The 56,558-nt window shown below is 44.5% G+C and overlaps 1 protein-coding gene across 1 annotated transcript; it reads left to right on the top strand.

Annotated features, from left to right (window-relative positions):
* Positions 1 to 3,713: 3,713 nt before the first annotated feature.
* NLRP13 (NLR family pyrin domain containing 13) lies at positions 3,714 to 31,132 on the top strand (the record flags this gene model as incomplete). Its single annotated transcript, XM_034638081.1, has 9 exons — positions 3,714 to 4,005; positions 8,335 to 8,400; positions 17,304 to 18,891; positions 21,179 to 21,343; positions 22,744 to 22,911; positions 25,078 to 25,248; positions 28,026 to 28,196; positions 28,812 to 28,982; positions 30,958 to 31,132. Coding segments are annotated over 9 exons (2,967 nt in total), but the record flags the coding sequence as incomplete, so codon positions are not given.
* Positions 31,133 to 56,558: the final 25,426 nt, after the last annotated feature.

Consider the following 56,558-nt stretch of genomic DNA (forward strand, 5'->3'; position numbering starts at 1 on the left):
TATAATCGAGGTGATGTGTTAATTCACTCGATGAGGGGGAACACTTCACAACGTATACATTTATCAAACCACCGCAATATACTCCTTTAAGTATCTTACAGTTTTGTCGATTATACCTCGGTAAGATGGAAATTTAAAAATGAGGAAAATCCTTTCCCCCTTTTACACCAGTGAGAAAAATTGTTAACTTTTTAAAAATTTAAATCCAGTGAGCCAACATGGTACATCATTAGTTTTTGACGTAGTGTTCAACAATTCATTAGTTGTGTATCACACCCAGTGCTCATGACATCCTGTCTTCTTTATCCATTCATCTGTTGGTGGACATCTCCGCTCTCTGTTAACTTTTTTATTATAATAATTTTTTTTATTATTTTAGTCACCATACAGTACATCCCTGGTTTCTGATGTAAAGTTCGATGATTCATTAGTTGCGTATAACACCCAGTGCACCATGCAATACGTGCCCCTTACTACCCATCACCAGTCTATCCCATTCCCCCACCCCCCTCCCCTCTGAAGCCCTCAGTTTGTTTCTCAGAGTCCATAGTCTCTCATGCTTCATTCCCCCTTCTGATTATCCCCCCTTCCTTTATCCCTTTCTTCCCCTACCGATCTTCCTAGTTCTTATGTTCCATAGATGAGAGAAATCATATGATAATTGTCTTTCTCTGCTTGACTTAATTCACCCATTTGGTTCAGACTTGTCCTGATAGCAGCTTAAGGCCTTCTGCATACAGCGCAATGCACCCTCTCCCTATTCGACCCTGAATATTTCCAGTGCTCTAGAATGCTTCCCAGTGCCCCTCCCAGGATCCCCCAGAACTAACCACGATTCTAAATTGTATCATGGCGGGTTAATTTCTGAGCTTCATATAAAGACATTATGCAGTGTGTAGCTGTTGTGATCGTTCTCTTCTGCTCGACGTAATGATCGTGACGTTGATTCACGCTCTCGTATGTGTTGGTTGGTTTTATCTTTATTTCTGTATAGAATGCCATTGTATGGATGGAACACATTTCCACATTGGTGGAAATTTGGCTTCTTCCCTGTGTTTGACTGTCACCAGCTAGAGTTGCTGTAAACACTCTTGTCCATGTGTTTTGGACACGTACCTGGGAGGGGAATTGTGGGATCTGTGCACTTGTAGCTCTAGGATTTGCTGCCAGGGAGCGGTACACAGAGGCTGTATCTTCTCACACTCGTGCGGGGGAGGCGTGGTTATTCCAGCTCCACACCGGTGACAACACTGCATGTCGGCCCTTAAATTCTAGCTGCTCCAGTTTGGGGTAGATTCTTTTTTTTTTTTTTTTAAGATTTTATTTATTTATTCGACAGAAATAGAGACAGCCAGGGAGAGAGGGAACACAGCAGGGGGAGTGGGAGAGGAAGAAGCAGGCTCATAGCAGAGGAGCCTGATGTGGGGCTCGATCCCATAATGCCGGGATCACGCCCTGAGCCGAAGGCAGATGCTTAACCGCTGTGCCACCCAGGGGCCCCTAGAATTCTTTTCTTGTGGATCTAACGGGAATTTTCTGATGAGTCCCCTTCATGGGCCATTTGCATAACCTCATGTGTGAGATGCCTCTTGAAGTGTTCTTTTTTTGTTTCAATAAAACTTTATTTACAAGTGTTCTGACCATTAGTAAAATTAGGATGTTTTTATCACAGTTGTTGGGGGAGTGTTCTATGTTTATACGTCAGTTCGGTCAAGCTGGTTAATGATGTGGGTCAAATGTTCTGTGTCTTGTACTTTTTCCTGCCTGTTCCCTTAAACCTTTAATCTCCAGTTCATCATCTTTTTATTTTTGTTTTTGCTTTACGTAATTTGAAGCTATGTTACTAGGTACATAAAAATTTAGAGCTTCTCTATCTTCCTGCTGGACCGGTCCTATTATAAAATGTCCTCCGTGTTTTGTGACAAATTTGCCTTTAAATGTACTTAGATAATGTTACAGCTATACTTGTTCTGATTAGGGTGTGAGCACTGCATTTTTTTTCACATTAACTTTATATGTTCTGTGCTTTGATACCTGCCATGTGCCTTTCACTTTTTAATCCAGTTTGACAGATAGTTTTCTTGAGTTAGTACTTATTCCATTTATGTTTCTATGATTGCCAACACCTCGGGGTTTTGCTATGTCCTCTTGTTCTCGTTTTCTGTGTTTTTATTCTTCGTCATTTTTTGAAGGAATTAAGTATTTTCTGTAAGTTACACATTCTCTTGTTACCGTGGTTACTGTAGAGAGTTCAGTATTTATCTCTGACGGGTGGTTTGCCTGAGATGATGTCATAAGGGGTCAATACGAGAATCATGGAGCAGCTGAGCTTTCTTTACTTCCTCTCATCCTGTGGCACCGCTTCTGTGTTTTACCCCATATGTTAGTGTCTTAATATATGAATAAATAAATATTTTATATATTTTATATGTTTTATTTTTTATTTTATATATATTTTATTTATATATATTTTATTATATATTTTAATATAATACAACATATTATTAAGGTTTAATATTCTTGCATGTTCATTCCCACATTGACCATTTCTGTGTCTCTCTGTCATATTTTTGTCTGAAAAAGTTTTTAGGTAGTTTTTGGTGTGGGTGTGTATTTGCTGGCAATGAATTCTGTCTGCTTTAAAAAATTATTTTGAAATTTTCAGCTTTATTGAGGTAAGATGGACAAATATTGTATATATTTAAGTTGTAAGTGATTTTTCTTAAAGGTGTACAACATGGTGATTTAACACACATACTCATTGTGAAATGATCCCCACAATCAAGCTAGTTAACACACTCACCTCACATAGTTATCTTTCCCGTGTGTGGTGAGGACAGTTGAGATCTACTTTCCTGGCGAATTTCAAGTACGTGCTATTAACCATAGTTGCCATGCTGTACACTAGATCCCCGGAATTATTCGTCATGTAACTGAGAGCTAGTAACTTTAGACCCACAGCTCACCAGCCCCTGGCAACTCAGTGTTTGATTGGAAACATCTTTATTTTATCTTCATTTTTAAAGTTTTTATTCAAAGTCCAGTTAACATACAGTGTGACATTTGTTTCAGGTGTGCAGTGTAGTGATTCCACACTTCCATACAACACCTGGTGTTCATCACAAGTTCTGTCCTTAACACCAGTCACCTGTTCCCCCCAACATCTCCTCTGGTAACCATCAGTCTGTTCTCAATAGTTAAGATTCTGTATTTTACCTTCATTTTTAAAGGACGTTTTTACTGGACATGTAACCTAGGTGGGCAGGGCATTATTTTTCTTTATAGCAATTTAACGATGGCATTTCATTGTCACTTTTATACAGTCGAGATGACTGACACACCTGTGTGTCACTGGTGTCTTGGAGAATGCAATGAGGGTGACCGATCATAGTGGAGAATGAGTGTTCAGTATTGCTCTTTCCTCTCGGTGTGCCAGCTCCAGCTCTAGGCACTGGTGGGGCACCCAAAGCAGACACCGTCTCTGTCCCAAGGGAGTTTACATTCTTGCGCCAGAGAGAGAGACAGACAGACACGTGTACAAACAGGGAGCAGGAAGTGGTACTGGGAGAAAGTAGAAAAAGTCTGTAGATTTGTTTTGGAGGAGCGAAATCCTGGCTCACGGTTTCAACTCTCTTCTCTACAGGTTCCATTCTGTGGGTGTAGGAGTTCCCGGGCGAAGCTAGGAGTCTTGAGTGTTGGGCAAGATGAGCTCCTCCGAGAATGTCTGTTTCGACAGTGGTTCCTATAATAAGCTGCTGTCTTACCTCGTGGGTCTGGATCAGTCTCAGCTGGAGGAATTCAAGCTGTGCCTCCAGGCCCCAGAGCTGCTGCTGGAGAACTTCCAGAAGATCCCCTGGGCAAACTTGAAAGCCAGTGATCCCATTAATCTGTTACGTTTGTTGAGTGAATACTTCTCGGAAAGGCAGATATGGGAAGTGACCCTCAGCATCTTTGAGAACATGAATCTGACTTCATTGTGTGTGGAAGTTAGAGCAAGGCTGAACGGTGAGTGGGTCCACGGGAGGGATGGACGGACGGACAGATGGATGGGAGGGAGGGACAGACGAGCATCTGCCTGGTGCTCATGGGAACAAGGAGATTGTTGCTGGATTTTTATGGGGGCCTACCCAATTCCTAGCTACCCCTAAAAAAGAATCTCCCTGCTGGGCTATGAAAGTTTCAGGTAGTGGTGTAAAGGCTACAAAGATCCGGAGCTCTAGCCGGGGGGATGGTGATTCCCTCATGGTATGGACAGGTACACTCAGTTGTGTTGCAAACCTTCTTTTGAAAATACAGCTTTCCTCCTGGAGGGGAGTGGGTGGGGCGACGGGGTAACTGGGTGATGGGTACTAAGGAGGGCACATGATGTGATGAATGCTGGGTGTTATTCGCAACTGATAATTTATTGAACACTACGTCTGAAACTAATGACGAAGCTGGCTAACTGAATTTACATTAAAAAAAAAAGACGGGGCACCTGGGTGGCGCAGTCGTTAAGCGTCTGCCTTCAGCTCAGGGCGTGATCCCGGCGTTCTGGGATCGAGTCCCACATCGGGCTCCTCCGCTGGGAGCGCTTCTTCCTCTCCCACTCCGCTGCTGTGTTCCTTCTCTCGCTGGCTGTCTCTCTGTCAAAATAAATAGACAAAATCTTTAAANAAAAAAAAAAAAAAGAAAGAAAGGGGGGGTAAACAGAAGGTGGAATGAACCATGAGAGACTATGGACTCTGGGAAACAAACTGAGGGCTTCAGAGGGGAGGGGGTGGGGGAATGGGATAGACTGGTGATGGGTAGTAAGGAGGGCACGTATTGCATGGTGCACTGGGTATTATACGCAAGTAATCATGGAACTTTACATCCGAAAACTAGGGATGTACTGTATGGTGACTAACATAATAAAAAAATTATTATAATAAAAAAAAAAAGAAAATACAGATTTCTTCCAATGCAGCTGCAGTATTAGGGAGTGATTTGAGTGTAACAGGAATTTCATGTCTGCTTGCACAGGATCCGTTTTCCTACAAGGGAAACACTAGGTAAATGCCAACAAAACAGGAACACTGCACGCAGCTGAGCCAGGCCGTGAAGGAAAATACAACATATACACGCGCATACGTGCCCCAAACATCTACCCCTACCCTAGCACGAGCCACACCCACCCAGAACGTACGGTCTGATTTTATTTTATTGTTTTTTTTTATAATTTTTATTATGCTGTGTTAGTCACCATAGAGTACATCCCCAGTTTTTGATGCAATGTTCCATGATTCATTAGTTGCATATAACACCCAGTGCACCATGCAATACGTGCCCTCCTTACTACCCATCACCGGCCTATCCCATTCCCCCACCCCCCTCCCCTCTGAAGTCCTCAGTTTGTTTCTCAGAGTCCAGTCTCTCGTGGTTCATTCCTCCTTCTGTTTACTGTCTGATTTTAGGTGGCTCTTTCCACTTCCCATAACCTTTCCACACCCGCAAGGAAACATCAGGCTTTTTTTTTTCCCCCTCTTCAAGGTCAAGTGCGTGCTGTGTCCGTAGTCTCAGGCGGTAGCTCACTCGCTGCCTGCTGTGCTGTTGGATCCTGTGGTCTTGATCTTAGCGCTGATGTGTTGCAGAACCAGTTAGCAAGTGTGGAACTGTGCGATTATTTTTGTTTCTATCGTTTTTCTGAATGTATCGCTGATCTCATTTTTCCTACAAAATAAAAACCCACGTGGTTTTATCCAGTTTTCTCTCTGCAGCGAACCTTGGAGGGCCACCTGAGGGCAGAACCAGCTGTCTCTGAGACCCGTGCAAAATCCTCTAACTTCTGCTGGTACCTGTTAGGAGCCGGGCCTTGATCCCGATGCTTCCTGTGAATTTGGACTAAGGACCTCCTTCTGAGTGCAGTGAAGACTGTTTTCCAGTTTTGTAGACAAGGACACTGGGCCCAGAGCTTCAGTGAGTCGCCCAAGGTCACAGAGCTGGTGACTTGAACCAAGTAGTGGGTCTTCAGACGCTCTGTACTTGACTGTATATGGCTTCTCTTGCCCCAAAAAGAAGGCATGAGTTCTAAGCAGTAGGGATGGGCGCTGGCAACATGAGAGCTCCCACACTGGAGACTCTGAGTCCTGGAATTGTAGGCTCTGTGTATCTCCTGGCAGGCAGGAGGCTGGGTAGGGACTCGATTTCCCTGTCCACCCCCCACCCTTCCTCTGTTCCCTTTCCCCCCCTCGTCCCCCTTCATTTGAAATCCCTCATTTTCTCTTGAGTAGAACAAGCAGGTGTTGAGCAGAGAGCTAGAGAATGGAACCTAGAATCCTTAAATCCTGGTTTAGACTGGTGATCCCGGAGAGAGGCGTTTGCACAGAGGAGAATGCCATTAAAGGAAGAACCTCCATTCTGGCCCTCAGTCTTGTACGAAGCCACAGAGCCAGACGTGGCACACTGAAGGAGCCCGTTCTTCTGGGCCTTATTTGGTTCCCACTTGGCCTTCAGAGGGGGGGTGGCATGTGAGGATACCTCGTCAGCAGGAAAAAGCCCTAGACCACATCATCTCCCTGGATGTGAGCAATGATGTAAAGGCCCAAGGGCTTAGGATAGCTTCCACTTCCCCCTTGGTTCCATCTCCTGGCAAATGTGGCATGACGAGACTCTCTGTGCTTGAACGATGCTGTGTTGTGGGTATGTGAATGCATGTGTGTCTGCGGGCACATGTCTGCTATCTTTTGGGGGCCCTGGGTTTAGGAGCTCAGGTTTGGTGTCAGAGTGCCCGGATTCAAAGCCTGGTCCGCTTAACCAGCTGTAACGGTGGGCAAATGACTTACGCTGAGCCCCTGTTCTCTCTTCTTGAAAACCTGGCCATCTGTACCTACGTCTGAGTTTCTAGGATGAAATGTTTAGATGCTGGGCTCACACAGCATCTGTGTGAGGAAGTTCTCACACATTCGTTTGTCTTTGGGGTGGGTTTTTCTGGATTCCAGCTGCTAGTTTGAGACGATGCCAGATGGGCAGTATCAGAACTGGGAATGTCTTTGTCATTTCATGGCCCATACCTTCCACCCTACCCAAGACTGTTTCAACAGATTTTGGGTTGGCGGATCTGTCATTCAACAGGCTTTCCTAGACAGACAAAGGGAAGTCAGAATTGGGATTTTTTTTTTTTTGAAAGGAACTGGACTTAAATTCTAGGCTGTTGTGTTGGCTCTTCTCGTAGGTGGCCCAGCTGGATCTAGAGCTTTCAGAGTAATGTACATAGGTATGGACTGTGGCAGTGAGGCTACAGTCTGGAGGGATTGCATCACCGGGTTAACGTGCAACAGAGGAATGCCGTGTGTCGTGCAGCTGATAAATGGAGCTCGGGATGAGGGATGATCTTAGCTCACTGCGCCATGCTCAATAAGATTTCCCATTCAGGTTCCCTGCTGCTAGGAGAGCTGATCTAACCCCAGACAGACTCCACAAGTAGGCTCTGTGGGTCTCCACAGAATTGGGATTTTTTTTTGGCCACGCTGCCATAGTGGAGAGTGATGGGTGGTAGTTCTTCAAAGGACCGTGGGGCATGAGGAGGAAGCCCGGGACCCAGCTGGCTACCCAGATCAAGTCCTGCGAACCTTGACAACCAGTGGAATTAGAAACATTAGAGCCACGTCTCCGTTAGAGCTGTTGTCCCTTACGGGGCATTAGCTCACAGCCGCTGAGCGTTGGGTAGTGGAATAGGAGTTTCTGCTGCGTGAGTTCGACGTGGAAGGGGTGCTTTAGCTCATGAGGAACGGGGCATTCAGAGAGGTTTTGTGAAAGTACATAGAGGGAGGCTTGAGTTAGAGCCCAGTTCTTTGTGCTTTTATTCGCATGGTACTCTGGTATCCAGAAACAGTAGAGTGGTTTCTATGCGCTGGGCGTTGTTCTGCATTCTTGGGGCAAGTGAGCAAACAGGCTAGCCATTTGTGTCCCTCGTTCAGTGGGGTGAAGAGAGGTACTGAACGTAAGAAATACGTACACTGCGTGGTGTGTTAGGAGGTGGCAAACGCAGTGGAGAGAGAGAAAGGTGAATGGGGAGAGTCTCGGGGGTGCTGTAGGGATCAGGTGCAGTACTAATCAGGACTGCCCAGCACCGTCGAGCTAAACTTTGAGCCAAGACTTGGAGGTGAGGCAGTGAGCCCTGTGCGTGTGGGCAGAGAGCGCTCCTGACAGGGGTGCCTGGGTCCAAAGTACTGCAGCTGATGGAGCTGGAGGACGTGATTCCTTTGTCTGTTCAGTCTCCAGCTTGCCAGCAATACTTGGCTCTGCGGAGAGCATCCATCACTGGCCGTTTTCAGCGTGGGTATCTCACTATCCCCCTGTCACTGTTTGTTTCAGAGATGGCACAGTCATGGGAACCCCAAGATCCAAACCAAGAAGCAGCAGAGATGCCAGAAGAAGGAGGTTTGTATCCTCCTTTATGGTGATCATGGATAACTTGCTTGATGGGGCATCCGTTTATTGGGTCTGTAACTGCCAGCACCTCTGAAATGTCCTTCTACTTACAGTGTGTAGGAAAGGATACCATTCCCAACCTGTTCTTGCACTGCTGCTCACTGAATAATAAGTTACTATAAACTGGATAATTTCTCTGACTCCATTCTCTGTTCTTAGATACCAGTGTCTATTTCTGGACTTTGTAATTTTGTCGCATTAATAGGTAATGACATTTTTTTTTTTTTGGTACCAGTTGACGGAGATTTTCGTGTTGACAAAGTAATACATGCAGCTATGGAACGGGTTTGGTTTTAAATATATGTGCTGGTGTTATAATCCAGAATGAATCACGGAAACCTAAAACTTGTAGTGAAAAACGTCAATCCGTTGCTCAACCCTTGAGTTCTATTCTGTAGAAGCAGCTATATGCCACCCTTGGCTGCCACTTTCACTATCTCTGTGCTCAAAAGGGATTAATATCCACAGCGACCTCTTGGTTTTTCAATCCATTATCATGGAAGCTAAATATCTCTCCAATTATTTTTGTGGCACAATCAATTTTCAGTGTCATGGATATAAATCCATGCTGAGCCACATGATACATCAGGAATACATGCTATTTTTTTTCCCTTAGGGCTGCCATAATAAATTTCCACAAACTGGCTGAAATAACAGACATTTACTCCCTCACAGTTCTGGATTAGTCCAAAATGAAGGTGTCAGCAGGGTCATGCTTCCTCCTGGGGTTCGCAGGGAGTTTCATCCTTGTTTATCCGGCTTCTGGTGGCATTCCTGGGTTTGTGGCCACATCCCTCCAATTTCGGCCTCTGTAGCCACATGGCCATCTCCTGTTGTGGGTCAGAACTCTGTCTCTCGGGAGAATACATTTGACTCCAGGACAATTCCTCTCCTCAAGGTCCTTACATTTGCTACACAAGGTTCTGGGCATTAGGATGTGGGCATATCTATTTGGGGGGGGGTCACTGTTCAGCTCACTACACATGCCTTCTTGGGGGAATCATTGCCTGTTTTTGAGTTAACAATTCCTTTTTAAACTTTCCATGCAATTATCATCTCCACATTCTTTGAGAAGCATAATGTCATCGGGTATAACAAGGAATCCATCTGCTCCCTCATCACTATTTCTAGATGGTTACCTGGAGCTGCACATCCTTCCCGAGTCTGTATCAGTTGCCACGTATTTCCCATCCCAGGACTTGATTTAATCTCAAATTCCATTTTCTGCTCTCAAATGTCATCCCCTCTTTGCCTAGCTTCTACGTCCGTCTTTCTCACCACTGTTTTGGGGGACCTGTTTTATAATAACTTAGAAAAGTCAGTATGAGGAAATCTCTTTGAGAGCTTGCTGGTAATTTCTCTAGTGCACCGGTGTTGAATGGCTTGGGTGTAATTGTCCAGTTTGAGGATCCTTCTCCCTCCATGTTTCTGGTGTTCCAATGTCCTCTAGGGCCCAGTGTTGATAAATGTTGATAACTTGTGATTTTAATTTTTATTTATTTATTTTTATTTATTTTTATTTATTTTTATTTATTTTTATTTTGTTGTATTAGTCACCATAGAGTACATCCCCAGTTTCTGATGCAATGTTCCATGATTCATTATTTGCGTATAACACCCAGTACTCCATGCAATACGTGCCCTCCTTACTACCCATCACCGGCCTATCCCATTCCCCCACTCCCTCCCCTCTGAAGCCCTCAGTTTGTTTCCCAGAGTCCATAGTCTCTCATGGTTCATTCCTCCTTCTGTTTACCCCTTCATTCTTCCCTTCCTTCTCCTACCGATCTTCCTATTTCTTATGTTCCATAGATGAGAGAAATCATATGATAATTGTCTTTCTCTGCTTGACTTATTTCACTTAGCATTATCTCCTCCAGTGCCGTCCATGTTGCAGCAAATGTTGAGAATTCGTTCTTTCTGATAATGGCTGAGTAATATTCCATTGTATATATGGACCACATCTTAATCCAGTCATCTGTTGAAGGGTATCTCGTCGGCTCCTTCCATGATTTGGCTATTGTGGACAATGCAGCTATGAACATTGGGGTGCATATGGCCCTTCTCTTTACTACGTCTGTATCTTTGGGGTAAACACCCAGTAGTGCAATGGCTGGGTCATAGGGTAGTTCAATTTTTAACTTTTTAAGGGACCTCCACACTGTTTTCCAGAGTGGCTGTACCAACTTGCATTCCCACCAACAATGTAGGAGGGATCCCCTTTCTCCACATCCTCTCCAACAATTGTTGTTTCTTGCCTTGTCTATCTTTGCCATTCTAACTGGCGTAAGGTGGTATCTCAGTGTGGTTTTGATTTGAATTTCCCAGATGGCTAATGATGTCGAACATTATTTCATGTGTCTGTTAGCCATTTGTATGTATTCATTGGAAAAGTGTTCATATCTTCTGCCCATTTTTTAAAAATATTTTTTATTATATTTTGTTAGTCACCATACAGTACATCCCTGGTTTTTTGATGTAAAGTTCAGTGATTCATTATTTACGTGTAACACCCAGTGCACCATGCAATACGTGCCCTCCTTACTACCCATCACCAGTCTATCCCATTCCCCCACCCCCTCCCCTCTGAAGTCTTCAGTTTGTTTCTCATAGTCCATAGTCTCTCATGTTTCATTCCCCCTTCTGATTACCCCCCTTTTCTTTATCCCTTTCTTCCCCTACCGATCATCCTAGTTCTTATGTTCCATAGATGAGAGAGACCATATGATAATTGTCTTTCTCTGCTTGACTTATTTCACTTCGCAATATCTCCTCCAGTGCTGTCCATGTTGCAGCAAATGTTGAGAATTCGTTCTTTCTGATAGCTGAGTAATATTCCATTGTATATATGGACCACAGCTTCTTAATCCAGTCATCTGTTGAAGGGCATCTCGGCTCCTTCCATGATTTGGCTATTGTGGACAATGCAGCTATGAACATTGGGGTGCATATGGCCCTTCTCTTTACTACGTCTGTATCTTTGGGGTAAACACCCAGTAGTGCAATGGCTGGGTCATAGGGTAGTTCAATTTTTAACTTTTTAAGGGACCTCCACACTGTTTTCCAGAGTGGCTGTACCAACTTGCATTCCCACCAACAATGTAGGAGGGATCCCCTTTCTCCACATCCTCTCCAACAATTGTTGTTTCTTGCCTTGTCTATCTTTGCCATTCTAACTGGCGTAAGGTGGTATCTCAGTGTGGTTTTGATTTGAATTTCCCTGATGGCTAATGATTTTGAACATTTTTTCATGTGTCTGTTAGCCATTTGTATGTCTTCATTGGAAAAGTGTCTGTTCATATCTTCTGCCCATTTTATGATTTGTTTATTTGTTTCTCGTGTATTGAGTTTGAGAAGTTCTTTGTAGATCTTGGATACCAGTCCTTTATCTGTGGTGTCCTTTGCAAATATATTCTCCCATTCCGTGGGCTGTCTCTTAGTTTTTTTGACTGTTTCCTTGGCTGTGCAGAAGCTCTTTATCCTGATAAAGTCCCATAAGTTCATTTTATCTTTTATTTCTCTTGCCTTTGGAGATGTGTCGTGAAAAAGGTTGCTCTGGCCGATGTCATAGAAGTTGTTGCCTATGTTCTCCTCTAGAATTTTGATGGATTCCTGTCTCACATTGAGGTCTTTCATCCATTTGGAGTTTATTTTTGTGTATGGTGTGAGAGAGTGGTCAAGTTTCATTCTTTTGCATGTAGCTGTCCAATTTTCCCAGCACCATTTATTGAAGAGACTGTCTTTTTTCCACCGGATGTTTTTTCCTGCTTTATCAAAGATTAGTTGCCCAAAGAGCCGAGGGTCCATTTCTGGGTTCTCTATTCTGTTCCATTGGTCGATGTGTCTGTTTTTGTGCCAGTACCATGCTGTCTTTGTGATCACAGCTTTGTAGTACAGCTCGAAATCCGGCATTGTGATGCCCCCAGCTTTGTTTTTCCTTTTCAACAATTCCTTGGAGATTCTGGGCCTTTTCTGTTTCCATACAAATTTAAGGACTATTTGTTCCAGTTCTTTGAAAAATGTCCTCGGTATTTTGATCGGGATAGCATTGAAAGTGTAGATTGCTCTGGGTAGCATAGACATATTAACTATGTTTATTCTTCTGATCCATGAGCATGGAATATTTTTCCATCTTTTTGTGTCTTCAGTGTCTTTCAAGAGTGATTTGTAGTTTCTAGAATATAGATCCTTTACGTCTCTGGTTAATTCTGAGATAACGTATGATTTTTGGTGCTATTGTAAAGGGAATGGATTCCCTAATTTCTCTTTCTTCAGTCTCATTGTTCGTGTATAGAAATGCAACTGATTTCTGAGCATTGATTTTGTATCCCACCACATTACTGAATTGCTCTATAAGTTTTAGTAGTTTGGGGGTGGATTCTTTTGAGTTTTCCATATAGAATATCCTGTCATCTGCGAAAAGAGACAGTTTGACTTCTTTGCCGATTTGGATACCTTTTATCCCTTTGTGTTGTCTAATTGCTGTTGCAAGGACTTCTAGTACTACGTTGTATAATAGTGGCGAGAGCGGGCATCCTTGTCGTGTTCCTGATCTTAAGGGAAAGGCTTCCAGCTTTTCCCCATTGAGAATGATATTGGCTGTAGGCTTTTCATAGATGGTTTTATGAGAATTGAGGAATGTACCCTCTATCCCTACACTCTGAAGGGTTTTTATCAGGAAAGGATGCTGTATTTTGTCAAATGCTTTTTCTGCATCAATTGAGAGGACCATATGATTTTTGTCTCTTCTCTTGTGTTCTGTCACATTGATTTGCGAATGTGAACCACCCTTGCATCCCAGGATGAATCCCACCTGGTCGTGATGGGTAATCATTTTAATGTACTGTTGGATCCTATTAGCTTGGATCTTGTTGAGAATTTTGGAGTCCATATTCATCAGAGAAATCAGTCTGTAATTCTATGAGGCCAGTATTACCTTGATCCCCAAACCAGGCAAAGACCCCATCAAGAAGGAGAATTACAGACCGATTTAACTTGTGATTTTTTACATCGTCTATGACCCATGACCTATCTTTTACACTATGAAAGCTTGTGGGGTCTGCTACCCCTGTGTTCTGAAATGTCACAGGGTAACTAGGTTTCTGTTCCTTTTTTTTTAAAGATTTTATTTATTTACTTGACAGAGACAGCCATTGAGAGAGGGAACACAAGCAGGGGGAGTGGGAGAGGAAGAAGCAGGCTCCCAGTGGAGGAGCCTGATGTGGGGCTCGATCCCAGAACGCTGGGATCACGCCCTGAGCCGAAGGCAGACGCTTAACGACTGAGCCACCCAGGCGCCCCTAGGTTTCTTTTCCTTACCCTCTTGATTAGGTTGGATACTAAGCAGGACATTTAAATGTAAAAATGTGCTTTTCTGCTCTCAAATAGTCTTGAGTTAACGTTTTGGCATTAATCATTCCTTCTCTGTGGTTTTTCTACAACTCTAATTAGGTGTTGTTTCCTGGGACTAATACTAGAGCATAACTTTTTTTTTTTTTTTTTAGAAAATTGATTTTTTTTGTTTTGAGTATAGTCGACAAAATGTCACATGAGTTTCAGGTGTACGACTCAGAGATTCAACAAGTTTATACGTTATGCTGTGCTCACCAGGAGTGCAGGTGCCATCTGTCCCATTACATCGCTATTAAAATATCATTAATGACATTCTCTGTGCTGTGACTTTTATTCCTGTGACTTGTTCATTCTGTAACAAAAAGCATGTATCCCTCCATCACCCATTTTGCCCATTCCCCCAATAGTAACTTTTTAATCCCATGTTACCATCTTTTTTGTTAAAAGCATTTGAAAGATTACTTCAACTTTCATCATACCTTCCATGAAGCCTATTTTTTCAATATTTTTAATATCAAAACTCTTAACTCTGTTTCTCTTTATTAGTATCCTTTTTAAATGTAATATCTGTATAACATCTTTTGAATTTTTTTCAACTTTTGGAGCACTTTTTAGTTCCCAGAGTGACCTGTTTCTGGGTTAAAGTGATTATAGAAGCAAATATAAATGGTACAATGTGCTTAATATTTTAAAGTTTCTCCTATATAACCAATTAATTCTTGTTTTAATAATAATTTTTAAAAGATTTTATTTATTTATTCGACAGAGATAGAGACAGCCAGCGAGAGAGGGAACACAAGCAGGGGGAGTGGGAGAGGAAGAAGCAGGCTCATAGCGGAAGAGCCTAATGTGGGGCTCAATCCCACAATGCCGGGATCACGCCCTGAGCCAAAGGCAGATGCCTAACCGCTATGCCACCCAGGCGCCCCTAATAATTTTTTATGTTAGTCACCATGCAGTACATCTTTAGTTTTTGATGTAAATTCCATGATTCACGTTTGCGTATAACACCCAGTGCACCATCCAATACGTGCCCTCCTTACTACCCATCACCAGTCTATCCCATTCCCCCACCCCCTTCCCCTCTATTCTACAAAGGTAGCCAGCTTAAAAATTCGGTGTTTTTTCTTCCAGCTTTTCTTAATGAATTAGATTATATATCAGTTTGTACTGCTTGTCATTTCATACCTGATCACATCTTTATACAAACCTATCAGCTTCACTCTTCAATAGCTATTTAATACACCATCGTATGCATATAGCATGGCCTGTGCCCACCCTGTCCTGCTGGTAGAAATTCAGGCTTCTGGGTGTGTGCGTATGAAGCAATACTGTGACGAACAGCCGTGACCCATTGTGTGCATCCGCACGTATTTCTGTAGAAGGCGTGCTTAACCTGGAACTCCCGGATCAAAGCGCATACAGGATCTAAACTTTGATGCAGCTAAATTGATCTTCTGAAAGACTGTAGAAAGTGACGTCCCTAATGATACTTTAGGTGTTTGTTTTACTGTCCTGCTCTCAACAGATTCTTTAAAAAAATTTTTTGCCAACTTACAAATCCTGCCCTGATTTGATACTTGGTTTGCGTTTGTTCCGTGAGGGAGTTGAAAACTGTAATTGCCTTAGCTTACTTATTTCTTGCAAAACGACCGTTTATTCTCCCCGTCTACTTTTCTTTTGGGTGCTTGCTCTCCTCTTTATTGACTTGTAAGAGCACGTGGCATATAGAAAACGAACGACCTCTTGGTCTGTCCCATAGAGGGCGAGGATTCTCCCTCACGCGGTTTTTCTTTTTGAAATCTGCGTGTGTTGTGTTTGTGTTCTGCTTAATATCTTCCGGGCGGCAAGACTCCTTCTCCCCTTGGCTGGGTGGGGGCGGGGGTGGGGACAGGAAGGGTCCTGCTATGGCTGCCACCCGAGTGTAGACCACATGTTCTCCAGCTCTTGCTGCGTGGGAGAGAGCAAAGGGCAGGGGAGATGGATTGCCGCCTTCTGAGGAAGAAGGGCCTCCACGAGTCCTGCCTTTGGTCCATAAGACCCATTTCTTAAAGGTTGTGTGATCAAATCTTGGGGTTTCATCAGTCTAGAACAACAATCCTTGTTTGGAGGTCGGGTGAAGCTCTGCAGGTTGAATATTTGAGGGATGCCAGCCTTCAGACACCTTCAATAATATGAGCAGAAAGGACCCCACCTCCAGAAGATGACATTGCCCTTCCTGTGGATAAAAGAAAAATGCTTTTTCATTCTTTCCTGCTTATTTAGGACTTAGACACAAGGGAACTGAGTTTCAAAGAAGTCAAAGTCTCCATAAAGCATTGCAACCCTAGTATCAGTTCTAAATCTTAAAGAAAGTGCAAAGTCAGGCCTCTGGATTCCTATTCTTCTGTTCTTTCCTCCAGAAACGTGTGTGTGTAGTAAAAGGAATCATCATCCACCAAGATATTTAAGCCACAAACCTACAATGCATGTGCAACTCTGTTTTCCTCAGCATTTCCCAAACCCTCGTTATTAGAAATTGTTAGTGATACCATTGGCCCTACTCTCAATATATACCCTGAGTCCGTTCATCTTGTTTCCAGTACTATGCTCTAGTTCTCCGCAGACTCTGCTCAGGTGTTTCCACAAAGAACCAGGGACCTCTTGTTGTTGCTGCTACGTTCTCAATGGATGTGTCTGAGCAAAGCTACCCACTTTAACGTAGACAACAAGAGAGCTTCACAAGTGGGCTCCTTGCTCCTCTCGTGCACTCTAAGCCCCTCCCCAAGCAACAGTGACCTTTTAAAAATGGAGATTATGGCTTATCATCTCTTGGCTTTCAGAACAAAGTTATTGTAACTGGCCCCTCCCCACAGTTGAGTCCCCCTGTCAGGCACTTTGCTCCCTCTGCTCTAGAATGTTCTTATTCCTGTCTCAGGACATTTGCACTAGCTCTTCACCTTGCCTGCAAGCCTCTCTTTCTACATCTTGGGCTGGCAGCTTCTTGTGATTATGGTGTCAACTCTCCTGCAGAAGCCTGTACAGGCCCCTTCCCCCTCCTTCAAAGGGCATTCTCAGTCTCTCATGTCCTCGTATTTATTTTTGTATATCTTCAAACTATCCTGCTACTTTGGTACTTTCTACCGCCATGCCGCTCCTCCCGAGTTAGACCCTGTTTGTAGAACTTGTTTGTCTTGTTCAAGGCTTTATATAAGAACTTACTATTCCTTTTTTTTCCCCTAAAGATTTTATTTATTCATTTGGCAGAGAGGCAGCCAGCGAGAAAGGGAACACAAGCAGGGGAAGTGGGAGAGGAAGAAGCAGGCTCCCAGCGGAGGAGCCTGATATGGGCTTGATCCCAGAGCACCGGGATGATGCCCTGGGCCAAAGGCAGACGCTTAACGACTGAGCCACCCAGGCGCCCCCCTCCTTTTTTTTTTTTTTTTAAGAACTTACTATTCCTAAGGCCAGAATTCATTCTGACCATTGTTGTGTTCTGTTTTGCCTCACTTCTGTTTTAGTTCACAGAAGAAGATACAGAGAGAGGATGAAGGCTAAAATATTAATGATGTGGGACAACATGCCTTGGCCTGAAGGCCATATATATCTCCGCAATGTGACTGAGAAGGAACACGAAGAACTGAAGAGCCTCTTGTACCCTAACAGGACTGGAGCCCAGCCACAGACGATTGTCTTAGAGGGAATAGCGGGGGTCGGGAAGACCACCCTGGCAATGAAGACCATGCTGCACTGGGCAGAGGGCTTTCTCTTTCAGCAGAGGTTCTCCTATGTTTTCTTTATCAGCTGCCATAAAGTTAAAGATATGAAGGATACCACGTTTGCTGGCTTGCTTTCCTGGGACTGGCCTGACTCCCAGCCCCCCATTGAAGAGCTCATGAGTCACCCTGAAAGACTCCTGTTTGTCATCGATGGCTTTGAGGAACTGGACATGCCCTCCAACTTGGACGACAGCCCACCATGTACAGACTGGTATCAGCAGCTCCCAGTCGACACAATCCTGTTCTACTTGGTGAGGAAAGAGTTGGCCCCCACGGCTACCGTACTGATCACAACCAAGGAGTATAGAGCCAAGGATCTTAAAAAGTTGTTACTGAATCCATGGTTTGTCCAAATCTTAGGGTTCACCGAGGGAGACCGGGAGGAATATTTCATCAGGTACTTTGCTGACCAAAACAAAGCTAAGAATATCTTGCGTTGGGTAAGAAAAAACGAAAAACTGTTTAATTTCTGCTCTGCCCCCATTGTGTGTTGGACTGTGTGTTCCTGCCTGAAGGAGCAGATGGCAAGAAATCCTTGTTTCCAGCTAAGCACCCAGACCGCCACCAGTCTGTATGTCTACTTTTTCTCCAGCTCGTTTGCCAAAGCAGAGGTGACTTTGTCAGACCAGAGCTGGCCAGAGCAGTGGAGGGCCCTCTGCTCTCTGGCTGCAGACGGGATGTGGTTTTGGAATTTCACATTTGCAAAAGAGGACCTCACGCGCAAGTGCCTGGAAGCACCTCTCATTGATTCTCTCCTCAGTTTGAATATTCTTCGAAAGGTCAGTGACTGTGAGGAGTGTGTTACTTTCACTCACCAGAGCTTCCAGGTGTTTTTGGGGGCCATGTTCTACGCACTCGGGGGAACGAAAGGATCTGTTGGCAGTCCTGCAAAACATGAAGAGATGAAGGTGCTACTGAATGATGCTTTGGCTGACAGAAACTTCTATTGGAATCAGATGGCTCTTTTTTTCTTTGGTCTTTTAAAAAGAAACGTGGCAGGAGAGCTGGAAACTACTTTGCGTTGTAAAGTGAGTCGCAGGATAACGGATGAATTATTAGAATGGGCAGAGGAATTAGAAAGTTATGACATTATCTCCAACCGTTTTGAATTCCTGCACTTTTTCGAGTGCTTGTATGAGACTCAGGAGGAAAATTTTGTAAGGCAGATTTTGAGTCATCTCCTTGAAGCTGACCTTGATATTTTTGGAAATCTACAACTCCAAGTTTCTTCGTTTTGCCTAAAACACTGTCGAAGGTTAAGTAAGCTAAGGCTTTCTATCACCGTTCCCATCCCTCATACGGAATTGACTTTCAACGTGGAGAGTCTGGAGTGAGTAATGCAAACCATTTCCCTCCCAGGTTTCTTCCCAGGCTCTGCCCAAGTTCTTCCACGAAGAACTTGGGCTATGTTGCTGTGTTATCATTCGTTATGATTGACCAAACCTTCTAGGTCACTCCAACCCAGGAGACCTTTTCCCTTTAGGTGTCATAAAGGATTCCTTGGCTACTTCTGTTTGATCTACTTTGAGATAGAGTTTCTATCTCAGGCCTACATAGTGAAGATGCATGTGCTAGGCGTTGTACTAAGACCCCTACGATTATCTGACTGATGCTCATTGTTGAATGGAGGGTGGAGTGTTATTGCCATTCACAGATGAGAAAACTGAATAAAAACAGAGTTTGCTTACATCAGTGGGGCCACTAAGCAGGTGAGCCTGGATCAGTGCCCAGCTCTCTTCCAGAGCTCCAGGGCTCATAGGTCAAAATGCTGGTGCCTCTCCTTTGAGCATGAGTTGGGGTGGGTATGGGTCCAATGGTGTCAATTATATCCTGAAGTTTGTTATGAAGAGTTTTTCCCTTTGTCTCCTGGAGGAAGAATCCCACAAATCCTTAAACTACCTTTGGTTCTTACCCTATGACCTTTTCCCATTGCTGACACTGTTGACTTCCTGCCTTGGAGGTAAAGAGATCGGAGTGTTCTAATTATTTCAGGCCCTACGGGTGTTTTCTAAACTCCTCTCATGAAATGGGCAACTATGTGTTCACAAATCCTTTCTGTTTTAACCCTCAGACCTACAAAAAGAATACCAGTTCAGTTTTGGTTGTTCAAATAGAAATTCTGAGATGACTAATCTCTTTGTGTTCATCCAGATTGGAATATTAGTAAGATGTTTCATCTTGGGGTCTGGAGTCATAAATGTTTAATATATATTGGCTGTCATTTGTCCAGTCTTAGATTCCCTAAAACCTAAATAGGGGACTTTATTTAGGTAGCATTTGCTGTTGGGTTATGTAAGTGTCCTTACTACCAATTATTTTCCCAAGGATAATGCCATTTATTGTAAGGACCAATACTCCATAAACAATATTCCTTACCTTACACATAATCACCCTAAGGCTGAAGGAGATTCCATGGCTTTCCTAATGGTGATAACAGATCTTCTGGTGAAGGTCAGTCCCTGTTTCGCTCCAGTACAGCTGCTTTTCCTCAGTGGTTTTTAATTTTGTAGCTCAGAATTAACTGGGATGTTAAACATATGACTACATGGGCATGTGTGTACACACACACACATACACACATACACTAAGGCTGGAAACAACCACTCTAACCAACGCTATAATTCTGGGCTCGCCATGTAGAACTTTATATCCTTCAGGTGCTTTAATGTGTTGTTTCACTTTCTTCATTGGAGATAAAGTTTAATTCATGACTTGGATGCTCTTTTATTCTTGGAAAGGTTGAGAGCCTACCACATTAAGGAAATACTAAGTAATGAAAAATTTTAAAGTTCAGTTAGCCACCGTATAGTACACCATTAGTTTCTGATGTAGTTCAGTGATTTATCAGTTACGTATCACACCCAGTGCTCTTCCCAACACGATCGCTCCTTAATACCCATCACCCGCTTACCTATGCCCCATTCCCTCCCTTCTGTAGCCCTCAGTTTGTTTCCCCAGAGTCCAGAGTCTCTCATGGTCTGTCTCCCTCTCTGATTTCTTCCCATTCAGTTTTCTCTCCCTTCCCCTGTGGTCCTCTGCTCTATTCCACATATGAGCGAAACCGTATGATAATTGTCTTTCTCTGCTCCACTTATTTAATGTAGCATAATCCCCTTCAGTTCCATCCAGGTCATTGCAAATGGTAGGTATTCATCCTTTCTGGTGGCTGAGTACTATTCCATTGTATGTATAGAATTCTAATAACCCTCCTAAGTTCTAAATATTTGCATAAAGCTTCTTTCAAATTATAAAATCCTACGAGGGTTTTATTATGTACGTTGAGAGAAACTTGGGTCACAGCGATTAAATCATGTTATAGGTAGCACAGCTCTGAATGGATCTTGGGTCTGTCTGACTTGAAGTCTGAACGTGTTAGGTTTATACCAACAGCCACCTCACCTCACTTCCATGGTTGCTTTCCTCTGAAAAGGATGGTTGAGCATTGTTGGAATAAAACATGTAGCACTTTAAAAACTATACTTTTGGGGTCCCGATTTTCCTGCCCAGTACTCCAGCAAATTCCTTCACTCGCAAGGGTCTGTTTTTATCTCCTGCAGACCACACTCCGGGTATCAGCTGGGGTTCACTTTAGTAACCCTTCTTTCTCTCTCATAAAGGACAAGCATGCATTCCAAGATACATCAGTGGCAGGACATTTGCTCCGTGTTTTGCAACGGGAACGTGAGTGAGCTGGACCTGAGTAACAGCAAGCTTAACACTGCTTCGATGAAGAAACTCTGTTACGAGCTGAGAAATCCAAGGTGCAAGCTCCGAAAACTGACGTAAGTGTGACACACATTTTGAAGACTCCAGCAGAGAATAAGCCAACATTTTTCTCTTGACGATTGCAGTATCTGTTTTCCAGAAAGTAAGCTCAGGTGCTTGGGATAATAAAATAAACAGGTTTGCATGAGTTCAGGCAAAGACCTGAACTCGGGCGTGAGTGACCTTGCATGAGAGGTACAGGTAGACGAACTGATTTTTCCATAAGACCTCTGTGTGAGACTGCTGTTCTGAGCTGAATATGAAGGACTGGAGAACTTGCAGGATGCGATCGGGACAAAGCATTCAAGGAGAGCCAGAATTTATGTGGAGTCCGTGTGAAGCGTGGGGTCTTCAGGAACGTGGGTAGTTTGTGGTGAAGCATTTGCTCATTCGATGGATATTTAATGAGCATCTCTTCTCCATTCTGAGGTTATAGCCACGAGCAGAAAGGATAATCCCTGTCCTCATGGAGCCTACAGTGTTGGAGAAACAAACTTATATGAACAGAGTAGTGTGTGAGACAGCGAGATCTCCCAAAGTAGGAGGAAATCTGTTCAGGGACTCAGGGTATGGAAGAGGAGGCATTGTGTTGTTAGGAAAAGCAGAAGGGCCTCTCCTATCTAAAAGATATTTGAATAAAGACCTACTCGTTGGAGCTGAAGCATCGTTTTGGACTGAAACGTCTCACATGATGTAAATAGAGATCACGGGGTCCCAAATGTGGCTTGAAGGTGGGGAAGAATGGAGGTGGCCATCGAAGGAGAAGCCAGGGAAGAGCTACCTGACTGAGGACAGACTGAATGACTCTTAAAGTTGGAGAAGCTGTTGGGTTGGATGCTTTGCAGTCCACGCCAACTAATTCTGTCCTGCGGTCCCTCTGCAAATCTGTGCTACCTTGAGCTCTGACAGTCAGATGCATGCACTGATTCCGTGAGTTAAGAGCACAAGATTTGGCAGGCACAATTGTCCTCAGACCTCAGTGTGTTGTGTGAGCTGGATCAGACACGCAGCAGGCAGCCTTAAACATCCTTTTATTAGGATATGGCTTTTTTTCATCCTCCCTCCCTCCCCTCTGTTTGGTCTTATCACTTAGTCCTAAAGATGAGGAGAAATAGATTTCAGAAAAAACAAGAGGAGAGAGGTGTTCTCATCAGACCTTTCTGGGGTGGTGTGGGGGTTACCTCCTGCCCGGAAGAATGGCAGCTCCAGGGTCTCTTGGGGCAGACTTGGTGGGGGAGGGGATTGATTCCTGATCGAATACATCCAACTGAAATTCAATTTTTGAATCTCTTCTATGTGTATATCCTTGAAGGAGGGTGTGTGTGTGTGTGTGTGTGTGTGTGTGTGTGGTGGAAAGGCCAGATGACGAAGTACTCCCCTCCATGAGGCCAGCCTCCTCACTTCCTCTTTTCCTCAGGTGCAAATCAATAACTCCTGTGAGGATCCTGAAGGAGCTTGTCCTTGTCCTACACGGTAACAAAAGGCTGACCCATCTGAACTTGAGCTCGAACAACCTGGGAGTTCCTGTGTCCACGATGATCTTTAAAACCTTGAGGCACTCAGCCTGCAACCTCCAGTCTCTGTGGTAAGTCTCTGGTGTTCCAGATCTGTCCTCACGGTCACCCCCAGGTTCAGTGATGCGTTGGGAGGACAGGACTCAGCACGGCATCCAAAGGTTGTGGAGAAAGATGAGGAGAGGGAACGGGTGCGTGGGTACGGTGCAGGGCTTTGCGATACTTAACGTCTACCAGACCCGCCTGAGGGGGGGTGTTAAGATGCAGGGTCCTGGAACCCCCACCCCGAGACCCAGCAGGGCCGCTGGGGGGCTTGAGAGCTAGCATTTCTAGCAGGCTCCGAGGTGGTGCTGGACCGTGGACACGTGCTCAGGGGCACCGAGTTGGAGGCCATCCTGCCTGGGGGGACAACGAGGAACAAGGAGAAATAAGCTTTGATTTGTGGAACAAGGGGGCCTCCGAATGAAGACCCCTCTTCCTGGGAGTAACTGCCTATCTTGGGATCCCTTTGGTAGGTTGGAATCATGTGGCCTCACCCCTCTGATGTGTCATCACCTCTTTCGGGAACTCAGCAAGAACTCAAGCGTGAGCTTCCTCAGCCTGGGGGACAATGATCTCTCCGGTATGGAGGTAGAAAGTCTGCAAGGGCCATCTGGGATGTCGAAGTCCTCCCTGAAGGAGCTGTCGTAAGTCTTCCTGCCTTGTCAAAATAGGGTCTTTGCAAGGTTAAGTGGCAGGGTGGGGTGGCAGTGGGGAACCCCTGTTGTAGGTCCCTACCTGCTGACACGTTCACTGTCTTCGCTCTTCTCCACCATGTCCTCAGGGCCCCATCTCAGCCAGCTTTGCCTCACCTTGATTATGGGTGACTCACCAGCCAGCCTCCCCTAAACCCAGTGGTTTTATTTTTTTTTAATTTTTAATATTTTGATTAATTGCTTATTACAAAAATTTTAAATTTAAATTCAATTAGCCAACATATAGTACATCATTTATTCCAGATGTAGTGGTCAATAATTCATCAGTTGCATATAACACCCAGTGCTTAAATATTTTATTTATTTATTAGAAAGAGGGAACATGAACGGGGGGTAGGGGCAGAGGGAGAAGCAGACTCCCCACTGAGCAGGGAGCCCCACATGGGGGCTCAATCCCAGGACCCTGAGATCATGACCTGAGCCGAAGGCAGATGCTTAACTGACTGAGCCATCCAGGCACCCTATTTTTTTTTTAAAGATTTTATTGAACACTGCATCAAAAACTAATGATGTACTGTGTGGTGGCTAACTTAACATAATAAAAAAATGAAAATAATAAAAATGTTTCATGTCAAAAAGGTAAAAAAAATTTAGAGAGCATGAGAGGTAGCGGGGGGTGGAGAGGGAGAGACAGACAGACTCTGCAATGAGCAGGGAAAACCCAGTGTTTGTTTGTTTGTTTAAGATTTTATTTATTCATTTGACAGAGAGACAGCCAGCGAGAGAGGGAACACAAGCAGGGGGAGTGGGAGAGGGAGAAGCAGGCTCCCAGCAGAGGAGCCTAATGTGGGGCGATCCCAGAACGCCGGGATCACGCCCTGAGCCGAAGGCAGACACTTAACGACTGAGCCACCCAGGTGCCCCAAACCCAGTGGTTTTAAACTGGGGGTGATCTTGTCCTCCAGGGGACATTTGGCGATGCCTGGACACTTACTTGGTTCTCACAATTGGGAGGGGAGGATGCCATTGGCATCTAGTAGGTGAAGAACTAGGTATGATTACTATCCTTCAGTGCACTGGGGGACCCCCTGACTCCCCATCCCTCCCCACACCAGCACCACGAAGAATGATCTGGCCCAAAGGTCAGTAGGGCTGAGATTGAAAAGCCTTACCCTGACCCACTTTTTTCTCCTTAAAACTTTTGTTCTTTATCCAGTTTAATCTTTTAATGATGATTGAGTCCCAGATGTATGTCCCAAGGGACTGGGAATTTGAGCAAGACAGAGAAAGTGGGGGGCACCTGGGTGGTGCAGTCGTTAAGCGTCTCCCTTCGGCTCAGGGCGTGATCCCAGCATTCTGGGATCGAGCCCCACATCAGGCTCCTCTGCTGGGAGCCTGCTTCTTCCTGTCCCACTCCCCGTGCTTGTGTTCCCTCTCTCTCTGGCTGTCTCTCTCTGTCAAATAAATAAATAAAATCTTTAAAAAGAAAGAAAGAGAAAGTGGGCATAGTGGGGGCTCACACCGCACTTGTACGTTATACAGCCTGGAGAAGTGCAACCTGTCAGCTGCCATCTATCAGGATCTGGCATTGTACCTCACCAGCACCCAGAGGATAGCTCGACTGTGCCTGGGATTTAATCCACTCCAAGATGAATGCGTGAGGCTCCTCTGTGCTTCCCTGACTCACCCCGAGTGTGCCTTAGAGAGACTGGTGTAAGCTCCTCTTGGTTCCATTTCTGGAAGCGACTCTCCTTGGGGGCGGGCATGGAGGAAAACAATGGGTCCTTCATTCAGGACCCATTTATATCGTGGAACATTAACACGCATTGAGCAATTACTCCATGTATTAGGCACCATTCTAGACACAGGCTGAGTAGCACCCCAGATTCGCGGAATCCGTCTCTGGGGGTTGTGCCAAGGAATTCAGTTTTAGCAGGGACACCAGGAAATTATGGTCTGGTCAACTGATATCTGAGCTCCTATCTCTAGACACAGAGCTGGGCACCCTGGTGGGGTGGGGGGAAGACACACACCCGCCTGTGTGGAACACGTAGATTTGTGAGTGAGTTTCAAAAAAACTAGCTCAGCAAAGAAAAAAAGCAAAGTGGAAGGAGTAGACCAGGAGTGGTGGGCGGGTTTCCTAGTAAGGTCTTCTCTCACCAACCTATCAGAGGTGGGGACACTGAAGCCACCAGACATTGACTGAAGAAGCCACATGCAGAGGGAAGGAAGAGGAGGGCAGGAATGAGCTTGGGGTGTTGTGGGAACAGCAAGACATCTAGTAAGGCTGGGGTAACATGAGTGACGGGGATAAGGGGTGAAGATGAAGCTGGAGAGGCAGGACGACGCCTGGAATATGCCCGGCAGTGATGGAATTGGTTTTGTTTGGAGGTGGAAACATTGTCTGAGGACCAGAGTTGTACACGGACATTCTCTGAACGATTGCTCAGGCTGCTGTTGAAGGGTGGACTGTGATGGAAGCAGGCAAGAGGATGACAGTGAATTGGTCGGGGTGAGGTGGTAGGATTTCGGGGGACACCTGAAGGTAGAGCCAGTAGGACTTGCTGATGCATTAGTGTGGTTTAGGAAGGAAAGACCCAAAACACCTGCAGGTGATGGGCTTGGCAACTGGGTGAAGGGTGGTGCCATTTTCTGACATGGGGAAGACGGGGAAGGATGTGGTTCGGGTGTGAGGGGTTTGGGCCGGGACATGGGAGCACGAGATGCCTGTTAACCACATGGAGATGTTACGTGAGCATGCGTATGTAGGACTGTAGGTTTCCAGGGGGTTGCTGGGGTGAGGGGTGAGGGGTAGGTGCCAAGTGAGATTTTGCAGATGGTTTCTAATTCAGCTACCCTCTGCTGCTCTGGGGCAGGTGGAATGGGGGGGAGATGGGTTTTCCCAGACCGGATATTGTTCAGGTGAGAATAAAAGGATAAAAAGGCCACCCGTCTTGAGGTGCATCCAAGGGGGTAAATGGTGAAAGACCATAGAATCTGAGCTACGGACCAAAAGGTTAGCACTCACTCAGCACTGAGCCTCAAAGAACCGTAATATTAATAGCTAATTAATACACATGTAATATGAACTAATGTTATATATAACCATTATAGGTGACATTGTATTAATATATACAATTGTTAAAAGTATGCTTATAACAATATACTTTAATATCTAATTATATTTACTATAGATACATTAATATATGACAAAATACAAAATAAAATCATAGATTTATTACATGTGATCTATAGAATTCCTGATATGTTACACAATAACACATATCATGTATATAACCTGTCTTTTATATAATAGCTAAGTATTATATATACAATATAGATACAGTATACATATTATATACATCTAATGGATTTATACATCTAACGTATTTATTATATACATCTGATGCTTATTGATCTCTTTATCTTCTGCATCTCCCACAATTTGTATTGCACACTTGGCAAGTACTGTTCCAAGCACCGCACACCATGGCTCAGGGCATCCTCACTGCTGTGCTCATCTCGCCTTAGCGGGAAGTGAAGGCCGGAGGGAATAAAGCAACACGCCCGACAATAGTCAGCAATGGCTGAGCAGCATTTGAACCCACGTCTGACCGGCTTCAAAGCCTTGGGTTCATCCCCGGGTGCTTCAAGGTCATTTAAAGTGTTTTCCCTTCTATTTATTTTTTGCTTTTATTTACACTTAAAAAAATTCTCACATTAAACTTTTCCGACGTGTGAGAAGTTGTACATATTTACTGTACGAGTCGGTGAGCCAGGGGAGAAGTACGCACCCATGAGACCATCACCACCATTAAGGCCACACCGTATCCATCACCTTCCAGAGTTCCCTCTCCCCCCTTTTCATTAAATTTTTTTGTGATATAACTTAACATAGAATTTTCTATGTATTTAAGTATTCTAACTCTTAGAGGACTTTCAGTACACAATATGGTATCGTTAGCTATGAGCGTGATGTCGCCTGGTGGATCTTCAGAACTTACTCTTCTTCCATTACGGAGACTTGAAATGCTTTGGTCATCATCCCTGTATTTATCTTTAAAGATTTATTTGAGAGGGAGAGAGAGCAGGGGGAGGGGCAGAGGGAGAAGGAGAGAGAGCATCCTCAAGCCGACTCCCCGCTAAGTGCGGAGCCCAGCGCAGGGCTCAGTCGCGGGACCCTGAAATCACGACCTGAGCCAAAGTCAGGAGCTGGATGCTTACCTGACTGAACCACCCAGGTGTCCCAATCATCATCTTTTTATTGGCTTTTTTTTTTTGAAACCACCACTAATGACCAGTATGTTCTTCCTGTGCTCATTGCGTAGATCTGGGAAAGGATGAGTAAGTCCAGATACTCAGCATATCCTGGCTTGGGGTTCAGGGGACACCACGGTTGAACTCAGAGGCAGGGCCTGAGGCTGCGTCCCCAGGGCCCTCGGTTTGGGCTGCTGTCCTGAGCTTCTGTCTCTGTGGCTCTTGCCCTATAGGCTCTGGTTCTGCCAGCTCGGGGCACCCAGTTGCAGGTACTTGTCAGACGCCCTCCTTGAGAACAAGAGTTTGACACATCTGAACCTGAGGAGGAATAACCTGGGAGACGAGGGGGTGAAGTTTCTGTGCAAGGCCCTCAGTCGTCCAGACTGCAGCCTACAGAGCCTGGAGTGAGTGCCATTCCTCTGTCCTTCAGAGGGTGGGAAGGGGGCATGTGAATTGACTTCCAAATGCCCAAGTTCTGGATGGGGCTGGAGTCCTGGGTGTAGACAGGATGTCTCACGTAGAGGAGCTTCGCGTTCTGTCAGAGGGGCAAGGGGGGGTGCCTATGGTGTGGGGGGGGGACTGGGATCATGGCTAAGGACCAACCACAATGTGTGCTGGGGGTTCCCAAGACCACACTCTGCAGGTTTGGTGACTCACAGAGGATTTCAGGAACTTGGCAGGCAGTCAAATTCGTGGTTACGATTTATTACAGTGAAATGAGAAAAAGCAAAATTAGCAAAGGGGAAAGGTGCACAGGGTCAAGTCCAGGGGAAACCAGGTGCAAGCTCGCTATGGATGGCATGGGGCGGGAGCTGCATTGTCCTGCCTACGTCCTTTCTGTCAGGTAGATAGGAGCACTGAGATCTCCTGACCAGCTCCCTGCTCTTCGCAGGGCTCAGAATGGGAAGTCTGGCTTTGGCATCTGTCTTGTCCTTGGAAGACTGACATGGGCTGGGGTAGATAGAGCAAAGCCCAAGGATTCAAGATTTCTTCTTTGTCCCTTTCTGTTTATTTTGCAGTTTGTCATGTTGTTCCTTATCACCAGAGGGCTGTCAGGAGCTGGCTAATGCCCTCAGGCATAATCGTAACATGAAAATTTTGGATGTCGGGAACAATGGTGTTCAGGATGATGGAGTGAAACACCTGTGTGAGGTTCTAAAAGATCCGAGTTGTGCACTGAACACTCTTGGGTGAGTTGACGCTCTTTTCTTTGTGGGAAGCCCCCATCTCTACTCTCGCATCCGGATATGTGTTCACCTGGGGGTTCAAGAAGGCGAGGAACAAATGTTCTCTTCTGCTTAACGGTAAGGCTCCAGTTCAGAGACAGAAGTTCACTCCGGTTACCCTCCCCCTTGGTGTATTATAAATATTCTTTGGTTCCGTCGGTACCTTTTGGATAGTAGGGCGGGGGCGGTACAGCCTGCTTCCCACCCCAGAGTCTCTTCTGTCTAAGGGGAAGTCTGATTTTAACAATAAGGTGATGTGTTTGTTCAGCAAACTAAGCTGGTTTAGGCTCAAATAATAGCAGCTTTCGTTAAGTGTGGCTTACGTGATTCTACTCACTGTCACAAAATGCTTAGAGATCTCACAGTATTTCTCTCTTTGTGGAAATCCTGCCATTTGCATTAAGTGGATGGACCTCGAGGACATTATGCTCATAAGTGAAATAAGTCAGAAGTTGCTATTCCCCCCGCCCCCGCCACATCCCTGTCTTTCAAGAAGTATCTTGAGGTGCGATATTCTTTATCCTGCAGGTAAAGGAGAAGCTGTCAGATTTATGCAAGTACTTAAGGGTCTTATTTGTGCCTTAAAAAGAATGCTGGTCTGGTTTCAAGCCCTCATTCTCTAGGTGCCTCTCCCTGGATGTGGAAATGAATAAAATGTTTGCAACAGTTACTGCATTGTCTCTAATGATGAATGCCTGCCCGATACTCAGTTCACGTTCATTCAGTTTCATTCTCTACTGTTGGAGCTTTAATGATTTTTAAAAGATTTTATTTAAGAGAGGAAGACAGAGAAAGCATGAGCAGGGTGAAGGGGCAGAGGGCGAGGGAGAAGCAGACCCCATGCTGAATAGGGAGCCTGATTTGGGGCTCGATTCCCAAGATCCCGGGATCATGACTTGAGCTGAAGGCAGACGCTTAGCTGACTGAGCCACCCAGGCGCCCCGCCAATGTTGTAGCATTAAAGCAGGCACCTGAGTGTCTTGCTTGTGTCCACAGGGTTCCATCTTTACCATCAGACCAGGGTCTCTCAACCTCAGCGCTACTGACCCCTTGGGCTGGGTAATCCTTGGCTGTGGGCTGTCCTGTGTCCTGAACGATGCTGAGCGGCATCCCCGGCCTCCACCCTCCAGATGCCAATAGCACCTTCCTAGTCTGCAGACGTTGCTCCGTCTCCACTCATTGAGGGAAAACTGGCCCAGAAGACCAAGGGAATCCTATTAAACATACGCGATTGAGGTCAATAATATGTAACATAGCGGTAAAGGCCCTGCAGGGGGCGCTAGACCGGAGACAGGACACACTTGGGTGAGGCTGGAGCCCGTTTTTCCCGGGTCCTCCTCTTCCCGTCCACAAAAGAGTGCCTTTACTTTGAAGCAGTCGCTGGATCCTACCCAACTTCTTCCACCCAACGGAAACATTCTTTCCCTTTACTCTGTCAAAATTCATGTATAGATACCTGTCACACTTTTTTATAGGCTTAGGTGAAAATTTCCAGTACCTCAAACTGATGTAACACTGTCACTTTTGTCTTTGAACATACAGTTGGCTAGCTACTAGGAGTACAGATTTTGTTTTGTTGAATTTAGAAACAAGATGAAAGTGTAAGGAAGGGATTGTAATCTTATTTCAGTCCTTCCAAGGACCTTATAAATGAATTCACGTCCACTTTTTGTGAACATTGTTTCTTTCACAGTTGGGCAGGCTAATGTTCTGTTTCCTCACCTGGCAAATGGAGTTTAAGATAGTGGCTACCTTTCATAGGATTGGTATATGGATTAAATGAGTTATGTGTAAGCATTTGGAGAAGTGTCCGGCATGTGGTAAGCTCTCCACTATATGCCAGTTTGTTTTAACCACATACTTTTTCCTAGATGTGGTATCACTTCTACCTTCTCAGTCTGAGGACCATCTTTCACACTTCCTTCCCACCCACTCCTAGGTTGGAGAAGTGCAATCTGACGCCTGCTTGCTGCCAGCATCTGTCCTCTGTTCTCGGAAGCAGTAAAAGCCTGGTTAACCTGAACCTTTTGCAGAATGACTTGGAGCCCAGTGGAGTCAGCATACTGTGGAAGGCCTTGAAAAAATCAGCGTGCAAACTACAGAAACTTGGGTAATCCCCAGTGACTTTTATACTGGGAAGCACTAGCTGAGAGGGGGATGAATTGGCTGATGTTTTAAAGCAAGCGTTGGGTTTACCCTGCATTCGATTTCCTAGAGCAGTGCCGGCCAGCAGAACCTTTAGCGATGGCGGCAACGGTTTAGATCTCCTGTCCAGTAGAGTAGCCGGTAGCAGCATGTGGTGACGGGCCGCTTGAAAGGGGGTTAGTGCAACCCAGCAACTGCATTTTTAACTTCTCTCAGTTTGAATTACTGGAAATGGCCCCATGTGGGTCGTGATGACCATACTGGGCAGCACAGTCCTACATTTGGGCAGTTGAGGAGTCCCCTCATTTTTCTCATTCCTGTACCTACTTAGTATTTCACTCATCAGAAATTCAGTCAACGACATCTTTTCAATGCTAACAAGCATGCCGTGGTAGATAGCAGGAAGCAAATGGTCGTGCGCCTTGCCCCCATGGCTCCGCGTTCTTCCCAGGGAGATGACAGATCTGAGATGTATAAAAGCAGTGTCATCATGAATGCTATGAAGGAAGCTCTGGGTTGTGGTAGAAAAACAAGGGCAATCAGGGTGGTAACAGAAGGCATGTCTGAGGTGGTGACGTTGATCTTGAGTCCCAAGGAGGCTCAGGAGGGGACATGGACAGTGACAAGAGACAAAGAGTAGAGTGTTCTAAGGAAGTTGGAACAGCAGGTATAAAGGCCCCGCAGTTGGACTACCAGCTATGTATTGCCCCTTCCAGGCACTGAATAGAGCATTTAATTAGAACAGTCTTCACCTTATTCAGTATTCTGGAGATGAGGTCAGAAAGGTAAGCAGTGGGTTCCGTTCCCCCACCCCCCCACCAGAGGAAGACTTTAGGCACATTTTAGCAGAAATCCTCTTGGATTCCAAAGAACCTTGCCTACTTTGGGAAGTTGGTCAAAAGCTATACATTCAGGACTTCATGTTACCAACTTCACATCTAAGTAATGCATTTTTTAAATGTTTTTTTATTATGTTAGTCACCATACAGTACATCCCTGGTTTCTGATGTAAAGTTCGATGATTCATTAGTTGCGTATAACACCCAGTGCACCATGCAATACGTGCCCTCCTTACTACCCATCACCAGTCTATCCCATTCCCCCATCCCCCTCCCCTCTGAAGCCCTCAGTTTGTTTCTCAGAGTCCATAGTCTCTCATGTATTTTTTTAAAAGCATTCTATCTCTTTATTTCTTGCAGGCTCAAGAAAGAGTTGTACGAAATAGTGAAGGGGGAGCTGGAGGAATTGCAGGAGAGGGGGTCCTTTCTAAGAGTCAAGTGTGAATGGGATTTCAATGACCTTGAGGACAAATGGTGGTGGTGATCCAATGAGGAAATGCCATGGCTTCACCATGGGATGGTCTTGGATTAGACTCACTGGGAGACTGCTCAGGTGTCCCTGTTCATGGGGACAAATGAGCTGTTACCTCGAGTGCTTTCCCACCATTTGTTGTAGGCAGCATATTAAATACCAATCTCCAGAATTCTAATCTAATTCTATGTTTGGCTCCAAGACCCTACATTGGATTTGCCTCAAGTTTCCTTTTGTTCTTCTTGGTGTAATGTCTTTCTCAGATGTTAAGAGGATTCAATAAAGCAAAGGATATTAAAAAAAAATACCTTGAGAAAGCCTAAAACCTCATTTCCTGTGGATGGAGAGATGGGCTAGATATGACTCTCGTCCCCCAGTTACGCTGCTGTGGATAAACCAGCCAGATGGAGACTCAGAACCACTCCTGATACGCAAATAGACCCCATTTTGGCTTTTGTGTCTGCCTCTGAATGATCTGTGGCTGTGATCTATCTAAATGTATTTTACCTACCTGAAAACAGAGGAACATGGATCTTACACAGGATATCCTGTGAAATGAACGTCATGCATGCGAATGCATACGAGGGCAGGAGCTTATTACAGTTTTCTCTCCCCTATTTAATAAGCGTAAGCTATCAGAAGTTGTAAGGAGCAGTGGATCTTCATTTTGTTCTGCATTTTGTAGCTTCTAAAACCTGTGTGGTGTGTCTCAGTCTCCATCAGAGCCCTGCAGGTGGGGGCATCCCTCCTCGAGAAACTTAGAAACAAAAGATACTCAGGGTGAATGCTTTACAACAGATCACAGAAATAGTAAGTCAAATAATGGAACTTGAAATCCAAGTCTTCTGTCATAAGAGCCAACATGCCTTATGAAAGCCAGTGGGGTCTTTCAGTCAGTTGAATGCCATGACCCTTCTATCCACCCATGTTCCCTCATCATTAAATATAAGCGAAATCTAGATCCTTGAAATATTTCATTTTCTTCCTGCTATAGTTTTGTCATTCATTGTAGATGAAAACTGGGGGAGATATAAATGAACTAAGTTAGAAAATCTGCAGGGAGAGATTTCTAAAAACCAAAGGTTTCGACTGCCTTAGTCACCATGTCATGACTTAAGTTACTGCTGATTCAAATGGTACCGTATTACTTCTGATATTCTGACAAAACTACATGTTAACCCCAAATCCAAGATGATCCCAGAGTTTGTTTCTTTATAACACAGGGATATTCTTCTGTGAGTGTTGGATCTATAAATTCTCTTTTACTATTTTCGTATTTTAGGAATTTATTCTAGAATTCCTGAATTTGTCATGGAATTAATTCAATTACAGCAAAGGATCTTAACCCTTGCATATTCTAAGAGTGTTGTTTTATTTCAAAGCCATGTAATGCCAAAGTGGCTTTCTAGGGGAATCAATGATAGGTCCACCCACCCCTGCCCCAGGAAGGGGAATGAGGGTTCAGGGAAGGAAGAGATGGGACCAAAGGGCTTTGCATGTGTTGTGACTGCCGAGCTGCTTCCCCAGGCTCACTACGGGGTATGAAGCCCACAACCCAGCAAGGAGCGATTCATTTGTGACCAACTGCGAGTCTGTGATCATGCGGGAGACTTACCCACCCACTTTGTTTTTTCACACCTGCTACTTTGCCATCTTAAAAGCATGGGTAGATGTGGCCAGGACTAGGGAGTGGCCAGGCACAAGGCCGAGGTTGTGTATAGTTGAGCTTAGAAGCAGAGAGAATCCCCTTTGTGACGTGATGGAGGAGCTGTGGTTGAGAAAAAGATCCCCTGAACGGAATCTGGAGAGACAAATAGATTCTATGGACTGGAAACATGCACAGGGGCTTTTGATGATGGCACCGCTGCCGATTTTCTCACTACAACGTGGGTTTAATAGCACCAATCTCAGGTTTTGTAAAAATGACACAAAATAACTCAGAAGTTTCAGTGGGTGGTAAACACCTGTAAGTGTTGCTCTTAGGTTAACAATCTCCTTCAATCTTGTCATCTCAAGATCCTCGCTTGCAAACTAGATGCTTCATGGCTCAGTTCTTTATCTGCACATCCTTCCCCCTCTTTTCTACTGACCTCTACTTTTAGGGAAAGACGTTTGAGATGACGGGAAACTGTTGGAACACCTCCTATTGGGTGGGGATGGATGTCCCCTTAACATCACTGTAGCTAGGGCAGTAAGTTCTTTGCTTCCTCCAGCTGGTCTGCCTCTCAGAAACCCCGGCAGCATGTCATTCCTTTGCTCCATAGATGACGTGAAGTGACTTTCTCAATCTTTGTCTCTTGTGATGTTTGTGGTAAGCTGGACATAACAAATTCACTGGCTAGCCTTTTTTTTTTTTTAAGATTTTATTTGACAGCACAAGCAGGGGAAGCAGCAGGCAGAGGGAGAAGCAGACTCCCCGCTGAGCAGAGAGCCCGACATGGGGCTCGATCCCAGGACTCTGGGATCATGACCCGAGCCGAAGGCAGACACTTAGCTGACTGAGCCACCCAGGCGTCCCTGTTTAGTCGTTTTAAAGTGAACAATTGTGTGGCATTAAGTAGCTTCACACTGTTGTGTAACCCTCACGACCATCCATCCATGGAACTTTATCTTCCCAAACTGAAACTCTGTCCCCATGAAATACTAACTCCCCATTTCCCGCTCCCTGAGCCTCTGGCCACCATTATTCTGTCATTATGAATTTGACCGCTCTAGGTACCTCATAAAAGTGGGGTCATCCAGGGGCGCCTGGGTGGGTCAGTTGGTTAAGCATCTGCCTTTGGCTCAGGTCCTGATCTCAGGTTTCTGGACTGAACCCCGTGTCAGGCTCCCTGCTCAGTGGGGAGCCTGCTTCTCCCTCTGCCTGTACCCTCTACTCATGCTTTCTCTCTCAAATGAATAGCTCTTAAAAAAAAAAAAAGAGTGGGATCATACAGTATTTATCCTTTTGTTGACTGACTTATTTCCCTTAGCATAACGTCCTCAAGGTTCATCTGTGATATGGCAGGTGTCAGTTTCCTTGTTTTTTGAGGCTGAATCCTACTTCATCATGGGGATAGACCACATTGTGTTCATCCATGCCTTTGTCAGTGGACACTTGAGTTGCTGACTTTATCCATCTTAACTTCTTCATTGATGGCATGGGGGTCCAGAAATGAAATACTCCTCAACTTTCCTTCCAGTTCCCACCCCGTCTTCATGTATGGGGTTGGAGGTCTTCATTTGGAAGAAGGGAAAGAAGAGTAGAGAGTCTTAGAAGCCGTAAGGTGCAGCGGGAAGAGGACCAGGGCGGAATCTGGGGAACGATGGGAGACGCAGTGGGTCACGCAGGGAGGTAAGATTAGCAGCGCCTGAGAAATGACCCAGGACTTGGAAGGAGGCAGAAGAGAATGACTGGGGCGTTCTTCGGGGGACAGGGCTGCACCTGCAGCGCCTGTTGGAGTGCGTGCCTGGCTCTGCAGAGGCTGACTCGTGGAGTCTTCTCCGGTGCTCGTGCATTACTTTTTCTGTAATCTCCTGCTTCTACTTCGTCAGTTTATTCCACTGAACAAGCCTGACTCAGGAGACAGAATCACAAAGCATTGTTTTTGCCTGACTGTTCAGATTTACTCTCAGGTGTGGAATCTTTTCCTGCACCTGGTTCAATACTTGTCCTGGGCCATTTCTTTTTTCTATCATGTAGTAGTCTCAACGTCAATAATTTCCTCTAGTCCCATGCCATAAAACGCCACTTAAACTCTGTGCGCTCCTGAACTATGGGATGGACCCCCTGAATCCTGAGAAGGGATGTGTTCGGAAAGAGGAAAGGCAAGGGAGCAGGGACAATAGTTAACTGACCGTCGCAGTGACAGACACAGCATCGCCACCCCATCGGAAGCGTAAAGCTGGCTTTCCTATTTCCTCTCAACAGAGAAAGGCCCATCGGACGCTTTACTGATGAAAACAAACACATGCTTCGCTCAGCTGGTCGCTGATTCCTTCCTGAAACCCTACACGTGCATCGAGACCAGTAGCTTATCTTGCTGACACTTGTCATAGCGACTTCTCACATCGTCTACTAATGTCTCACTTCTGCGTGCCCATGCCACCTGCTTCCCTCTTGTTATATTTTTTATCCTCCTATTGGTTGCCTTGTAGCTACAAGTGCAACATAGACATTCTAGATGGTTAAAGAAATACTCAGACTCCTGGATGAGAAGAGGTTTACAAGGTTGTAAGTTGTGGTGATATGTAGTGATAATGTCAAATATTAGAAACCACCTAAAAGCCTATCAGTAGATCATTTAAATGAAGTACATATATACAGGGCTATTCTATCGGTTAAAGAAACAAGGTTTAGTTATTTATGCCGATGCGTATAGGCGTGGTTTATGTGCCTGTTATGTATCTCAACCTTTTTTGCACGTGTACATATGTAAACAGGCATGCACCTTTAACCCCACAATGGCCCTGAATATATGTGCTGCATTGTGTGTTCGCACTGTTGGTCTCTCCATGTCGAAATGTGTATATGTGTATATTACGTGAAGTACATTATTTTCAGTCTATCAATGTTATTTTTACATACACACACACACATATATATCAATATGGATACATTAACAATGAAAAACAATGCGTTTAGTGTGGGATCTTTATGTAATTGAAAAAATTGATACTATATTGTTGACGGATGCGTTCACATATAGAGAACTGTAGGAACGATACGGGCGTTCGGTCTCGTGGTAGATTGCTTGTGGGATGTAGGAAGAGGGGAATGAGAGCGTTGGTGGTCAAAAGGACCTTCACCTTTATCTGTACTTGGAAGTGGAGGGCAATGGATGGTTTATACTTTCCTGGGTTTTTTGTTTGTTTGTTTTATAGTATTTTTTATTATGTTAGTCACCATACAGTACACCCCTAGTTATTGATGTGAAGTTCCACGATTCATTACTTGCATATAACACCCAGTGCACCATGTAATACGTGCCCTCCTTACTACCCATCACCAGCCTATCCCATTCCCCCACCTTCCTCTATACTTTTCTGATTTTTAAAAAAAGCACTTTCCAAATACCATCATGAGGCCAGAGAAGAGAAAGAGCCCAAATTGGGACACCAACAACACGAACAGAAAAGACAGTGACCAAGTGAGACCTCAGGTCCAGTGCTCTTGGTACGGGCAGCATGTGTCCAAACCATGTGGGGAAAGGATCGTGGTTTCTACCATCCACATGCTTGCTCCAGGCATTCACTGGGAACAAATTCTGTTTGGAGATTTGTTTTACAAAATGTTGAAGGTGTAAGACTTTATTAAGTGTTTACAGTATTGTCATGAGACGGGATAGGAACTTTAGCTTGGCAGTCTTTCAGTGGCTTGCCCAAGGCCACAAAGCAGATTAAAACCATATAAACACAGTCTATGAAGTTTCCAAATGAGGGGCCAGAAAGATCAGGGCTCACGTCAGTGTCCAGAACTGTGATTCCTGGGGACAGTAGTCACAAGTAAGGGCTCCAGTAACTTTTCTTTGCAGGTGCCCTTGGTCAGGAAGGGTCTAGCTTGCTTGCTGCCCTATCGTCCCGTCTCTGTTCCATCATTCATCTGTAATTGTGAAGGATGGATTTTGCTTTTCTGCAGCTGTCAGAAGTCTCTGGGTTTCCTCATCAAATTCAGTTTTTTGCAGCCTAGTAAAATGGAAAAGGGGCTCTGTTGAACTCCTACCTCTTTTGTTTCTTCTCTGCAGCTCCTCTTTCTCCATCATTTCTTCCGGGGACAAGCCTAGAACAACCTGGTGTTGCGTCCAATGGGAAAGACATATCTGTGGCGGTGGGGGGGTGTGTGCTGATAAATGTTTAACCCTGGCTCTGTAGCTCTGCACATTTCTGAGGTGTAAATTATCCAACCATGGCCAATTTTTTTTAAAGATTTTATTTATTTGACAGACAGCCAGTGAGAGAGGGAACACAAGCAGGGGGAGTGGGAGAGGAAGAAGCAGGCCCATAGCAGAGGAGCCTGACGTGGGGCTCGATCCCATAATGCCGGGATCACGCCCTGAGCCAAAGGCAGATGCTTAACCGCTGTGCCACCCAGGTGCCCCCAACCATGGCCAATTTTAAGCCACCCACTTGATGTCGCTAAACACAACAGGAGGAAGAGAGAGCGCAGGGTTCTCACGATCTGGTAGGAGCGGTTTGTCTCCAACACATCACTGGACAGAACAGAACTCCTTTCTGATACCAGCTGAACACTAGGGTTTGGGACAGGAAGTCAGAGGAAGCTCAGGAGAAAGATAAACTTATTTTTAAAAAGATCAATTAGTAATAGCTTCCATTATCCGAGTGCCTCGTCCTAGCCTTCTGTTGTTTGTTTTAGGTGTATATCTCATTAAAATATCACAACCCAGGGGCGCCTGGGTAGCGCAGTCGTTAAGCGTCTGCCTTCGGCTCAGGGCGTGATCCCGGCGTTCCGGGATCGAGTCCCACATCGGGCTCCTCGGCTGGGAGCCTGCTTCTTCCTCTCCCACTCCCCCTGCTTGTGTTCCCTCTCTCGCTGGCTATCTCTATGTCTGTCAAATAAATAAAGTCTTTTAAAAAAATATATCACAACCTTGTGAGATGCTATTATTGACCTGATTTGTGATGAAGACAAGGAGGGCTAAGCAAGGGAAGGAACTGGCCCAAGGTCCCAGCTGTGGAGTGGTAGAGACAGGGGACAGATACCCAGTAGTGCACTTGACACGAGGCAGGAGTTATTGCTCTGAATTAAATGGGAGGGTTAAGGATCACGGCGTCTTTGTTCTTCTGTGGGGGTCTGTTTGCTTGCGAGTGTCCTGAGTAACTTCACCTCGCTGTCGGTGCCTCTGTTTCCGTCCACAGTTGGGGGGGGTGCAGGGGATGTGGAAGCTCACTGACGTTGTTCTGCATTTTTATCACATCTGTATTTTCATAGTTGCTATGTCAGATCAAATCATTTCCCCCATTTTGCAGATAAGACAGATAATCAGGGAAGACAAATGCTTTGCCTGGGCCGACAAGACTCAAAACGAAACAGCTAGGATTTCACGGCTCAGGAAAACAATGGACAGTCCAAGTCTTCCCACCGCCTGGAGCGCGGCGTCCGCACTCTGTGCTCTGATCTTTCACACCAGGTGAAAGGAGGGTGACAACCTGCCAGGCCCCCGAAGTCTCTAGATGTAGGTTTACGAGGAAGGGCTTTAAAGAAACGGACCTATTTCTTCACAAGTTGGAAAAGACAGTGATGTTGTTGGTGCTGGACTTGACGTCATCTACTTCCCCTTCAAAGAAACGAGTGGCCACGTAAGTACCTATGAGTGTGCTCGATTTCAGATGGGTTTGAAGAGGGTAGGGAGAAGTAGAGATGCTAAGGTTCATTGTGGTGTTACCTAGTGGGACGATATTTAGCTGATAAAGTAACGATACGTATAATTTATATTACATTTATAATTATACTGCTATAAATATATAGTTATATATAATTATACTTCTATAAATGTAATTATAATTATATATAATTATATAATATATACTATACCTGTATAATTTATATCTAAATCTATAATTATAAATACAATTATACAAATCTATAATTATAACAAATTATAAATACATGTGTTTTTTTTATTCTTATGATTTTTTTATTATATTTCTTATTATGTTAGTCACCATACAGTACATCCCTGGTTTCTGATGTAATGAATCATTAGTTGCGTATAACACCCAGTGCACCATGCAATATGTGCCCTCCTTACTACCCATCACCAGTCTATCCCATTCCCCCACCCCCCTCCCCTCTGAAGCCCTCAGTTTGTTTCTCAGAGTCCATAGTCTCTCATGTTTCATTCCCCCTTCTGATTACCCCCCTTTTCTTTATCCCTTTCTTCCCCTACCGATCATCCTAGTTCTTATGTTCCATAGATGAGAGAAATCATATGATAATTGTCTTTCTCTGCTTGACTTATTTCACTTAGCATTATCTCCTCCAGTGCCGTCCATGTTGCAGCAAATGTTGAGAACTCGTTCTTTTTGATAGCTGAGTAATATCCCATTGTATATATGGACCACAACTTTTTTTTTTTAAGATTTTTTATTTATTCAACAGAGATAGAGACAGCCAGTGAGAGAGGGAACACAAGCAGGGGGAGTGGGAGAGGAAGAAGCAAGCTCATAGCAGAGGAGCCTGATGTGGGGCTCGATTCCACAACGTCGGGATCATGCCCTGAGCCCAAGGCAGACGCCCAACCGCTGTGCCACCCAGGCGCCCCAGGACCACAACTTCTTAATCCAGTCATCTGTTGAAGGGCATCTCGGTTCCTTCCACAATTTAGTTATTGTGGACAATGCTGCTATGAACATTGGGGTGCATATGGCCCTTCTCTTCACTACGTCTGTATCTTTGGGGTACATACCCAGTAGTGCAATGGCCTGGATCATAGGGTAGCTCGATTTTTAACTTTTTAAGGGACCTCCACACTGTTTTCCAGAGTGGCTGTACCAACTTGAATTCCCACCAACAGTGTAGGAGGGATCCCCTTTCTCCACATCCTCTCCAACATCTGTTGTTTCCTGTTTTGTTAATTTGAGCCATTCTGACTGGCGTGAGGTGGTATCTCAGTGTGGTTTTGATTTGTATTTCCCTGATGGCAAGTGATGTGGAGCACTAAAAACTTTAATCTTGACAGCACTAAAGATCTAAAAATTAGGGTAAATTGTTGAGTATTACACAGAATGTGAATACAAGAACAAAAAGGCTCTTAAGAACCTTCAATGGCTTCTTCCCTGGGGGCTTTTGCCCAATGGTGTTAAAAAGCCTGCTTTTGGGCAAATCTTGAGTCACAGACACACCTGAGCCCTGAAACCACCAGAGGAACAGACTCTAAAGCAGTGTTTCTCCAAATTTAGTCACTACCACCAGGAATTTGTGGAAATGCAAATCCCTGATGTCCTCCCTACTCCTAATAAATTCGGAGTGAGGCATAGCTATCTGTTAAAGCCTCCAGTGGCTTCTGATGCACCCAAGGTTGAGAACGCTGACCTGAAGAGCCGCTTTCACTGGGCAAGACCCTTGCTGTCACTTGACTCTGAGCCCTTCCCCAAGAAGCAAGCAACTAGCTGCACTTTTCTTGCCTGGAAGACAGTGTTAGGAAGATAAAAGGTCAGCCTCTTGCCAAAGGCTGAAATCTTAACATGGTCAGAGACCTTCTGAAAGTGAGGGGATTGACTGCATTCAGATTTGGCACAAATCGGATTTTAAATATCTGCCCAAACGCACGCACGCACGTACACACGCTCTGTACCGCCCGCGGCAGATCAGCAGAGAGAGACCTTTCCGTCTCCAGTGCAATAACAGTAGATGTGTGGGCGGTTGAATCGTGTACCCCTTACAGGTCATATGTTGAAATCTTTTTTTAAAAATGATTTATTTATTTATTTATTTATTTGACAGAAAGAGGGGGGGCAGCAAGAGAGGGAACGCAAACAGGGGGAGTGGGAGAGGGAGAAGAAGTCTTCCCCGCTGAGCAGGGAGCCCAATGTAGGGCTCGATCCCAGAACGCTGGCATCATGACCTGAGCCGAAGGCAGATGCTCAACGACTGAGCCACCCAGGCGCCCCCTTATGTTGAAATCTTAACCCCCACACCTCAGAATGTGAACTTAGGAAATCGGGCCATTGCAGAAGCAATTAGTTAAAATGAAGTCACACCAGTGTAGAGTGAGCCATTAATCCAGTGGGACTGGTGTCCTTACTAACGGGGGAAATTTGGACACAGGCATGCATGGAGGGAAGATGATGGGAAGACAGAGGGAGATCGGCGACTATAAGCCTGGCTGTGCATCAAGAGGGAGCAAGCATTGGACACTTGGCGCTTGAATAGAGCAGGCCTAAACCAGGGACACTGAACAATATCATCACTGCAATAGTCTTTTAACTGACATGTAATGTATCAAAGACTCTAAAGCCAGGAGCATGGAGTAAGGACACAGGGAATTCCTTCTGGTTGGTCAAGAAAAGAAGCAGGACAAGAGGAGAAAATGAAAACAAAGTAATGCAAGACATAAACTTAAAAAAAAAAAAAAGACACAGCAAGGCATGCTGCCTCACCTCCAGGCCTTCCTGATTGAGCTAATGAAGAGCGGCTGGAGCTAGGAAGGAAAAGGTTCTGGAGCCATTCTGTTGGCCAATGAATCACTCCCTTCCCATTGGCTCAGAGGGCTTTCTTCTTCTTTTTTTTTTTTTTAAGTCAATGGACTAACATACAATGTATCATTAGTCGCAGAGGTAGAGTTCAGTGACTCTTCTGTTGCATGTAACACCCTGTGCTCATTCCATCCCCCAGTTACCCCATCCCCCCCATCCCATCCAGCAACACTGTTGCTTAGAGTTCAGTGTCTCTTGTGGTTTGTCTCCCTGATTTCGTCGTCTTTTCTTCTTCCCTCCCTTCCCCTATGTTCATCCTAACCAAAGAGGTAAAGGATCTGTACTCTGAAAACTACAGAACACTTAGGAAAGAAATTGAGGAAGGCTCGAAGAAATGGGAAAACATCCCACGCTCATGGAAGATCTCGAGGGCTTTTGATGACCGTACCAGAAAACAGGTAAAACAAATTGCTTTGAAAAAGTTGTTTCCCACATCGGGTGCTTGTCCGGCTCTTTGCCCCTGGTGTCCTACAGAGTGGTTCTGGCTTCGGATTCCCGGAGCTTCTGACGGAAAGGAGCTTCCTCCCGTCTCTCCAGACGGGCTGAGGCAGCGGGGATGACTGCGCAATGTCATTTCCTTCCTAAATTCCAAGCTCCTTGAGGACTGTTATGTGTCCTGATTACCTTCTGTCACCATATGTCTCACACACGAGAGGAACCCGATGACACGTGGCTAATATAGTCATGCGTACGTGGAATAGGTGTGACGTTTTTCAGGTGTGAGGCCCATATTTCATGGTTGAGCGTGTTTTCTGCTCTGCCCTGGGGTTCTTTGTACTCATCACAATCACGTTTGAAGTTCACGGGGAACTTCAATATGCCGGAAACTATCCTTTCCCTAATCACAATTTGGGCTTCTCCTTTTAAGAATCCTATGACTTAAGTACTGTTATTTGGGGGTGGGGGCATGAAATATATAGAAGTGTAGACAGCATAATGGAAAACTTGAGGAATAACCATAATCAGAACCCAGATATCTCTGGTCCAGAACCTTGACTGAGAAATAGACATCATGGGGCGCCTGGGTGACTTAGTCGGTTAGGTGTCAGACTGTGTTTCAGCTCAGGTCCTGATCTCTCTGTCGTGGGATCGAGCCCCACATCGGGCTCTGAGGTCAGCCTGGAGCTTGCTTCAGATTCTGTCTCCCTCTCCCTCCTACTCACTCGCTCTCAAAAAATTAATAAAATCTTTAAAAAAGAAATAGACATTATAAGGAACTTTGCAGGTTCTGCCTACCCAGCCCCAATTGCATGCCCTTTCACCCTCGGTAGTTGCCAACTGAAGTAAATTTGTTGCCAGTTCTTCCCTTCAACCTTCTTTTTTTTCTTTCCCCCTCTCATAGATGTTCCCCAAAGAGGTACCTGTAGTTTTCCCTGCTTTTGAATTAGAGCGCATGTATCCTTCTAGGACTTCCTTCTTTCACTTGCCGTTATGTTCCTGAGATTTGTCGATGTTAAGTTTGTTTTAGTTGTGGTTCATTTATTTTTTTTATTGGCTTAAAGTATCTGAGTGCATGAATATATCGCAGTTTATCCATTCTATCAGTGATAGTTTTTGTTTCTCAATTGTTACTAAGAAGATCAATGCTGTTTTGAAAAATCCTGATCAATCCCCTCGTTCACATGTGCCAGAATATTTAAATATTTAAGAGTGGGAATTTCTGGGTCATGGAGGATGCCCAGATTACTCCCTATGCTTATTTTCAAGTGTTCTGATCGAATTAGATTACCATCAGGAATAGGTGAATATCCCCACGGCTGCACATCACTGCTCACCACTGATGACATCTGCGTTTTTAACATACTTGCCAAGTATTGAATGTATCACTATTGCTCCCGTTGTCTTTGCATGATTGCTAAGAAGGCAACACTGTTTCACTGTTTGCCCTCTTGCTTTTGCATGATTGGTAATAAGCCAACACTGTCTCACTCTTGGTCCCCTTGCCTTTGCAAGATTATTAATAAAATTCTGTTTTCTCATGTTCGTGGGTCATTTGTTGCCTGTTTTGTGAAGTAGGGTTTTTTTTTTTATTGCTTTGCTTCTATTTCTATTGGTTATTTTTTATTTGCAGGTAGAAGTGCCTTATGTATTCTGATCATGCTGCTTGGCCAGTAAGGTAGGCTAATTACATCTTCTCCCAGTTTGTGGTTTGTACATTTCTTTCTTTTCCATAGGGTCATTGCCAAAGAGTTTTTACTTTGAATGAAATCGAACTTAGGCAAGTTTACTTATGACGGGTAAATTTGGAGTCTTGTTTAAAAATAAATCACTGTCAGTGCTCAATGCAATACGTGCCCTCCTTACTACCCATCACCGGGCTGACCCATCCCCCGCCCCCTCCCCTCTGAAACCCTCAGTTTGTTTCCCAGAGTCCATAGCACTGGGTATTATACGCAAATAGTGAATCATGGAACACTACATCAAAAACTAATGAACGACTGTATGGTGACTAACATAATAAGAAAAATGAAAATAAATAAATCATTCCCTTCCCCAAATCATACACATGTCTTATATTGTCTTTTAAAATATGGTGGTTTTGCTTTTCACACAGAGTATTCATCCGGGTTAAGATGGCGGAGGAGTAGGGGACCCCTTTTTCAGCCGGTCCCCTGAGTTGAGCTGGATAGGTACCAGACCAAGGAATATCCACGGAATCAGCCTGAGACGCAGGAAGATACATCTGGATCTCTACAAATGAACATCTCCAGCGCTGAGTATCGAGGTACGAAGCGGGGAGCCGTGAAACCGCGCACAGATATCGGAAGCTAAACAGAAGGGGGAGGGAGCCGCCGTGTCAGGGCGCCGGGAAGCGGTAGCCACCTGCAAGGGGGAGCGGACAGACCGCGGACCCGCACGCTTGAGACAGCAGGCTGAGAAGGGAGCTCCGGGAGCGCACGCGGGACGGCTGGCGGTTGGCGGGCCACCTGCACGGGGGAGCAGGCGGACTCGCGGACGGCACCCGCGAGACAACAGACTTAGAACGCGAGCTCCAGGAGCGCGCGCGCAGGGCGGCTGGCGGGCCACCTGCACCGGGGAGCGGGCGGACCGCGGACCCGCACTCTGGAAACGGCAGACTGAGTCCGTGAGCCGGGAGCGTGCACCACCAAGCATCTCACGGAGCTCCGGAGCTCCGGTGTGCTCACTGGATCGAGGCTGAGACCGGGAGCTCCGGGAGCGTCCGCGGGGCGGCTGGCGGCTGGAGGGCCACCTGCACGGGGGAGCAGGCGGACTCGCGGTCAGCACCCGTGAGACACCAGACTGAGACGGGGAGCTCCGGGAGCCCGCGCGGGGCGGCTGGCGGCGGGCGGGGTTGGAAACACAAAGGACAGAGACGTGCCGGCCCTGGAAGTGAGGGCTGGGACGCCGGGTGTGGGGCGCACAGCCCGGGATGCTGCAGGGTTGAGCAGCACCAACAGAAACAGAGTTAAAGTGGCCAGAACATCAGTGGAGAACGATCCGCGATCCCTCTGTTCTGAGACAGAGGCTGAATTTCAGCCGCTGCTGCTCTCTCAGAAGAGGCATAGCAAACCGCCAGGGAAAGCCGCCAGAGAACAAAAGCCCGGAAATACCGGCTCACAGGGTGCCCATCCCCATCCCCCCTCGCAAGGGACACAGAGACTCTACCCAAACAGGGTTTTCTGAGTACCTGCAGGCAGGCCCCTCCCCCAGAAGGCAGGCTGAAAAATCAAGAAGCCCACAACCCGGAGCGCCTGAGTGGCGCAGTCACCAAGCACCTGTCTTCGGATTAGGGTGTGATCACAACGCTCCGTAAGGAGTCCTTCATCGGGCTTCTCCACCGGGAACCTGCTTCTTCCTCTCCCACTCCTCTGCTTGGGTTCCCTTTCTTGCTGACTGTCTCTCTCTCTCTCAAATAAATAAATAAACTCTTTAAGGAAGAAGCCCACATCCCTAAGATCTCTATAAAACAAGGGCGCACGGCCTGGGTCCCAGTCAACACTTGGGCTCTGGACAACCCTGCAATCTCTCTTCATCAGAATGACGAGAAGGAGAAGTCCCCCCCAGCAAAGAAAAGATAATGAGTCTGTGGCCTCTGCCACAGAATTGGCCTCGGCCACAGAATTAATACATATGGATGTATCCCAATTATCAGAAATGGAATTCAGAGCAACAATGGTCAAGATGATGAGTAAACTTGAAAAAAGCATCAGAGAAAGCGTTGCTGAGAATATAGAATCCCTAAGGGCAGAAATGAGAGCGAATCTGACAGAAATTAAAAATTCTATGAGCCAAATGCAGTCAAAACTAGAGGCTCTGACGGCCAGGGTCACCGAGGCAGAGGAACGCGTTAGCGAATTGGAGGATGGGTTAGTAGAAGAAAAAACGAAAATAGAAGCTGGTCTTAAAAAAATCCACGCCCACGAATGTAGATTACGGGAGATTACTGACTCTATGAAACGATCCAATGTCAGAATCATCGGCATCCCTGAAGGGGTGGAGAAAAACAGAGGTCTAGAAGAGATATTTGAACAAATTGTAGCTGAAAACTTCCCTAATCTAGCAAGGGAAACAAGCATTCGTGTCCAAGAGGCAGAGAGGACCCCATCCAAGCTCAACCAGGACAAACCTACGCCACGGCATGTCATAGTGCAATTCGCAAATATTAGATCCAAGGATACAGTATTGAAAGCGGCCAGGGCAAAGAAATTTCTCACGTACCAAGGCAAAGGTATCAGGATTACGTCAGACCTGTCTACAGAGACCTGGAATGAGAGAAAGGCTTGGGGGGGCATTTTTAAAGCTCTTTCAGAGAAAAACATGCAGCCAAGGATCCTTTATCCAGCAAAGCTGTCATTCAGAATTGATGGAGAAATAAAGACGTTCCAAAATCGCCAATCATTAACCAATTTCGTAACCACGAAACCAGCCCTACAGGAGATATTAAGGGGGGCTCTATAAAGGTAAAAAGGCCCCAAGAGTGATACAGAGCAGCAAGTCACAACCGATACAAAGACTTTAAAGAGAAATGGCATCATTAAAATCATATCTGTCAATAATCTCTATCAATCTAAATGGCTTAAACTCTCCCATAAAACGCCACAGGGTTGCAGATTGGATAAAAAGACATGACCCATCCATTTGCTGTCTACAAGAGACTCATTTTGAACCCAAAGATGCATTCAGACTTAGAGTAAGGGGATGGAGTACCATCTTCCACGCAAATGGACCTCAAAAGAAAGCTGGAGTAGCAATTCTCATATCAGATAGACTGGATTTTAAACTAGAGGCCATAGAGAGAGATACAGAAGGGCACTATATTATTCTTAAAGGAAGTATTCAACAAGTGGATATGACAATTATTAATATATATGCCCCCAACAGGGGAGCAGCAAGATACACAAGCCAACTCTTAACCAAAATAAAGAGACATATAGATAAGAACACAGTAATAGTAGGGGACCTCAACACCCCACTATCAGAAATAGACAGAACACCCTGGCAAAAACTAAGCAAAGAATCAAAGGCTTTGAATGCCATACTCGACGAGTTGGACCTCATAGATATATATAGAACACTACACCCCAGAACCAAAGAATACTCATTCTATTCAAATGCCCATGGAACATTCTCAAGAATAGATCATGCTCTGGGACACAAAACAGGTCTCAGCCAATACCAAAAGATTGAAATTATCCCCTGCATATTCTCAGACCACAACGCTCTGAAATTGGAACTCAACCACAAGGAAAAACCTGGAAGAAACTCAAACACTTGGAGGCTAAGAACCATCCTGCTCAAGAATGACTCGATAAACCAGGAAATCAAAAAACAAATTAAACAATTTATGGAGACCAACGAGAATGAATACACAACGGTCCAAAACCTATGGGATACTGCAAAGGCAGTCCTAAGGGGGAAATACATAGCCATCCAAGCCTCACTCAAAAGAATAGAAAAATCTAAAATGCAGTTTCTATATTCTCACCTCAAGAAACTGGAACAGCAACAGAGGGACAGGCCTAACCCACTGACAAGGAAGGAGTTGACCAAGATTAGAGCAGAAATCAATGAATTAGAAACCAGGAGCACAGTACAGCAGATCAACAGGACTAGAAGCTGGTTCTTTGAGAGAATCCATAAAATTGACAGACCACTGGCAAAACTTGTCCAAAAACAAAGAGAAAGGACTGAGATTATTAAAATTATGACTGAAAAGGGAGAGGTCACGACCAGCACCATTGAAATTGCAAGGATTATTAGAAACTTTTATCAACAGCTATATGCCAAAAAACTAAACAATCTGGAAGAGATGGAGGCCTTCCTGGAAACCTATAAACTACCAAGACTGAAACAGGAAGAAATAGATTTCTTAAATAGGCCAATTAACTATGAAGAAATTGAGTCAGTGATAAACAACCTTCCAAATAATAAAACTCCAGGCCCAGACGGTTTTCCTGGGGAATTCTACCAAACATTCAAAGAAGAAATAATACCTATTCTCCTAAAGCTATTTCAAAAAATAGAAACAGAAGGAAAGCTACCAAACTCATTCTATGAGGCTAATATTACCTTGATCCCCAAACCAGGCAAAGACCCCCTCAAAAAGGAGAATTACAGACCGATTTCTCTAATGAATATGGATGCCAAAATCCTCAACAAGATCCTTGCTAATAGAATCCAACAGTACATTAAAAGGATTATCCATCATGACCAAGTGGGATTCATACCTGGGATGCAAGCATGGTTCAACACTCGCAAATCAATCAATGTGATACATCATATCAACAAGAAAAGACTCAAGAACCATATGATCCTCTCAATTGATGCAGAAAAAGCATTTGACAAAATACAGCATCCTTTCCTGATTAAAACCCTTCAGAGTGTAGGAATAGAGGGTACATTTCTCAATCTCATAAAAGCCATCTATGAAAAGCCTACTGCAAGCATTATTCTCAATGGGGAAAAGCTGGAAGCCTTTCCCTTAAGATCAGGAACACGACAAGGATGCCCACTCTCGCCACTATTATTCAACATAGTACTAGAAGTCCTTGCAACAGCAATCAGAAGACAAAAAGGGATCAAAGGTATCCAAATCGGCAAAGAAGAAGTCAAACTGTCTCTCTTTGCAGATGACATGATACTCTATATGGAAAACCCAAAGGAATCCACTCCCAAACTATTAGAAGTTATAGAACAATTCAGTAAGGTGGCAGGATACAAAATCAATGCCCAGAAATCAGTTGCATTTCTATACACGAATAACGAGACTGAAGAAAGAGAAATTAGGGAATCCATCCCATTTACAATAACACCAAAAACCATACGTTACCTTGGAATTAACTTAACCAGAGACGTAAAGGACCTATATCCTAGAAACTATAGATCACTTTTGAAAGATATTGAGGAAGACATAAAAAGATGGAAAAATATTCCATGCTCATGGATTGGAAGAATTAACATAGTTAAAATGTCCATACTACCCAGAGCAATCTACACTTTCAATGCTATCCCGATCAAAATACCGAGGACATTTTTCAAAGAACTGGAACAAATAGTCCTTAAATTTGTATGGAACCAGAAAAGGCCCCGAATCTCCAAGGAACTGTTGAAAAGGAAAAACAAAGCTGGGGGCATCACAATGCCGGATTTCGAGCTGTACTACAAAGCTGTGATCACAAAGACAGCATGGTACTGGCACAAAAACAGACACATCGACCAATGGAACAGAATAGAGAACCCAGAAATGGACCCTCGGCTCTTTGGGCAACTAATCTTTGATAAAGCAGGAAAAAACATCCGGTGGAAAAAAGACAGTCTCTTCAATAAATGGTGCTGGGAAAATTGGACAGCTACATGCAAAAGAATGAAACTTGACCACTCTCTCACACCATACACAAAAATAAACTCCAAATGGATGAAAGACCTCAATGTGAGACAGGAATCCATCAAAATTCTAGAGGAGAACATAGGCAACAACTTCTATGACATCGGCCAGAGCAACCTTTTTCACGACACATCGCCAAAGGCAAGAGAAATAAAAGATAAAATGAACTTATGGGACTTTATCAGGATAAAGAGCTTCTGCACAGCCAAGGAAACAGTCAAAAAAACTAAGAGACAGCCCACGGAATGGGAGAATATATTTGCAAAGGACACCACAGATAAAGGACTGGTATCCAAGATCTACAAAGAACTTCTCAAACTCAATACACGAGAAACAAATAAACAAATCATAAAATGGGCAGAAGATATGAACAGACACTTTTCCAATGAAGACATACAAATGGCTAACAGACACATGAAAAAATGTTCAAAATCATTAGCCATCAGGGAAATTCAAATCAAAACCACACTGAGATACCACCTTACGCCAGTTAGAATGGCAAAGATAGACAAGGCAAGAAACAACAATTGTTGGAGAGGATGTGGAGAAAGGGGATCCCTCCTACATTGTTGGTGGGAATGCAAGTTGGTACAGCCACTCTGGAAAACAGTGTGGAGGTCCCTTAAAAAGTTAAAAATTGAACTACCCTATGACCCAGCCATTGCACTACTGGGTGTTTACCCCAAAGATACAGACGTAGTAAAGAGAAGGGCCATATGCACCCCAATGTTCATAGCTGCATTGTCCACAATAGCCAAATCATGGAAGGAGCCGAGATGCCCTTCAACAGATGACTGGATTAAGAAGCTGTGGTCCATATATACAATGGAATATTACTCAGCTATCAGAAAGAACGAATTCTCAACATTTGCTGCAACATGGACGGCACTGGAGGAGATAATGCTAAGTGAAATAAGTCAAGCAGAGAAAGACAATTATCATATGATTTCTCTCATCTATGGAACATAAGAACTAGGATGATCGGTAGGGGAAGAAAGGGATAAAGAAAAGGGGGGTAATCAGAAGGGGGAATGAAACATGAGAGACTATGGACTATGAGAAACAAACTGAAGACTTCAGAGGGGAGGGGGTGGGGGAATGGGATAGACTGGTGATGGGTAGTAAGGAGGGCACGTATTGCATGGTGCACTGGGTGTTATACGCAACTAGTGAAGCATCAAACTTTACATCGGAATCTGGGGATGTACTGTATGGTGATTAACATAATAAGAAAAATAAATAAATAAAATAAAAATAAAAAAGAAGTATTCATCCACTCGTAATTGCTTTTCTCCGGGATAGGCAGAAGGGATTTATTATTTTTTTCAATTTGCACTGAATAAGTACTAGTTCCATTTAATAAATAGTTTGCTTTACCCACAGCACAGCGATCTGTTAGGAAGCAAATTTTTATATTGATTGCCTTTGCTTCTGGGCCATCTTTTGTTACATTGATTCATTTGTCCATCCATGTGGACAATAAGTCTTAATTGCTATAGCTTTTTAAAAATTCTTTATTTAAATTCAATTTAGTTAACATACATTATTAATTTCAGAGGTAGAATTTATTGATTCATCATTTGCATTTAACACCCAGTGCTCATTCCATCAAGTGCCCCCCTTAGTGCCCATGACCCAGGTACCCCCTCCCCCCCCACCTCCCCTCCAGCAACCCTCTGTCTGTTTCCTAGAGTTCAGCACTCTTATGTTTTGCCTCCCACAGATGACTGGATAAAGATGTGGTGTGTATACAACAGAATAGTACTCAGCCATCAAAAAGAGTGAACTCTTGTCATTTGCAATGATGTGGATGGAACTAGAGGGTACTGTGCTAAGCAAAATAAGTCAATCAGAGGAATGCAAATACCATATGATTTCACTCATGTGGAATTTAAGAAACAAAACAGATGAACATAGGGGAAGGGAAGGAAAAATACTAGAGCTTTCAAATGAAATCTTTGTAAGGTAGGTCCAGTTCAGTCAACATGCCCTCCCCACCCTGGGTTGTGTTGTGGGAGTAGCTTGGTTTATACTAACCCCCTCTGTCTCCCACATGCACTTTAGAATTATATTTCAAAATAAAAATTTTGTTGGGATTTTATTAGCAATGTGCTGAATATAGAGATGTGTATGGAGAGCAGGGACATCTTTATAGTAATGGTCATTCCTGTACAAGAACTTAGCATAATTCTTCATTTCTTACATTTTTATATGTCTAGCAATAAAAATTTATACTTTGTCCAATAAGGCTTATAATCTTTTATTAGACTTATTTCTTTTTTTTTAATGATTTTTTATTATGTTAGTCACCATACAGTACATCCCCGGATTCCGATGTAAAGTTCGATGCTTCATTACTTGTGTATAACACCCAGTGCTCCATGCAATACGTGCCCTCCTTACTACCCATCACCAGCCTATCCCATTCCCCCACCCCCTCCCCTCTGAAGCCCTCGGTTTGTTTCTCTCAGGCTGTCTGGTTGTTTTTGCCAGTGATGTCTGTCGAGATACCGCATCAGCTGTGATTGATCATCCAAACCTGAGGGGCCTGGAACTGGGGAGCAGTGATGCAGGGCATGTGGGAAGGGAGCTGCGGGTGATGCTTTGAAGCACCCCAGCTGCAAGCCAGAGAGCACAGGCAGGTACCCGGTGAGGAAAGCTCCCTGTGGGGAGCTCAGGAAAGCTGAAGAACGGAGCAGCATACAAGAAAGTGGGCTGGAGAATGAAACCCCGACATAACGGTATGGTATTCGAAATGCTGCTCTGTTGGTTGGTAAATTCATTTGTGGAGAACCTGTGAGGGAGCTGTTTGGTAAGCACCCAAATACTCTGTCTGCAGCATCTCCCCGAGGATTAGGTCCGACCTCCCTGCGCGTCTCTCTGTTACAGGCTAGCAGAGCATCTGTTTACCAGCGTCTGCTGTGAGTTTCTTGCCTTGGTTCTTGTCAGCAGAAAAACACTGAGAAATCTCCTGCGTGGAAATCAGCTGGGTGATGAAGGAGCTGCGCATCTCCCTGAGAGCCTGGGACCCCAGACTGTACACTTCAGACAGTTGGGTAAGTCGGATGCCGTTTTTCTTGGTGGTGACGACAATTTCATGTTAAGATGCTCTAGGACAAATGAAATGATGATAAATCCTTTCTAGCTTTAAATATCTAAAAAGTAAGAATCAACACAGTGATTCTTCCCAGCAGAGGACCTAGTCACTGCTAATTAAAAACTGACAACTGGTATACCTGGGTTATACCTGACACAGAATAAGGGATAAAAATTATCTTGTGTGTAAGTATTTTCTTTCCTCCTACCTTCTCCTATTTGGACATGTCTTTCCTTAGTAGCAAAGGAACAAAGGTCGATTCACAGCCTGTCATTGTGTAACTCTAAATCCTGCGTCATTCCCTTTATTCTTAGAAAGCAAAGATTCTCTTCCTTTCTGTATCAGGTAACTACTGCTCCATGACCAAGTACCACCAACGTAGGGCTCCAACAGCACACATTTATTAGCTCAGTTTATGTGGGTGAAGAGACGAGCCACAAATTATCTGGTCATTTTCAGGGTCTCTCGCAAGGCTGCAGTCAACATGCCATCCACGGTTTGGGGTCATATCTGAAGGCTCAGCTGGGAAAGAATCTGCTTTGAAGCTTACGTGGTTGTTGGCAAAGCTCAGTTCCTGTCAGGTTCTGTTGGACTGAGGATTCTAGAAGCTAGTGGGCTGGGCTTTTGTCAGGAGAGCCCTAATTCCTTGCCATGTGGGTCTCTCAAAGATGGCAGCTTCCTTCATCAAATTCTGCAAGGCACTAGAATTTGTCAGCAAGGCAGAAGTAACAGCCTTATGCAAACTCAAGAAAGTGGCATCTCATCATTTTGCCTCAGAGCAAATCACAAGTGCCACATACACTCAAGGGTGTGACTGTCACAGGTAGAGATCATGGAAAGCCATCTTAGGGGCTGCCGATCGCAATTTCCATTCACATTTTGTCCAATATCTAGAAACTTGTAACAATGTTTAGCATTCCATTTCTTTCTTTTTAATGTTTTTTTATTATATTATGTTAGTCACCATACAGTACATCCCTGGTTTCTGATGTAAAGTTCGATGATTCATTAGTTGCATATAACACCCAGTGCACCATGCAATACGTGACCTCCTTACTACCCATCACCAGTCTTTCCATTTCTACCTGCCTTGTTTTCTTTTTGCTTTCATTGGCTCAAGATTATTTTTCCCAGATTGAGATATAATTTGTATATAACATTATATAAGTTTAAGGTCTATGATGTAATGACTTCCTGTGTGCACAGATGGTGAAATCATTACCACGATCAGTTAACATATCCATCATCACATAGTTACAGTTTGTGTGTAGATGTGGTGAGAACCTTTAAATTTCAAGTACACCACACGGTATTGCCAACTGTAGTCCTATGTGGTGTCACATCCCCCAGAACTTATCCTATGACTGGAAGTCGGTGCTCCTTGACCACCTTCACCCCTGTCTCCACCCACCATCCCGGCAACCACCGAGCTACTCTCTTGCTGTGAGCTCAGGTTTTCTAGATTTCACATATGAGTGAGATGATGCTGTATTTGCCTTCCTCTGTCTGATTTATCTCACTTAGCTTAATGAGCTCAAGGTCTATGTTGTCACAACTGGCAGGATTCTCTTCTTTTTTTATGGCTGAATAATAGTTCGATATGAGAGAGAGAGAGAGATCTACCACATCCTCTTAATCCATTCATCCACTGACGGACATCTGGGAAGTTTCCATGTCTTGGCTACTGTAAATAATGCGGCAGTGTGCACGAGATGCGGATATCTGAGATGCTAATTTCATTTCCTGTGGGTATATTCTCAGAAGTAGAGTTGCTGGATCATATGGTAGTTGTATATTCAATTTTTTGCGGCACCTCCGTGCTGTTTTCCATACGGCTGTACCGTATCACATTCCCACCAATGGTGTACAACGTTTCTTTTTCTCCACATCCTCTCCAGCACTTGTTATTTTGTCTTTTTGATGATAGCCGTTCTAAAGGTGTGGTTTTGATTTGCGTTTCCCTGATGATGTGATGTCGAGCACCTTTTCGTGTGCTTGTTGGACATTTGAATATCTTCTTTGGAAAAATGACCATTCAGGTCCTTTGCTCATTTTTAAACTGGATTCTCTATCTTCCTACTAAACTGTATGAGAATGTTATATATTTTGGATTTTAACCCCTTTCCAAGTATTCTTTCCCATTCTGAATGTTGCCTTTTCATTTTGTTAACGGTTTCTTTTGCTCGCAGAAACTTTTTACTTTGACGAATTCTCACTTGTTTTGCTCTCGTTGCTTGTGCTTTTAGACTTACACCCATAAAATCCTTGCCAGTGCCTGCTGTCTTTCTGATTCTAGTTATTCAGACAGGTGTAAGGTGATACCGCACTGTAGTTTCAGTTCGCATTTCCCTGGTGATTAGTGATGTCGAGCACCTCTTCGTGTACCTGCTGGGGATTCGTATGTCCGTCTTTGAGAAATGACTACTCGGGTCCTTTGCCCATTTTTAAATTGGTTTATTGGGGGGTTTTTTGCTACTGAGTTGTGGAGTTCTTCATATCTATTTTGGATATTAACCCTTTATCAAATACATGGTCTGGAAATATTTTCTTGCATTCTGCAGGTTGCCTTTTCATTCTGTTGATTGTTTCCTCAGTTGTGCAAAAGCTGGTTGAGTTTGATGCTCTCCCATTGTCTAGTTTTCCTTTTGTTGCCTGTGCTTTTGGTGTCATAACCAAAAAATCATTGCCAAGACCAGTGTCAGGGAGGTTTTATCTCCTATGTTCTTTTCTAGTAATTCTACAGTTTCAGGTCTTAAATTTAAATCTTAAAACCATTTTGAGTTGATTTTTGTATGTGGTTTGAGATGAGTCCAATTTATTTATTTTTTATAATAGTTTTTTATTTTTATTTTTTATGCAGATTTTTAAATATTTTTTTATATTATGTTAGTCACCATACAGTACATCCCTGGATTCCAATGCAAAGTTCGATGCTTCATTAGTTGCG

This window comes from Ailuropoda melanoleuca, chromosome 12 (assembly GCF_002007445.2).
Source record: "Ailuropoda melanoleuca isolate Jingjing chromosome 12, ASM200744v2, whole genome shotgun sequence".
NCBI classification, from domain to species: domain Eukaryota; kingdom Metazoa; phylum Chordata; class Mammalia; order Carnivora; family Ursidae; genus Ailuropoda; species Ailuropoda melanoleuca.